Raw genomic sequence first — 60948 nt, 5'->3', positions numbered from 1 at the left:
AGAGAAACAATAGAGAAGCAGCCTTAAAGGACAGAGACAATCACTAACACTTATAGTGCAGCGTTCAGGTGAAAACTGCTTTGCTCCCAGCCGATGAAGAACAGGTACTTTGTCATCAACTTACATGGCCCTGTGTTAGTATTCACCCAGGGCTATGTAGGGTTAGGATTTTTCCCCCTTAATAATAAGCACCATTTGCAAAGTGAATTTCGTGTTTACTTGTGTTTTTTTCTCTCCAATATTAAAATTTGTTTGATGATCTGAATCATTTAAGTGTGACGACCATATAAAAAAATAGAAAATCCTGAAGGGGCCAAACACTTTTTTCAAACCAAGTGATTAAATAAATCACAGGGAGTCTGAAGGCTTATATACCTGCAAGTATCTTCGTTATTACAGATATTATGTGTTAGTGGATTCCTTTAGCTTACAGTGCAGTTTAAATGCTTCATTGTTGTGCGGGATCTTTCTCTACTGGTCGCAGAGAGTCCACGCAGAAGGGTAATTAATAAGCAAATTTTAAACAAGAATAACAGGATAACAGGTAATCATTAAGTGTTGTCAGTGGTAGGACATACAGTATACAGTCTGTAATAACCTGACATACGATATAAGAATAACCTGACATGAATTTGTTTGAAATTATGACATTTACAATGTGATTTATTGGTAATATTTACAGTTTCCGGATATTCTGCATTCACCGTTGCGTTATCCTAATGCTGAATCTGCATTTTGTTGGCACTAAACCTCCTGACTGTTTTTTTTCTTCTTCAGTTTGTCTCGGCGGAGGAATCTCATTTCAACGGTACCGCAGCAGCAGGAGTCGCACTACCGCACCCAAAGGTGCGTAAAAAGACTTCCGCCGCCATGGTTAGGCCCCCAGCTACAGGTCTACGCAACTAAAATATCCCTCGGAGGAACAATTTGGATTAAAGATTTGCTAAAAACTAAGAAGAGATTGCTCGGTTGTTACACATAGCATATCGCAGCCGGAATTAACCGTGCAAGCACGGTGAGAGTCACGAGTAGGGTTACAGCGACACGGATAGAGCTGCGGCGACGGAATAAACAGCAGCAAAAGAAAAACGTCCAGCTCCTGCTGACATTTTATATCCCGACATAGAAGCTAAAATCGGTGAATCAGAGCGCAGAGATGCCGGGCATGATGGAAAAGGGCTCGGATTATTTAGGGAAGGGTCGCTCAAATGGCACCAAAAGTCCATCCACAGCCTCTAACGGACATTTTTCTGACGAAAGTGGCAGCGACGACGAACACGGTGATATAGCCTCGAACAGCTTCTTACCGCTCCCGATGTCCGTGTTTTGAATATGACTAGTTAAATTAAACTGTTTTCGTGGTTGTTGTTTGTGTTTTCCAGATGTAGGAATGCGTGTTGGAGCAGACTACCAGGCCACAATCCCCGATTTTGAGCCCGGTGAGTTTTTATTGTTTTCTACCTGAGTGGTGAGCCGTGGTAGCCTCGGTATGTGTACAGTATCAGACTGTACTGTACTACGCTCACTGCCAATACGTTAGTTTGCTAGTGGATTAAAACTGACTGCAGTAATAGTTAAGAGTCCGATTTTCAGTCGGCTTGCTGTGGTATCAGCTTGTTTTAAAAGGCCGCGGAGGCAAACATGAACCGAAGTGACACAAACTTCACTGACAGCTATGACTGTCGTGTTTCTTCCAATTTATTAACAACATAAAATGTCAGGTGGAAAAGTACGACTGGAGTTTGATCATGATTACAGTTCGTTTTGAGTCATATAATTAACCATGATCGTTTTATTAAAAGAGTGCTGTGCAATTCTCGACTCACACCTCATTTCGTCATTTATTTAGCATTTAGATAATTTAATTACATATTGTGAAGGTAAAATAGATTTTAAAACCTGCTAAACTATGTCCTACAGCTAAATAATTTAATTATTGTATTAGAAGAGCATTACGGCAAGGTATTTTGGATAAGGTATGGTATTTGCTATGCTAAGAAAAAAAACGGAGTGCTTACTGTGAAAGATTGAACCGGCCTGAAACCCCTTCAACTGCTCTGCTCCAGATTTCACTCTTTATTTGCTCATTGTACTTCCCCACAGTCTGGACTCTGGTAAGTTCAGCTATGGTCCCCCCCCCCTGCTCTGTACAGCCAGCGACCCGAACGATTTTCCATGTGGTCTGACACAGCTCAATATTGCATCCATGACCCATTAAGCCTGCAATAATGAACATCAACTACATAGCTGTTAGTGGGGTAGAGGCCTTTCTCTTTGAAGCCATGTTGTGTTACGATAATTATTTGGAACAATAAGTGCCGTATTTGCTTCATTCAGCTGAAATACAGCTTAATTTTAAATTAATTTTAGTATTGATGTTTTCTTTTTCCTCCTTGGACAACCGTACTGAGGAGAACCATACTGAGACTATCATGTCCAACTATTGGAATACTCTCCCTGTTCACTGAGGTTTGCTGAGTCTGTGGAAGTCAGCCAGAGATATATAGTCTGGAATTTCAGTAGAGTGTGTTGTGTTAGTTCTGCTTTAGTGCAGTATATGTTTTCTCATCGAGTCTAGTATCTTTTTTACTTTATATTTTTTGGTGTCTTTTAATTTCTTTTACATTTTTGTTTATTGTTTTACCTGCTATAAAACTTTCTGCTGTTTTTCATTATTTTCATGACAGCACTTGATGACTCCTTTTTATGGCAAGTGCTATATAAATAAATATTGCTTGCTACTGAAGTGGCTCAAACAGAAGGAGTAATAGGAATAGTTCTTCCCTGATGATATGCTGTAATAACATATGTACAAACTGTATCTGGTGTATATCACTGATAAAATAACTTATAAGTGTTAAATTAGCAGCAGCTGAATAAAATCTGTTATTTTTATCATTTTTCTATAATGTTTGTACAGGTGCCACCAAGTACACAGATAAAGACAGCGGAGGGATGCTGGTTTGGTCTCCTTATCACACCATCATTGACTCCAAACGTAATGTTAATATTGTGTTTGACTGAAAATATTTAGTCCACCTTCTGTGATTTCTTTTTTTCTTTCTTCTTTTTGACACAAAAGATCAGATCCATCTAACAGTCTGTGTGTGTCTCCCTCCACAGTTGATGAATACATTGCTATTGCCAAAGAAAAACATGGATACAACGTGGAACAGGTGAGCTATACAGCAGCTGACTTTTCTTTTAAATGTGCCGCAAAGTTTAACTAAATGTGGTCACAGTCTGTATAGGGGAAACGTATTATCTTGTTCATTCCCCAATTGACAAGCTGCAGTAACAGCTGGTTGTGAAAAGTCTTCAGTTGCTGTTTTCAAAAAACTATAAAACAATGAAAAAGAATGTGGTAGACATGCTAGAGATATGACATTTTTTCCTATGTCACACATTATTATTAATGATATGACAACTTTTCCATCTCAGCCCCATATTTTTTCACTCATGTTAAAAAAAACTGGATCAGAAAATTGGATAGAAAATCCCCCACTGTTCTCAATGTAAAAGATTGAGGCTGTATACAGAATGACTCCGGTATTTACTAAACCCAACATAAGAGACACTGAAGTGAAGCAATACTTTCCTTGGTCCCAACCTAACAGCTGTAGAGTGCCAGCAGTAGCGGCCTTTAAAACTGCACACACTGTGACATTTTTCAGTTTTGGGCTGCCTTCTTGAAGCAACCTTTGCTCACCTTGTGAAACTCACATGGAAAGTAGCTAACACGCCATCTTTACATTTTTGTGACAGTCACAAAAGAAAATAAATTACCAGTTTTAACTTTGTACAGCTCTCAAGTGTAATGACATGCTGGCTTTACTGCTAGAACCAATATGAGGGGTCATTTTCACCCTGTCCCACAACAACAGCAGTGATGGAAGAGATGTAATTCTTTTCACAAGTTGAAAATTTACATTTGTTTTTTCTAATCATAGGTAAGGTTTTACAAAATATGAAGTTAAGATTAAGTTTTAGGGGCTTTGTGAGTTGTACAAATGGTTTAGATTATTTCAGTACAGGGAGTGCAGAATTATTAGGCAAGTTGTATTTTTGAGGAATAATTTTATTATTGAACAACAACCATGTTCTCAATGAACCCAAAAAACTCATTAATATCAAAGCTGAATGTTTTTGGAAGTAGTTTTTAGTTTGTTTTTAGTTTTAGCTATTTTAGGGGGATATCTGTGTGTGCAGGTGACTATTACTGTGCATAATTATTAGGCAGCTTAACAAAAAACAAATATATACCCATTTCAATTATTTATTTTTACCAGTGACACCAATATAACATCTCCACATTCACAAATATACATTTCTGACATTCAAAAACAAAACAAAAACAAATCAGCGACCAATATAGCCACCTTTCTTTGCAAGGACACTCAAAAGCCTGCCATCCATGGATTCTGTCAGTGTTTTGATCTGTTCACCATCAACATTGCGTGCAGCAGCAACCACAGCCTCCCAGACACTGTTCAGAGAGGTGTACTGTTTCCCTCCTTGTAAATCTCACATTTGATGATGGACCACAGGTTCTCAATGGGGTTCAGATCAGGTGAACAAGGTGGCCATGTCATTAGTTTTTCTTCTTTTATAACCTTTCTTGCAGCCACGCTGTGGAGTACTTGGACGCGTGTGATGGAGCATTGTCCTGCATGAAAATCATGTTTTTCTTGAAGGATGCAGACTTCTTCCTGTACCACTGCTTGAAGAAGGTGTCTTCCAGAAACTGGCAGTAGGACTGGGAGTTGAGCTTGACTCCATCCTCAACCCGAAAAGACCCCACAAGCTCATCTTTGATGATACCAGCCCAAACCAGTACTCCACCTCCACCTTGCTGGCGTCTGAGTCGGACTGGAGCTCTCTGCCCTTTACCAATCCAACCACGGGCCCATCCATCTGGCCCATCAAGACTCACTCTCATGTCATCAGTCCATAAAACCTTAGAAAAACCAGTCTTGACGTTTCAGCTTGTGTGTCTTGTTCAGTGGTGGTTGTCTTTCAGCCTTTCTTACCTTGGCCATGTCTCTGAGTATTGCACACCTTGTGCTTTTGGGCACTCCAGTGATGTTGCAGCTCTGAAATATGGCCAAACTGGTGGCAAGTGGCATCTTGGCAGCTGCACGCTTGACTTTTCTCAGTTCATGGGCAGTTATTTTGCGCCTTGGTTTTTCCACACGCTTCTTGTGACCCTGTTGACTATTTTAAATGAAACGCTTGATTGTTCGATGATCACGCTTCAGAAGCTTTGCAATTTTGAGACTGCTGCATCCCTCTGCAAGATATCTCACTATTTTTGACTTTTCTGAGCCTGTCAAGTCCTTCTTTTGACCCATTTTGCCAAAGGAAAGGACGTTGCCTAATAATTATGCACACCTGATATAGGTTGTTGATGTCATTAGACCACACCCCTTCTCATTACAGAGATGCACATCACCTAATATGCTTAATTGGTAGTAGGCTTTCGAGCCTATACAGCTTGGAGTAAGACAACATGCATGAAGAGGATGATGTGGACAAAATACTCATTTGCCTAATAATTCTGCACTCCGTGTATGTTAGAATTAATTAATACACAAAGGGTTCATCACACAGCACAATAGTTAACTCATAATATAAATAATTTAATTATTGTAGAAGGAGAACGTTGTGAATTTTGGATAAAGTAAAATTCGCCAATTTAGGATCGATCTGCAAGGGTCTCTGCCCCTTACACCCACCCAACCTACATAGTGTCTTAGTCAGGGATGAGTTGTTGCCCCAAGTGGAGGAGTTTAAATATCTCAGGGTCTGGGGAGAGTGAAACAGTAGATTGACCGACAGATTGGTTCAGCGTCATCTGTGATGCAACGCTGTACCAGACTGTTGTGGTGAAGAAGGAGCTGAGCGCGAAAGCAATGTTCCTACTTTGGCCTATGGCCATGCAACCCGATATCACAGCAAAATGTGTAATGGACATACTGGTCCAACATGTCCATTTCATGATTGAAATGTACATGCTTGCAGTAAGTTGCAGTAAACTGCAGTAACAGCAGGGGGAGACATTTTATTTCAATCCAACATGAAAATAATAATGAGAAAGTGTAGACATTATTAGACATGCAAATACATATTAGCCACCTAGCTTAATAGCTTTTGGCAATTGAGGACCCCATACTCGCTTTTTTGCTCGCTACCAACTTCTTGGCTTTAAATATTTACCCCTGCTGGTAATGCAACTTCTGCATGCAGTAATGCAACTTCTGCATGGGTGTCCATTTCACGTTTTAGATAGGCAAGAACCGGCATGTCTATTACATGCTTTGCCGTGAAACTGGGTTGGGCCATGAGCTCTGGGTAGTCACCAAAAGAAAGAGATTGTGGAAATGAACACCTAAGGACCTCCTTTAAAGATAGTTGGAAGAAGTATGGCCATACGGGAGGAGCTCAGACTAGGCCCACTACTCCTCCACATCAAAAGGAGCCAGTTGAGGTGATTTGGGCATATGGGAAGGATGGGTGCCTTCTGGGCATAGTGTTCTGTAAATGTCCTTCTGGGAACAGGCCCCAGGGTAGGCTCACGACACATGGAGAGCTGCAGGAGGTGACTGGTCAGATGGAGATGTTGGCGTCCTTGCTTGCTTTCTCACTCTTAACTTATATAGCGCCAAATCACAACAAAAGTCGCCTCAAAGCGCTTCATAGATACAGAGAAAAACCCAACAATCATATGACCCCCTATGAGCAAGCACTTTGGCGACAGTGGGAAGGAAAAACTCCCTTTTAACAGGAAGAAACCTTTGGCAGAACCAGGCTCAGGGAGGGGCGGGGCCATCTGCTGTGACTGGTTGGGGTGAGAGAAGGAAGACAGGATAAAAGACATGCTGGGGAAGAGAGACAGAAGTTAAAAACAGATATGTTTCAATGCAGAGAGGTCTATTAACACATAGTGAGTGAGAAAGGTGACTGGAAAGGAAAAACTCAATGCATCATGGGAATCCCCCGACAGCCTATGTCTATTGCAGCATAACTAAGGGAGGATTCAGGGTCACCTGGTCCAGCCCTAACTATATGCTTTAGCAAAAAGGAAAGTTTTAAGCCTAATCTTGAAAGTAGAGATAGTGTCTGACTCCTGAATCCAAACTGGAAGCTGGTTCCACAGAAGAGGGGCCTGAAAACTGAAGGCTCTCCCTCCCATTTTACTTTTAAATACTCTAGGAACAACAAGTAGGCCTGCAGAGCGAGAGCAAAGTGCTCTAATAGGGTGATATGGTACTACAAGGTCATTAAGATAAGATGGGGCCTGATTATTTAAGACCTTGTATGTGAGGAGCAGGATTTTGAATTAAATTCTGGATTTAACAGGAAGCCAATGAAGGGAAGCCAAAACAGGAGAAATCTGCTCTCTCTTTCTAGTCCCTGTCAGGACTCTTGCTGCAGCATTTTGGATTAGCTGAAGGCTTTTCAGCGAGTTTTTTGGGCATCCTGATAATAATGAATTACAGTCGTCCAGCCTGGAAGTAATAAATGCATGAACTAGTTTTTCAGCGTCACTCTGAGACAGGATATTTCTAATTTTAGAGATGTTGCGCAAATGGAAGAAAGCAGTCTTACATATTTGTTTAATATGTGCGTTGAAGGACATGTCCTGGTCAAAAATGACTCCAAGGTTCCTCACAGCGTTACTGGAGGCCAAGGTAATGCCATCCAGAGTAAGAATCTGGTTAGATACCATATTTCTAAGATTTTCAGGGCCGAGTACAATAACCTCAGTTTTATCTGAATTAAGAAGCAGAAAGTTAGCGGCCATCCAGGTCTTTATGTCTTTAAGACATTCCTGCAGTTTAACTAATTGGTGTGTGTTGGCTTCATAGATAGATAGAGCTGGGTGTCATCTGCATAGCAGTGTAAATGTATAGTATGTCTTCTAATGATATTGCCTAAGGGAAGCATGTATGATGTAAACAGAATTGGTCCTAGCACTGAACCCTGTGGAACTCCATAATTAACCTCAGTGTGTGAAGAGGACTCTCCATTTACATGCACAAATTGGAGTCTATTAGATAGATATGATACAAACCACTGCAGCACAGTACCTGTAATACCTACAGCATGCTCTAATCGCTCTAATAGGATATTATGGTCGACAGTATCGAACGCTGCACTGAAGTCTAGCAGGACAAGCACAGAGATGAGTCCACTGTCAGAGGCCATGAGAAGATCATTTGTAACCTTCACTAAAGCTGTTTCTGTGCTGTGATGAGCTCTGAAACCTGACTGAAACTCTTCAAATAAACCATTCCTCTGCAGATGATCTGTTAGCTGTTTGACAACTACTCTTTCAAGGATTTTTGATATGAAAGGAAGGTTGAGATTGGCCTATAATTAGCTAAGACTGCTGGGTCTAGAGATGGCTTTTTGAGTAAAAGTTTAACTACAGCTAGCTTGAAGGCCTGTGGTACATAGCTGATTATTAGAGATAGGTTGATCATATTTAAGATTGAAGAATTAATTAATGGCAGGACTTCTTTGAGCAGTTTTGTAGGAATGGGGTCTAAAAGACACGTTGATGGTTTGGAGGAAGTAATTATTGAAGTTAACTCAGAAAGATCAATTGGAGAAAAAGAGTAACTTAACATCAATGGTACTAAGAGTAGCTGTAGATAATATTACATCTGTGGGATGATTATTGGTAATTCTTTCTCTAATGATAAGAATTTTATTTGTGAAGAAGTTCATGAAGTCATTACTAGTTAACGTTAAAGGGATGGTTGGCTCAAAAGAGCTCTGACTTTTTGTCAGCCTGGCTACAGTGCTGAAGAGAAACCTGGGGTTGTTCTTATTTTCTTCAATCAGTGACGAATAGTAAGATGTTCTGGCTTTGCAGAGGGCTTTCTTATAAAGCAGCAAACTATTTCTCCAGGCTAAATGATGATCCTCTAAATTTGTGACACGCCATTTCCTCTCCAGCTTACGAGTCATCTGCTTTAGGGTACGTGTTTGAGAATTATACCACGGAGTCAGGTACTTCTGACTCCGTGGTTAACTCACTGAAGCCTTTCATTGAGCTACCAAATAAACAAATTGGCACTCTCTTTCTGGCCACACACAATGCAGACATAAGTGTACACATTAGTTTTTGAATGCTACTGAAAATTGTTTTCTTTACAAATAACTCCCTGAACTAACACAGTCAATCTCTTAACATGTTTGTACTCTCTGCTCATGTTGCCTTTATATTAAATAATTTTTTGATTTTTAAAGAACTTATTTTAACACTCAACAACAAGACTGTCCACAAATGCCTCCACGTCACCAAGTCTGCAGCCTCTCATCCATGATCCACACTGCTTCATCACACGTCTGTAGCTCTTCAACTCCAGAACTCTGCTCCTCAGGCCTGAGACACAGATCAGCCTGCTTTGGCTGATCTACTCTCGATAGTTTTCCACACCCAAGTCTCGTTTGCTGTTTTACATGAATTTCTATGGGGTCAAAATGACATTGTTGGCAATTATTTTCAATCCCACACGTCCCCAAATTCACCATATAATATTTAAATTCCTTCTAAAAAAGTCATGAAATATAAGATGATGATGTTTTACTTTAACATAGCTACATGATTGGTCATTTTTACTCCTTTGCATTTTGACAAACTATTAACAAGTGGTTGTTAATAGTTTGGCACTTGGGCATGTTTCATTTGGCAAGATGATTCTACAAGTGAGAGCAGACAGCCCAGAATCTTTTCCCATCATTAGCAAGTACTATTTGAGTGTAAATAGGCTACTGAAATAGTTTTTATGTCTTGAAAATATCCTATTAGTTAAGTAAACAGCAGAACTGTTGTTATGAACTTGGCTTTACTGTAGGTTGATTATGCCAAACCATTTCCTTGTTTATCTGTAAAATAAGGATTTTTTTACACAGTTGAAGAATGACAGCTGGTGTATGACTACCATTAGGTCATTATTTCAAACTCATGTAGAGAACAGTAACAAAGAGTGGGTAGCTACAGAGTTAAAGTGAGTAAAATGAGCACCTGCTAATTAACATGGGATTTGGCCAAATGGCTTCATCTTTTAGCCTAGGCGGTTGGTGCTTTAAGCCTGTGGTATCTGTGTTTTGGTAACCCTTTGTGTGTGTGTCTTCAGGCTCTTGGCATGCTCTTCTGGCACAAACACAATATTGAGAAATCTCTGGCCGACTTGCCAAATTTCACCCCGTTCCCAGATGAGTGGACAGTGGAGGACAAAGTGTTGTTTGAACAGGCCTTTAGTTTCCACGGAAAGAGCTTTCACCGCATCCAGCAGATGGTAACCACTTAACACAGCAACATCAGTGTTTCTGATCCAGTAATGTAATGTTTCTGATATTAACAATAAACCATAAAGATTTGGGGGAGGGTACTGTACAAACAGTTTTGAGGTACTGTTTCTATGAAAATATCACGTGTTTTGTTTATTTTATTTTATTTATTTATTTATTGCTTCAGTTACCGGACAAATCCATCTCCAGTCTGGTGAAGTACTACTATTCATGGAAAAAGACGCGTTCCAGAACAAGTCTGATGGACAGACAGGCTCGTAAATTGGCCAATAGGAGCAACCAGGATGAGAGGTACAGCACATAGATCAACACTACTCCTTGAATCTGACTATAGTCCTTTGTTTTGAAAAAAAAAGTTTTCTCTTTTTTTGCTGAAAAGAAGGCATTTTGTCTCGTCAAAGCGCAAAGCACTCTGACACCCATTTATCCACGGTTTGTGGACATACCTCAGTTAAAAAATCTAGGGCGACAAGAGAGCATTTGTTAAGCAAAATGCCCGTCTCACCTGTTAAGCAAAAAGCCCGTCTCACAGTCAGACCTACCTGTCCCTGTCTGGAAATTGAAACTTTCCTGGGACATTTTGGGAATTTTTATGCAGAAACCATTGCAGACTCATGCCCTTGAGATTTTTTTAAATATGAAAAATCATTAAAATTGTTACTTAATGTGTCTGTTTTTATTGACTGACCTCCATCATCATTTCAGTTACCTAAAAACGTAAGCTCACAAAGAGTTAGTTTTGGATTCTACTGCGTCGGTGTGAGGTTGCTGTTGTGTGACGACATCCAGTGATTGGATTTTGGCTTATTGTTGCTGCAGTGATGAGGAGATACAGGATGCCAATCCCATTGAAGCCCACGACAGTGACTATGACCCCAGCAAGGAAACTAAGAAAGAGGTAATTTGAACACACCTTATTCCATTTTTTTTGTTAAAACCTTTGAACTTTACCATATACTGCTCACAAAAATAAAGGAACACTGTTGAATCAGAGTATCTGAAATACCAAGAGTTGGGCATGACTGAGTTGGTAATGGATCAGTGATGGTCTGGAGAAGTATATCCATGACTTCTACAAGCCAGGCAAGGGTACCAGTATATCATTTGGGCATCTTTGGACCCACTGTCAGGCGTAGGGTCGTGGGGGTCCTTCTGGTGCACGACAGTGCCCGGCCTCATGCTGCAAGAGTATGCAAGCAGTTCCAGCAGACAACCTGGACAGGTGGCAAGTCTGCCACAGGGCTAACACATAGAGACAGAAAACCATTTACGCCAACATTCACACAGGGTTATATGTTAGGTTACATTTTTTTTCCCTTCTTGGCAGTTATGTGTTTTTAGTTCATCTGAAGACATACATATACCGTATTTTCACGACCATAAGGCGCACTTAAAAGTCTTAGATTTTCTTCAAAAAGTACGGCGCGCCCTATAGCGCAGTGCGCCCTGTGTGTTGTAAGGAGGACGTAGTAGAGAACACCATGAGAACGCTAAAGGGTGAAGTGTGGGCGCAACCCTGAAAATGGCAACGAGACACGCTTATGAAGCACAGTTTAAACTGAAGGCCATCAGCTACGCGGAGGAACATGGAAATCGAGCAGCGGCGAGAGAATTTAAGATTAACGAATCGATGGTTCGCAAATGGAGGAAGCTGGAAAACAAGCTCCGGCAGGTCAAGAAAACGCAGCTGAGTTTCCGCGGACATAAGGCGAGGTGGCCCGAGTTGGAGGAAAGACTCGAGCGGTGGATCATCGAGCAAAGAACGAGCGGGAGAAGCGCCCAGCCACATCACAAACATGGACGAGGTCCCGCTCACTTTTGACATCCCGGTGAGTCACACTGTGGAGAAGAAGGGGACCAGCACGGTAGCGATACGCACAACGGGGCACGAAAAGTCTTCTTTTACTGTTGTGCTTGACTGCCATGCTAATGGACAGAAGCTGCCGCCTATGGTGATTTTTAAGAGAAAGACTTTGCCTAAAGAGAAGTTTCCAGCAGGAATCATCATTAAGGCAAATGAAAAGGGCTGGATGGATGAGGAAATGATGAAAGAGTGGCTGAGGGAGGTGTATGTAAAGAGACCAGGTGGTTTTTTCCACGCATCACCATCGCTCTTAATCTGTGACTCTATGCGTGCCCATCTCACAGCCGATGTGAAAAAAAACTAGTGAAACAAATGAACTGTGAGCTTGCTGTCATTCCGGGAGGCCTGACAAAGGAACTCCAACCGCTGGACATCGGTGTGAACCGCCCGTTCAAAGTAAGGCTGCGAGCGGCCTGGGAGCGATGGATGACCGATGGAGACCACAGTTTCACTAAGAGTGGAAGGCAGCGCCGGGCGAGTTACGCCACAATTTGCGAATGGATTGTAGATGCTTGGGCTAACATGTCTGCTGGCACTGTTGTTCGAGCTTTCGCAAAAGCCGGCATCATTTCCGAGGAGCCGCACGGCACGGAAAGTGACTCTGACAGTGAAGAAAGTGAACCTGGCATGTTTGATGGAGATTTAGCGCAGCTGTTCAATTCAGACACAGAGGATGAGGACTTCGATGGGTTTGATTGATGATAAAAATGTGAGTACCAAACTTTGTTTTGCTCCTGCTTTATTGTTAAATATGCACACTTGTATGCTTGTGTGTTGTTGATGATGACGATTACTGGTAATAAAAATGTGAGTAAGGTACCGAACTCAGGTTTGCTCCCGCTTTATTTTTAAATACGCATACGGTACTTGTATGCGCCCTATGGTCCAGTGCGCCTTATGTGTGTGTTAAATACAGTAATGGCACACATAACTGAGACTGCGCCTTTTAGCACAGTGCGCCTTATGGTCGTGAAAATACGGTATATTTTATCCTGTACTGGTGTAAGACAAATGATTACACGAAAACAAGGAACATAAATAAAAAAAAATAGGAAATACTAACTTCAGAGCGGGTTTTGTATTCTTATTGTTTTTGTCCCTCCGTTTCCCTTCTCTTCCCCTGGTCTGTTGATTTCTGCGGTGGCAGTGGTGATCTTTTTCCTGTTTTTCCAGTTGAGCAGTATTGTTATAGATAATTTCATTGTGTATTCTGATTCCGATTCTGATTTCGATTGTTTTCTTGGTGAGAATCAGGGCCACAAGAGGGGGTGTTCTGATCTGTTTGGAGTTTATACTTCTTCTAGATCACCAAACAGAGAACGGGGCATTGTGGGATGTTGTGGTCAAGGATGTGGGATAATTTGGTAGTTGTTTCTTTCCAGAAGTTTTGTATTGGTGGACAGAGCCAGAATGTGTGAAGGTGGTCATTAGTGGTGTTGATTGTGCAGTTTATGCAAACTCTGATTCAGTCAGTCCCATGACATGTATCTTTTGCTGTGTGAGGTGTGTTGTATTACTTGTATGTTGGTGTTGTTAGACATGATAAAAATATTATTGCGGACTCTATTGTCATTTGTAAAATAACAAATGACCAAGTTCACAGGTTAGAGTTAAATGTCAACCATATATCTGTTATCCATCCTTCCATTTTCTTCCACTTATCTGGGGCTGGGTTGCGGGGGCAGCAGCCCAAGCAGAAAAGCCCAGACCTCCCTCTCCCCAGCCACCTCCTCCAGCTTGTCCGGGTGAACACCAAGGCGTTCCCAGGCCAGCCGAGAGCTATAATCTCTCCAGCGTGTCCTGGGTCTACCCCCTCCTCCCGGTGGGACATGCCCGGAAAACCTCGCCCAGGAGGTGCCCAGGGGGAATCCTTGTCAGATGCCCGAACCACCTGAACTGGCTCCTTTCGATGTGGAGGAGCAGCAGCTCTACTCTGAGCCCCTCCCGAATGGCTGAACTCCTCACCCTATCTCTTAGGGAGAGGCCAGGCACCCTTCGGAGGAAGCCCATTTCTGCACCTCCTGGCCGCCACCCGACTCACATTGCATCCGACCCCTATGGTGCCTCCTGTGGGTGGTGGGCCTGCAGGAAGATGGACCCATGTCCCTTTTTCGGGCTGTGCCCGGCCACCAGACGCTCGCCCTCGAGCACCCTCCCCGGGCCTGGCTCCAGGGCGGGGCCCGAGTAACCCTATCCCGGGGAGGGTGAACTGTTCCCTCGATGGTCTTTTCATAGAGGTCTTCTGAATCGCTCTTTGTCTGGTCCCTCACCCAGGACCAATTTGCCATGGGAGACCCTACCAGGGGACAAAAGCCCCCAGACAACATAGCCCCTGGTATTCCTGGGACACACAAACCCCTTAACCACGAAAATGTAGCGATTTGCAGAGGGGAATCTGTTTTATTCTTGATATTTACAGTGGAGCAATTTGTATATATTAGTGCTATTTCTTACATTTGTAAAATGTAATATATTGTATTATTTAATTAGTTTAGTCATTTACTGTTACTGTCTTGGAGCAACGGTAACCCACATAATTTCCTTGAATTAATTAATTCCATAAATTCCAAAATGGATTATCTGCGTGGATGTTTAGGTCTTTTTCCCATTTGTTGATTGGAGTATGTGGTGCATTGTCATTAGAGAAGTGATGCTCAAACTTTTCAAAATGAGTGCCACCTCATAAAATATATGGCTCTTAAAAGTACCACCCTTATGACTGACATTAAAGGCCAGTAGTATTGGCCTATATAACACCATTTACACGAGACAATTTATTTCTTATATGAATGTTATTTATTTTAACTGTCATAAAAAGGATGTGACAAGGGATAATAATAACAACTGTACTGCATTAAAAACATTCACAGCAGGTGGGATATCCGTTCTTTAAGTGATGAGGTATGAATAAACTACTCTGCGTGTTTTTAATATGTTTTAATGCTTTGTATCTTGTTTTATTTAATCAGAAAAAACCCTTAAAAAAAGGCAGCGATCACTGTTGGCCTTCTCGGTTTTTATTACCACTGTTCATTTTAAACCTCAGTTTTTAAAACCTTTCGATGTAACTACACCCCAGCCCATGCAGCAGTACAATAATAACTAACCTCGTAATGTGGATGGATTATCGCAGTTGTTCTCCTAACTGAAGTTTGGTCCGTTTACACTATCACGACATGCGATTGCATTTGTCCCTAACCATCGGGAACCCTCGCGTTAACTTTTATCGAATGGAAAAAAGTTAGTGTTCGTTCTCCAGCTTCACTGTGTTAATGTGTTTGTATTAAGCTAACCATAGCTGTGTAGCTAGCCACCATGTAGCACATCATTACATACCAGCTAGCCCAACTTCAGTAACCCTACAAACGTCACTGCTTTTTTAGTTTTCTGTCTTCATTTATGTCGGAAGTGATAGCAGAGCTGTATATTTGAGGGATTTCTGAAAAATTAAATCAGAACATGGTATATTATTTCATCTTAAAAATTTTGCGGCAGACTTCCCGCATACCACCAGAGGGAGCTCACATACCACCAGTGGTATGCTGGATATTAGTTTATTTAGTTTTGTGTTTTTAATGACTTTGCAGTTTTGTTGTTGCTGTCTAGTAGTGATGGTTGTAAGAAATTATCACAAATGTAATTTATTTGCAGTGAAGTCAGGGTTATCCCATATGGGTGTTTGAGTTGTAGGTGAGAATATAGTGTTTTTTATTTTATTAATCTTCCACCAAGCTATTGCACTTGTGATGTCTGATTGTATTGCTTATAAATGGTAAATCTTTGATTGATATGTCTTTAATAAAACTTAATGTGTCAGGGCGATCGTGGCTCAAGAGTTGGCAGTTCGTCTTGTAATTGGAAAGTTGCCGGTTCGAGCCCCGGCTCCAACAGTCTCGGTCATTGTGTCCTTGGGCAAGACACTTCACCCATTGCCCACTGGTGGTGCTCAAAGGGCCTGGTGGCGCCAGTGTCCGGCAGCCTCACCTCTGTCAGTGCACCCCAGGGCAGCTGTGGCTACAATGGAGCCACAGCTGCCCTGTAAAGCGCTATACAATTACAGGCCATTGACCATTTTACAATCAGATTGTTCGATGTCCATCCATGAATGAAAGTGATGGGTTGAATGTATCCATTTGATGAGGTATTGTAGTTGGTTGGCTAAGAAGTACTGGCAGAAATTTAGTGCTTTTAGGCCTCCTTGAAGTTTTGACTGTTGTAATGTTGTTAGTTTTATTCTGGGCTTTTTGTTTTCCAGTAAAATGATGGTGTTATTATGTCATTATGTAATTTAAAAATTAATGTCATTTTGTATTCAGTTATGCTTGAAATTAGTGATGGAAGTCAAATATGTCATAGTAGATTTTTCCATAGGCTTCTATTACATGGGCTTCTTTTTGTAATTGTTTTATAACCTTGAATGCAGTAGGAAAAATGCAGAGTTAAGACACTTCTATAATGACTCGGACAGTTGAGAGTAGTCTCAAAGTGTATTTTTAAAGTTGAGGACTTTGATATTTTTCCCTTAAAGAAACAGTAAAAAGCAATAAATGTCCATGCTTGCCAACAGATGTACAGACAGACAAATTAAGGCCATTACTGATGTACCTCCTGAAAGGAACATATTTAATAAATAATGAAACGTTTTTGTAAAAAACCAAATTGATGAAAATGTAATGGTTTAATTCTAAGGTTGTGTGTAGCAGGCTATAATGAAAAAAAAAACAGGTAAATACAACCTTGGATGAGCAACAAAACATGACATATTATGCCATGTTATTATTTATTTAAAAACAATTAAGCCAAAATGAAGGAACGAACTGGGTAAGGTTAAGTGCAGCCTTATTGCTTACATAGAAATTAAAAGCGTAAGCTGCAGCGAGGTACCTAACAAATTCACATTCAGTTGATTAACTGATCATCAGCAAGTGTGAGCACTTCTATAAAAGCAGAAGTTTCGGCTCCTGAGCTTTCAGAATTAGAATCAACTTTATTTGGCCAAGTTTGTGCACACAAGCAAGAAAGTTTGCTCCCATTAACTTTACCTATGTAAACTATTTTTAAATAGGCATATACAGACAAGAAAAATATAAATACGAAGAGAAGATAAAAAGAAAACCTCAATGTACTGAAGCAATTTTGTAAAGAAGAGTGGGTGAAAACTCCTCCATAACCAAATGAAAGATATATTCATTATATTTCAAATTACTGCTGCTAAAGGTAGGCTGACAGATTATTGAGTGATGCCGTATATTTCGCATTTTTATTCACTGCTTCAGCATTTTAGTTAGTTGTCAATGCTATTTTTAAGGCCTCATATAACTAGACTTTTATCAATGTTTAAAATCATTCTCTTACCTTCAGAACCAGGCAGAGCCCCCAGTGCCAGGATCTAAGGTAGCTTTGGGTCGTAGGGAGCATCAGACCCTGCAGCACCGGCATCACCAACGCTCCCGCTGTCGTCCCCCCAAAGGCATGTACCTGACCCAGGAGGATGTTGTGGCCGTCTCCTGCAGTTCCTCCGCTGCAAACACCCTTCTGCGTCAGCTGGATATGGAGCTGGTGTCTCTCAAGAGACAGGTAGCCCTCATCCACTTGACTACTGAACTACTAAACCTAAAAAAAATTTGTCTCCTCACATCAGACACTGGTCGCAAGTTTTCTTTGTGTCAAAATAACCCATTAATATTTGTCTGTGCAACCGTGGGAATATGTTGAACTACTAACAGACAATCATAAAATGGGTTTCCAGTTGTAGCCCCTTGGTAAGTAACAGAATGCTTAGCAGCATTATTCTTTGTTTTTAAAATACATAAGAGAACACTGTTGAGGTTATAGTCAAAATAACTTTTGCTGGATGTACCGCATACATGTGTGTGTTAGTTTACATTTTGAAATGGGAGGGCTTAAATTTGATCCAAGTGCTATTTATCACCCTTCCTGTAAATATTTAGAGAGGTCTTCACGGTTGTATTGATGTACGGAAACTTGAAATGCTTAAAAAAATGGCACTACAGCATGTAAAAATGATGATACACAGCAATCACAATGTACTGACATCAGTGAACTGGAGTGAAACTAGAAAGACATATAAAGAGATTGTCAGACTTAATAGACTGTTACATAACCCACAGGTAAGTGTAGTTAAGCACTAACAAAGCAGAGTACAAAATAAGCATCCTGTAGAAGTAATACAATTGTATCATTAGGTTATAGACTACAAGATATGAAACTACTACACTTGGAAAGAGTGAGGAAAAAAACGTTGTAAAAGTGCAGTCATGCTTTCTCAAAGTTCTCTGCACTTCCTGTTTCCTCTTTCCAAATATTAAAATAAAAACTCTACACATTTCTGACAGCAAACAACCGAAATACAATTTCCATGGCTATTTATTTGTTTTTATTACTTTATTTGCAGAAAATATTCATTTCAGTTTTGTGGTCATTTCTGTCACACTGGCCTAAAAAGTCTATATAATCCGACTTTTAATAATTCTTCCAATTTGTCCACCCGTCAGTTATAACACCTGCAAATTTGTCCCATTTCAGCCCAAACCTATCCAAGCATTTAGCTCCATGAACAATTAGTCCTTTTGAATGATTTCTTTCATTGAATGCGTTCTGCCAGCTCGTCCATAATCTCGAACTCTTTTGTTATCCCACACACAAAGATGAATAACTGCATTTTGTCATCAACATCACAACACTTGTCCGTTGCCAAGAAGAAAAGGCCAAAATTGTCCAGTTTGTTTTTGAACTGATGCTCCTGATTTCCTGCAACGTCTTCAAATGCGTCTTTTTTCAGGTCATATTGGCACAGCAATGTCCAGGAAATACTTTTTGATAAACTCACCATGAGAGAACTGTTTACTAACTGTTTTATTCAACTTTATGGCAAAAAAAACAAAAACTTTATGGCAAAGCTCACCATGTCTGCTACATCCCTTAATGTCTAAAGCTTGGTAAAAAGTCCCTGTTGCTTTTGCAGTTTTGCTAGCAAATCTTCACATCCATTCCCACGCTGTATCAGTCAAGTTCTTGTATTTCTCTGTATAATGGTGATTCAAATGATAATTCTCAAACACAGCAAACTGCTCTCCACAAACAAAGAACACAGCTTTACCTCTTACTTCAGTTACTAAATACTCTTAGACCATACAACTCTACATTCTGCATCAAATTTTGTTTTTTTTTCTATCGAGGTTAGCATACATCCCTCGTAAATGTCTGTTACAATATATTCGTAGAGAAGCTGCATTTGTTTGGACACACTGAAGTATGTCAACTAAAAAAAAACCTAGTGACCTTCAGAATGACAGCAATAAAGTTTGATAAATATTTCCTCAACGTTCTTCTGTTTTTTGCATTCTCTTTATTATAGACTTTTTTCAAAGACAGAGTTTATCAAAGAGTATTTGGCAGCTGAAATGGGACAAATAAATGCTAAATACTTATTTACATTTGAATCCTACTTTCCTACTGACTTCATACAGCCTGGACAAGGAGCAGACAATGCCCAGGTCTGATATAGGTGATGGTGTTTCTTCAGTATGATGTGTAGGAGGCAGGACAAAGGTCCCGCATCTCTGTGGAAATTTATTGAACAGTTACCACAGCTGTTCTGATATGGGTGAAATTGGACATCACAGATTTTTTGCACCATGAATCTGAGATGGTAAAAAATGTCCAATCCAAACGACTGGGAAATGGCCAATCCCAGTGAGACATCTGAAAACAGCTTCAGGTTTTAAAGGGTTTTCTGGGAGTTTTGTTAATTCTCACCTTTGACTTTCTCGTCTATTCTTCAGGTCCAGAATGCCAAACAGATGAACAGTGGACTGAAACACATGTTGGAGTCTGGGATCGAAGACTTCAGACTACCTGAGGTACAAATACACTGAAGATGACTGATATTATGATGATTAAATTGCATGAAACTCGTCAGTTGAAGCCATTTATGGTAATGAGTTTTCTGCTATGATAAAGTTATGTTCTGATAAAGTATATATGTAAATGAGGATCCCTGTTGTGGAAAGTAGAAATGTTTTTATATCTTTTAGTTTGTCGTGTGTTTTAACTTTACTATTCAATATTGTAGTGTAACCAGAAGGTGAATGCCCGCTGGACAACAGATGAGCAACTCCTGGCTGTTCAAGGTAACCTCCATGTAGAAAAAGCAGCTGCTTACAGGTTTTAAAAGTAAAATCCACCAAATGGCATACATGAAAAAGAACTTCTTGGCTTTTATATGGGCTGGTTCTCACTCTTACAGCCATTTTTGACCACAGCAGCCAGTTGTTTTCAAAGAATAAACTTTAAAAATCCACTGTGAACAACTTTTCAGCACCAAGAAGTAGATTACATTTTAAATTCACTCTTATTTACGGTATATATTTTATATATATATATATTTTTTTTTTTTTATTTTTTTTTTATACCAAATTACAACAATAGTCAACTCAAGATGGTTTATATTGTAGGGTTAACCTTACATTACTTTTAGGGTAAACAATGAGACAACCCCATTAATCAGACAACCTCGTGTTAAGCGAGCACTTGGCGGCAGTGGAAAGGAAAAACTCTCTTTTAACAAGGAACACACCTCCAGCAGAACCGGGCTCAGGGAGGGGTAGCCATCTGCCATGGCAGGTTGGGGTTGAGGGGAGGGAGTTTTGTCAAAAAGAAAAATTTGAAGCCTAATTGTAAAGTAGCAAGGGTGTCTGTCTCCTGAATACAAACTAGGTGCTGGTTCCACAGAAGATTGGCTGAAAGCTGACCGCTCTGTCTCCCATTCTACTTTTTAAATATCCTAGGAACCACCAGTAAGCCTGCTGTGAAACAATGAAGTGCTCTGTTGGGGTGCACCTTCCCCTCCAAATTAGACAAGCGTCATCAGTGCAGGTCTTTAAGTCCAGATTGAAAACCTATTTTTATTCCCTGGCTTTTAACTCTGTAGGAAACTGACACCTTCTTATTTATTTTATTGTATGTAATGATTTTATGGTATTTTTAATTTGGTAGTTGTTTTGATCTGTGTTGTTCAGCACTTTGGTCTGCCTGGTGTGTTCTTAAAATGATGATGATGATGATGATGATGATGATGATGATGATGATGATAACAGATTATCACAGTTAGAGCCTAACTGGTGAAAATAGAGGAGCATTTAAAAAAGGAGCCAGAGGTGAACACCAGAGCTAAAAGTGACTACATTTTTACTTTATGTACAAAAACATACCTCTAAACTGTAATGACTGCTAAATGGTGCTCTCATCCATTTATGATTTTTTCATTGCATATATTTGTGTAACTTTAAAAATCCATCTGTGTTGTTGTACAGGTGTCAGGAAGTATGGAAAAGACTTCCAAGCCATCGCAGACGTAATCGGTAATAAAACGGTAGGGCAGGTGAAGAACTTTTTTGTGAACTACAGGCGGCGATTCAACCTGGAAGAGGTCCTGCAGGAGTGGGAAGCGGAGCAGGGAACCAAAGCTCCCAATGGAGACAGTGCCACTTTGGGAGAGGAGGGAAAGAACAGCTCAAACACTCCATCAGGAAAGAGCACAGATGAAGAGGATGATGAGGTGAGGCTTCGTGAATTTAGTCTTGATTATTATTGAAATCATACTGGGTGGTGTTAGTAGATGTTTGAAGACACAGTTATCCAGTTTGAAGTCCAGTTATCTTGAATTTAACCATTCCTAGAAGTTAGTGGTTTTTCATTCTCTAATGTTATGTAAATGATCTTGGAACTAACTTCCAGAGCAGGATTATCTGCTTGACTTGTGTAAGTAACTCATTTTTGTTCTATGCAGGGTCAAGTCACTTCATTAGGTGCATCCCCTGCTGCCTCTTCATCATCTTCAGCTCAGACTCCAATGATATCTAGTACCTCCTCCTCTTCCCTTCACCAACCCCCTCCCCTTCTGCGCCCCTCCCTCCCTGCCACACCTTCTCTGCACCGTCAGCCTCCACCACTCCAACAGCAAGCCCGCTTCTTGCAGCCCCGATCCACGCTGCAGCAGCCCCCGCCTCTCATCCGTCCCTCCCCAATGCCACCCCGCCTTAACCCCCGACCTTCTGGTCCCTTGACCCTCAGTGGAAACCCTGCAGGGTCAGGTCTAAGCTCTGCCCAGCAGTGCTCCAGCCTGACTGTCCACCAGTCGGACACAACCTCATCTTCCTCTATCCACTAACAAATACACACTATTTTTGTTTAAGAAATGTCTAAGTCTTAACCTAAAGCTGTCTGAAAGACTGCTGCATTCAGGTCCTGTGGGAATATCTGCATATCCCTCAAAATGTTAACAGTGACTTTCATTGCTACTGCTAATAACCAGTTCTTTTATGACATAGTGATAGACAGTCAGGTGAAAAAGAAAGTACAATCTCCTTCAATTCTTAGGTTTTAAGTATTGGGAGAAGGGCTGTCATGATACTTAAATTTAATAACAACCCCAGTCACGATATAATAAAAAAAATCATCTAGACCTTCATGTGGCTCTAAAATGATTTCAATAAAACATTAGATGAACAACAACATTTTACAGTTACACATGACATACACTACCTTCAAAGGTTTGGACACACCTTCTCATTTAATTGTTTTTTCTTTATTTTCATGACTACTTACATTGTAGGTTCTCAATGAAGGCATCAAAACTTTGAAGGAACACATATAGAATATATATGTAGTAAGCAAAAAAGTGTGAAATAACTCAAAACATGTTTTAGAATTTAGATTCTTCAAAATAGCCACCCTTGGCACTCTTAGCATTCTCTCGATTAGTTTCATGAGGTTGTCACCTGAAATGGTTTTCCAACACTCTGAAGGAGCTTGCAGAGATACTGAACACTTGGTGGCCCTTTTGCCTTTACTCAGCGGTCCATCTTATCCCAAGCCATGTCGACTGGGTTTAGGTGAGGTGACTGTGGAGGCCAACGCTCCACCACTCTCCTTCTTGGTCAAATAGCCCTCACACATCCTGAAGATGTGTTTGGAAGGGATGGCATGTTGCTGTAGGATGGTGTGGAGCCATGCTGGTTCAGTGTGCCTGCAATTTTGCAAAAATCCCTAACAGTGTCACCAACAAAGCACCCGCAAACAATCACACCTCAACCTCCATGCTTCTCCATCAGTTCTTAAAGTCATGATAGACTGTCATGTCTCTTTACTTAGCTGCTTGGTTCTTTGCCATAATGTGAATTCTACCAGTTGTCAAATAGGACTATCAGCTATGTACCAACCTGACTTCTGCACAACACAACTGATGGTCCCAACTCCATTAAGAAGGCAAGAAATTCCACAAATGAATCCTGACAAGGCCCACCTGTGAAGTGAAACCATTTCAGGTGAATACATCTTGAAGCTCATTGAGAGAAGGCCAAAGGTTTGCAGTGCTGTCAACAAAGTAAAGGGTGGAAGCTAAAATATAAGACATATTAGGAGTTATTCTCATTTTTTTCTTTGGTGCATAATTCCATAGATTTTGCTTCATATATTTGATGTCTTCAGTATGTGTCTAAAATGTAGAAAGTAGTAAAATAAAGAAAAACCATAAAATGTGAAAGTGTGTCCAAACTTCTGAGTGGCGTTGTATAGGCAGGGGTGCACATAAGTGGTCCGCAGGTGCGTATGCGCTGTCAAAATAAAAAACACGCACCAGATAAGAAGTTGCAACGCGCGTTTGCGTACATAAGATTTTCTGGAGGAGAACAGACAATTGTTTAGAACTCTTAAAGAAGTCGAAGAAGCTCCTTTAAGCAATTACTTTGGTGTTCCTCCACCTCCAAAGAAATGTCAGAAGGAGTCCGAACCGTAAAAGAAGCGCGTATTCTCGGAAAAGCGGTTGCAGGAGGTGAGCTGGCTTCACACAAATGATGAACGCACAGAGATGTGGTGCAGAATATGCCGTGAAAATCCCACTCGGACAACTTCTTATCTGGTGCACGTTTTTTATTTTGACAGCGCATATGCACCTGCGGACCACTGATGTGCACCCCTGTGTATAGGAATGGGCTTCATAGCTGGTATGAGGTGTTAGTATATGAGGCGTTTGTCATGTGTTGTTGTTCATCTACGGTTATATTTATCACATTTTTAGACCAACCTTTTAGATCTCCTAATGACAGGATTATTTCCCAATACATAAAACCATAGAACTGAAAGGAGGTGTAATTTCTTTTTTATATGAATGGACAGGCAACACATTTGTACAAAATATGAACTTAAGTTTTTAGTCTTTAATATTGTGTGCTGGGTTCATATTTGTCTTTCAACCAGTACATGTAGTTTCATGTCTACTACACATACTGGTTGAAGGGTAGGTTTTAAAGTTTTTGTTTTGAAACAAACAAACACTTTTGGAGTCTTTGGCTTGAAAGTCAAATGCATGTAACAAAGTGTGTTGATTATTAAATGAGAGCTTTGTCATCATCACCTATTTCCCTAATAGAAAATGTGGTATGCCAAAGGATTCAACCCTCTATCCTTTTGTTGTCAGCCCTTTATTTTCCTTGGACACAACTTAAATTAGCAGCAAAAATTCAGCATGGCAGAAGTTAGTCATCTATAGAAATCGACTTGTTGATATAAGACAATTAAGAGTCATGTTAGCAGCTCAGTGAGGCTGTATTTGGGCGAAGCTTTGAGCTACACTACACATTTCCAAAATTATTCCGTCACCCATCCAACGCATTGAGTTAAGGGGTTCCACGGGTGTATAAAAGCAAATACCTAGGCATGCAGACTCCTTCTGCAAACAATTGTGAAAGAAGTGGTCACTCTCAGGAGCTCTGCAATGACAGCATGCTAAGATGTTCACATTGACAATATTTAATTGGTTTACCTTGTAGCTACCATCTATCTTAATTTAGTGTGTTATTGGGCTATATTTTTCATTTGTTTTGCAGGGATTTTGACTTTATAGTGGCTCAAGCTTAGTTGCTCCTTGAGATAATAGCTGGCCCTTCATAAATGGTAAATTGAGTGGTTCTTATCGAGTGCTTTTCTACTCTGAGCGCTTTACACAACTTCCTTGATTCACCCAAGCACTTTTTTTTTCTATTCTCTTTCTATGTAAGTTCTTCTATCTAACATTCACACATCGATGGATGCACTGGAGAGCAACTTGGGTTTAGTATCTCGCCCAAGGATATTTGACATACGAGACCGGAACCACCAACATTCCAATTAGTAGGTGACCAGCTCTACCGCCTCAGCTACAGCCACCCCAATTGTCTTAGCCTATTAGTAAATTAGGCCAGCATCTTGAGTAAATGACTTTATTTTAAATTGTTGTGTACTGCAAAAGTCCAAAGTAGAACTGACTGTTGGCCTGCAAATAAATAAATGCTTAAGTGAGTGTAAGTACACTAGTCCGGCATTATTAGTAAAACCATTAACAGATTAAATAAATAATCATCCTCTTATTACACTGCATTACTCTTTTGGTAAAACTGTGGGCTGTGCGTTTTTCTTTGACAGGTACTGCCCATGTACTTGTATCTATGTCAGACTAAGCCCATCATCCTATGGCAACGGTATTTCTTGGTGCAGCTTCCTCCAGCAGAACTCATACTCAGAAAAACATCTGCTTAGGATTGGCTTAAGAAACAAGCATCCTTCAACTTCTCTGAATCCTTTGGCTCTTGTGAGTTCTAGGGTGGGCCTCTTACATTGGAACACTGTCTACGTTGCCATATACAAATATATCCACCAGTGTTTACAGTCTTTGTACCAGTACTAAAACAGTCCTTGTGTTCCCTTTGAAGTTCAAGTTTCACTGTTAGGTTATTTTCAGATTTCTGATTACTGTATGTCATTTCCCACTCATTATACCTCAGGACATTTTTTTTTAATCAATTAATTAATTAATTAACTTATTTGTTTGTTTTCGTTTTTTGGATGGGGTGGGGGGCAACAAGACGCTGTTCCTATTGTAGCTCTAATAAAACTGTGGCCTCTGGGGGTTCCAGCAGGGCTATAAACTAATAGTTTTGTGTTAAACTCTGGTGACTTACGTTCTTTTCCTCAATGTCACCGGCAAATACCACTTACAAATCTGTACTTTTAGCAGAGTTACTGCAGCTTTTAGCAAATGAATGGGAGAAAACAGAGAACTATTAATTAAGAACAATTTTTCAGCAGAGGATTTATCCAGTTTAGGGGTAGCAGGTGGGAAAATATCCACGATGAAATATGTTGCTCAGCACAACAGTACCACTTTGAGTTTGCACATAGGAAATGGTTGAGTATAGTTTCTGACATGTCATTTAGCATAACGATGTACTCATGATATCAGTGGTACATAATCTTTCTGACAGGCCTTGTTATTCTGCACAAGACAACAATGTGTAAAGTTCAGTATATTCTTGAATAATTTGTAACCTAGTGTGCATCCAGTGGACTGTTAGTAACTTGTTCAATAATACTGATAAATCCTGCTGTACACTTACACTTGGTCATGTAGTTAATTTAATGCTTTTTGAAAACACTAAACAAAATTTTCACATCAACATCTTTTACATTTGTACAAACATCTCCATCAGTCAAAGTAAAAGTTTTCCTTTAATTGTTCTATTGTTGTTGTTTTTTTCCCCATTATGTTTAGATTTTATTGGGTAAGTAAAAGTAAGCCATTTGAGTGTCTGCTATTTATTCCCTTTCTTCCTGGTGCTACCACTTTGGACTTGGTGTTTTAAAAAAAACAACTCATTGTGCAAGTGCTCTTAATGCTTTTTGGAATCACAGCATTCAATGTAACCAGAATCATAGAGTCCTTTGAGTTTCAGTATGGTAAAAAATATTGATGTTAACATGAAGCTCCTGACATGTCCTTCTGAGGCCATTTGCCAATGTCATTAAAAAAATATATTTGTACCATGACTGGTTTTATTCATCTTCTTCTTCTTCTTGTTAGTATTAATAATAATAAGACTAGTAAAATAATAACGCTTTATTTATTTAGCACTTTTCAAAGTCCATGTTGCAAAGACATTTACAGAGACAACAGATTAAAGCAAAAGTAATAAACGCAAGAAATAAAAAGACAATTCAAAACTAATTAAAAAGTCAGAGAGGGCCTTATCTTAAACTTCTTGACTTAAAGGTGTGTTTTAAGTCGGGGTTCCGCCGACCTGATTTCCTTCAGAGTCTGCAAGATCTCTACTAGTACTGGGTAACAACAGGTTCCGGATGTCGCTATGAGCAGGTACTTAAAAATAACCAATAAAATATTAAAGTAAATTATAAAATACACTGGGAGTCAGCGTAAAGGTGCCAACATGAGAGCATTGTGATCCGATCTCTTTGCTCTAATGAAAAAATCAAGCCGCTGAGGTGAAATTTAGCCGGAGGAAATTATTTGATATTCAATTCTGAATTTCACAAAGACAGCCAACATACCAGGTTCAAATGGTGTAAGTGGCAGGTATAGTTCTGTGTCACCAGCGTAAAAATGTACAAAAATCTCACTAAACAGTTAAAAAAAAAAAGTAGCCTACGGTAACAGCAGACAGATTCAAGAGAAGAGCCCTTAGAGTTGCACTGCAACTTCATTATGTACGCTGTATTTCGTTGGAGTGATGTAGCATATCAATCTAGATTACTGGATTTTAATCTGAGTAAATGTTCTGAGTACTTCTTCCAACAGTGGTTGATATTAATCTTGTAACTTGCCTTTCATTACAGTTTGAATGAAACGATTTTTCTTACCTCGTGTGAGCTGCAATAGGCCTATAGCATCGGGCAGCAGCAGGTTGTTGAATCACTTCCTGCATTAACGTTTCCTTCTCCTGCTGCTACGGCTGCGCTGCCTATCATAGGATCATCAATAGCGATCATTAACATTGATCCATGCTGGGACTGCATGGATCGCTGTCTTGAAGTGTTTTAATGTCTTCAGAGAGATTCACTTACTGAGGTAAGAAAACCAAACGCTGAAGCTTGGACTCACAGTGGAAAATGAAAGTAAATCAGCCGTGGTGCTCAGAGGGAACATCTGGCGTTCGAAACCTTTCAGAGGATAAACGCGTTAAATATCCGAAAGGTGCTTAAAGTTGTTTGAGAGAAGCATAGCAGTAAGTAAAACGGCCTCCAGAGCATTAATTTGAGCTGAAATGTAAAGAAAGACGCAGCAGCGGGGATTCCCCAGTAGACTGAGCACAGACAACACAACGACCTCTGTCTCTTTTACTTTAAATACATTTAACGCACAATTAACGTTGTTTTTACGGTTTCATAGCAGTATAGTAGCGGCAAAGATAAAGTTCACGTGTACCTATCATTAGCATGTGCTGTGTATGACGCCCCACTGTGTGCTGTAACTGTGCGCACACACCTAGAAATGTACAGTCTTGTTCTTTTGATGATAACGGGATGATTGATCCGAAATACTTTACTTTTAGTTATGATTTCCTAATGCGTTGTAGAAGTTGGATTTGTTATTAAAGCTCTGCCTATAGTTTTGTTTTTCTTTTTCTTTTCTTTTTTTACATGTATTACTATATATGCTACAGACTTTGGGGGAAAGCACGGTGGCACGGTGGTTAGCACTGTTGCCGCACAGCAAGAAGGTCCTGAGTTCAATTCCACCATCAGGCCGGGGTCTTTCTGTGTGGAGTTTGCATGTTCTCCCCGTGTTTGCGTGGGTTCCCTCCGGGTACTCCGGCTTCCTCCCACCGTCCAAAGACATGCAGTTTGTGGGGATAGGTTAATTGGAAAATCCAAATTGTCACTAGGTGTGAATGTGAGTAGGAATGGTTGTCTGTCCTTGTGTGTTGGCCCCGTGACAGACTGGCGACCTGTCCAGGGTGTACCCCGCCTCTCGCCCTACGACAGCTGGGATAGGCTCCTGAAAAGGAAAAGCGGTAGCGGATGGATGGATGGACTTTGGGGGAAAGCATGTTATGGTGTCAGAGATAGTAAGGGTAGGTGAGTTTAAAAACCTGGGGGCAACCATTGAAAGCAATGCATTGTGGACAAGAGAGGTGAAGAAGTGGGTTGGGATTAGTGTCAGGTGTGATTTGTGACAGTGATACCAATGAAAACGAAAGGAAAGATTTACAAAATGGTAGTGAGACCTGAGGTTGAGTGGTTTGGAAACAAAGTTAGAGAGACAAGGCTGGCATGTGCAGAAGAGGAATAGTGGATATATTAGAAATGGAGACAGTGGATTTTGAATATAGACCTGCCAGGCAGGACAAAAAGAGGAAGACCACAGAGAAGATTCATGGATGTATATGCAGAGGGTTGATGTGACAGAGGAGGATGCTAAGCATAGGGTGTGTTGGAGTCAGATGATCCACTGTGGCAACCCCCAACGTAGTGATGCCATTTTGCACTGCACAATTTTCTATATCATATTTCTATATTTCAATCACCTGTACTAGCTCTTTATTCTGGCCTCTTGCAAGCTCATGGCAACAGCAAATACAAATCAGGGAGGATCCCCGGAGGAGGCAAGCATTCCCTCTGAGACCTACTCGTTGAGGTCCGAAGAGTCGAGGCTGGGGTCTGAGGAATCCAGAAGGAGGTTGTCGGGCCCCACAGTCTCCTGGGATTCAGAGCTGGCTTCCATCAGGCACAGGTTAAAGTTTGTGTTGAAGCTGAAGGAGGAATTTGTTTGTCCAATCTGCAGAGAGGTGGTGCTCAATCCCCAGCAAAACTCCTGTGGTCACATCTACTGCTTCCACTGTCTCCAAGGACTATTGTAAGAGCTAGTACACCTTAAGATGCACACACACTGGCACAGTTCACATAAAACCACATTTATACTGACACAAGCCTTGTAAAAAATTTGATATAGTCTCCCAAAAAACACACGTGAAATTGAAAAGAACTAAAAGAAAAGCTGTTCAAGTTAAACATATTGGTCTTACAGTCCATCTATTAAAAAAGTTCAGTCAATTTAAGATATGAGCTGGTTGACATAGCACCCTTACTGACACAGTCTACCTTAAAACACACTTATTTTAACACATGTCCTCCTTAAAAAATGTATGGTTGGGTCATTGTGCTTGGTGTTGCAGGGAGAGTTCATCACCGTCCAACCCAGTTTGCCCAGTGGACAAAGCTGTGATCACAACAACTGAGGTGAGACAGAGGGCAGCTGTAATTTGTCAGGCAGACTTTTAGCTTCTGCAGAAGCTAGAGCTGTGCCATTTACGGTTTTCTTGGCAGGTCCAAGTGTGACATCCCAATACCAATTTTTACTGATTCAGAATTTCTTCATAAGAACTATAATTGACAGCATATAAAACAAACTTTTTTTTAATAGAAACATTTATTTTCATAGTAAAATTAATTATTAAGATTTTTTATTTAATCAGGATTGTAATAATATATAGTATTGTCTCTCACTGAAACAACTGAAAATAAAGTGTCCTGCTACTGGAAAGAAGTGGGCCTCAAATAATGAACTAAAAATGAGTTGCTATACACCCACCTTTACCTGATATGTTTGACCTTTTTTAAAAAAAAAACAAATAAAAGAAAAAAAAGAAGCAAATGTAAAAGATTCATATAGCAAAATAAATGGCCTATGGGTCAACAAACATGATTGATACCCTGATGTCATCTCCCTGGTCAAGAGTGGTTATGGTACAACAGTAATATTTACATTTTCACATAGAATAGAGGTGGGGTCAGACTGTCTCTTGCAAATTGAAACAGATCATTGCAATAAATAAATTAAATCCATTTGTCTTTTTTTTTTAAATAAACACAATATCTTCTTCATACACATAGACTAACATCACAAGAGCCTGTGTTTTTTAAGCGATAACACTGAGGTTTCAACAATATTTGCTGTGTCTCTAATAGTTGTAGTGTACAGTAGAATGTTTCTCTTAAATTAGCTACCTGAGTGGCCAAAACCTATGTAATGAAAGTACAGAATCTAAACAGTAAAGCAGAGGACCAGCTGCAAACAATGACATATAAAAGTAAATGAGTTGCATAAAGTGATTTGAATACTCATGTAGAGTACAATAGCAAGATTTAAGAATCAGTCCATTTGCCATTATGTGAAACTAACTGTGAAGAAGTACATGTTTTACTTTGTCATAGCATACATTCATTATTATTCAATGAGTTTTTTGAGCTAGTTGATAAAGAAGTGTTTGTGGCTGAATAATGAAAATTTCACTGACCTTTGCTTCAGCACCACAGTCAGGTCAAGATTTAAGGTTAAATAATGTATAATTTGTGTGATTTCTCCTGTCTTCCTTCCCTCACCCCCAACTGGTTGCGGCAGATTGTTGTTCCTCTCTGAGCCTGGTTTTGCCAGAGGTTTCTTCCTGTTAAAAGGGGAGTTTTTCCTTCCCGCTGTCACCAAAGCATTTGGGGGTTTCCTGGGGGGGGGGGGTCCTCTGTTTTCTCTGTTTTATTGTAGGGTCTTTACCTTACAATGCAGCTTGAGGCAACTGTTTTTTTTAATTTGGTGCTATATAAATAAAATTGAATTGAAGTGACTGTGTGTGTTCAAGGTAGTGAAAATCCATGCTCTCAAATGTCTGTGAAGGTTCTCAGTCATCCAGGTCATCGTAGTCAAAGGAGCTTGCAAAGAAAAGCGTCTGGACTTCTTTAAGTTGCTTGAAGACGTTTCACCTCTCATCCGAGAAGCTTCTTCATTCTTCATTTGACCTTAGAACTGAAGAAGCTTCTCGGATGAGAGGTGAAACGTCTTCAAGCAACTTAAAGAAGTCCAGACGCTTTTCTTTGCAAGCTCCTTTGACCATGCTCTCAAATGTAACAGTATGGTTCTATGTTTTTTTGGACATCAGTGGAGCTCTTGGACACAGAAGGAAAAGATACACTGACAACACATGACGACACATGCAAACGGTGTTGTCAGTTTTAGTTTGAAAATTTCAGTGTTAGTTTGAAAATGCACTTTTGATTTGTTGAAGTTATAAGAAATATTTTTTCCATGCAGGTTTTCCAGGATAACTGCTGCAAACGTGAAATTTCCAGTTTAGAAGTGTACTGCACCAATGCCCCAGCATGCACGACTATTTTCACATTAAACAATCTGCAGGTAAACTCTATATATGCAAATTGTAGTCTAACAACTTAATAGATTAGATGTTCATGCTAAATATGCATATTGACTCTCTGGCCCACAAGGACACACCATGTTTTGCATAGCAGAAATAAGGTGAGCATGGTGTTTTTAGCTAAAATCTGTGTGCTAGTGTTGATAACAAGACTATTGAAGTTTTGGACATTGCCACTGCAATATCACTCTTTGGTTTTTCAAATAGCTGAAGTCATGTTTGGCTCAGATCTATACAACTGAGGTAATCTGTTCACTCCCTGCAGGAGCACCTGAAGTCATGTCAGTATGAACAAGTGCAATGCACCAATACAGGCTGCATTGCAGTGTTACAGAGGAGGCACTTGCAAGAACACCTGACCAACATCTGTCCATACCGCAGGGAACCCTGCCCACACTGCAGGCAGCTGTTCCAGCTCAGCCTCATTCAGGTAAAGTCCACTGACACAGCACAGAAGAGGAACAACTCCACCTTTTCTTTTACCACTGAGAATGGTGATCCAAATCTTTCCAGCTGTTCTTGGTCCAGCTTTCTCAGGTCAGGATTGGTGCTAATTACTAAAGGATTTCATTTGCTGTCAGGGGTGGACTTTATCTCACCAACGAAAATACACAGCCAAAATCTAATTGAATGCTTCTCTTCCTGAAGTGTAACTAATTTACTCTTAAAATACAGTACAAGTATAAATTTATGATGTGACTTTGTGGTGACTCTGTGCTCCATAGGATCATGTGCAGAGCTTGTGTCCAGATGTGAAGGTAGACTGTCCTGAAGGCTGTTCCCAAAAGGTCCCCAGACACAAGGTGAGCTCATCTTCTGAATCACATCATAGCTCTGCAGGAACAGCCATCATCTAACTGTTGCTGTTTCAAACAAACAACCAGCTGTAGTACACAAATATTCTACCAGAGCTGGTTGGTTGTTTCAGTTTTTTCTCAGTTTTAGTACTAAATCAGACATCATAACAAAACCAGAAGGGTATCACTGAAGGATGGGGGTGAGGAAAGAGATCAACTTTAACCAAGAAGATATATGTCCGCATTATTCAAATAGCAACTCTTGTACGTCAGTGGCACAATCTGAAATAACTGGCAGTTATGTATATCCCATCCCCTGCATTCAGTATATACATCATTTATATACAAAACAGTGGACAGCTTAGCAAAAAAAAGCACTATAGTGCTACCAGAGTCTAAAATTGTGAAAATTATTAAAAGGACATTGTTGCTGTAGTTATATATAGTATAAGCTGATGTAACAGTTTCTGATTCACATATACAGACCCCAAGAATTGCTGACCAATCAGTTAAGTATTCCACAAAGTCATCTAGTAACCTGATTTTTTTTCTTTTCTTGCTTTCCAGCTGACCAGTCATAGACAGTTATGTCCTGAAGTTAACAATGACTGCTGTTTTAAGAAATTTGGCTGCTCTGTACAGGTTAGTTCAACTGATGAAATAGTGAAATTGGTTGCTTGGACGTTTAAGATCAAGTGACTTTTTTCCTGTTATGCTATGATTCACAGGGTAAAAGAAGGAATGCCAAGCTTCATGAAGACAAAGCTATCAATCACCACATGCTGCTGGTCCTGAGGAGCAATACCCACCTGGAGAAACAAGTATTTCCACTTTACATAATGATATTGATACTGTACAACAGTACACATATATAACAGCAGTCATTGGGTTAGAGGCATGACGGTGAGGTTCACATATAAGCTCATGTTGACAGTGGTCCAGGAGTTATTAAAGGAATTAAAATGTGTAGGCTCCTGCAGAATAGCACGTGAAATATGAAAAAATCTGCTCCGTTTCAGAAAAACTCATAATTCACAATAATAATCAAGATTTCTCCAATAACATATTTTTCTTTTCTTGTGAGAGTTTAGAATATTCTGATTTTATAAGTAACTTAGTATATTATTAAAAATAAACTCTTACTTGAAAAAGTTACATTAAGTATTCAAAGGATTATATCCAAGATTTTCTCACCAGCATAGCTCATTTAGTATAAGATGACAAGATAAATGTCTAAGAGATAAATGTGACAACAAGCTGTGTGTTTACCTTTGACTGTTCTCTCCCTGTCTCAGATGGAAGTTTTCCAAGAGGATTCGCTGGAAATGGAGCAGGAGGTCCAGACAGACACTTTGCTACTTACTGGACTGCAGAAGCAATTCAGACCACTTTTGCAGCTGAGCAGCAATCATGAGCATGCGGTCTCCATGGCTCAGGTTAAAACACGGCTACAATCTGACTTGTCAACTCTCCATATACTGTCTTTACTTTTATCATATTTGTAGTCAGGATGATGCTGATGAATTTTATTTCAGTTTTACTTTTATTTTTTCGTAATGGCTATATTTAAACTTTGAGGAGCTTCTTTGACTTTCTGTCTTACAGTGCATCTGGAAACTATGCACAGCAGTTCACCTGTTCCACATTTTGTCATATTACAGCTATATTCCAAATAATAATAATAATAATAATAATAATAATAATAATGGATACTTTATTGATCCCCATGGGGAAATTACTTGTTTTTCTCTGCATTTGACCCATTCACTCAGTGAAGCAGTGGGCAGCCCACTAAGCAGGCGCCCGGGGATAGGATTGAATTGATATTTTACCTTAAAATTCTAAACACAATGCTGCCTAATGACAAAGTAAAAAAAGGTTGCTTGAAATTATTGCAAATTTATTAAAAGGGAAAATAAGAAATATAACACCTACATGAGTATTCAAAACCATAACATTTAAAATTGAGTTCAGGTACATCCTATTTTCATTGATCATGTTTCTACAACTGGCTTGATCTGTGGTCAATTCAGCTGATTGGACATGATTTGGAAATACACTGTCTATATAACATCCCATAGAGTTTTTTGGCCTTTAATTGGCTTTTTTGATAGGGAGAGTGAAAAATCAACAGGAAAGCAAAGGGTGAGAGAGAGGGGAAGACATGCTGCAAAGGGCTGTGACTCAGACTCAATGCCCAATGCCATCCCTACAGTGAAGCATGGTGTTGGCTGTATCATGCTATAGAGATTTTTTTCAACAGCAGGAATTGGGAAACTATTCATCATTTAGGGAAAGATGAATGCAGCAATGTACAGAGGCGGTTCTGTAAATATCCTTGAGTGGTACAGCCAGAGACCAGACTTCGAACCTGATTGACAGATCAGGTTGAAACTGACTGCAGATCTCTAGAGAGATCTGTGCGCTGACACTCCCCATCCCTCCTCCCCACATGATAGAGCTTGAGATTTTCTGCAAAGAAGAAACTGCAGAAAAAAAGACTTGTTGCATCATACTCGAAAAGATTTGAGGCTGTAATTGCTTCAAAAAGTACTGCAACAAAGTATTGAGCAAATGTTGCATATACCTATGTACAACTGTTTTTTACTTTTACTAAATTTCAAAAGTTTCAAGCAAACTTTTTTCACTTTGTCATTAATGGTATTGTGTGTAGAATTTCAGGCTGAAAATGAATTTTATCCATTTTTAATGACGCTGTAACTAGGGATGGGTATCGTTTAGGTTTTATCCAACACCGGTGCCAAACCGGTACTTTTGAAACGGTGCCGGTGCTTAAACGGTGCTCGAACCGGTGCTCGAACCGGTGCTTAAAGAATGGAGAACACAAAATTGGTCCAAAAACCTCTCATGTTTAGCTGTTTTTTTTGTAAAAAGATAACAATGTTAGCCTTTTCTGCAGCTATGGGGCATATATGGTATCACTCTTGGCTGGAAGCAGTGCTTAAACAATGGAAAAAACACAAACTTTGTCCAAAAACCTCTCATGTTTAGCTGTTTTCCACTTTTTCTTTGGTCATTTTACCCTTTTTGTCCAGGGTGAAGGGAGTATCTGCCATTAAACAAGAAGCCGCATGTAACTACAACGCTGTTTGCTAGTTCACCTTACATGCATTAATGTAATAACGTGGTTAGCCTACTCAACGTAAATTACACACGAACAACATTAAGCTACTCACGCAGAGAAGAACGGCTGCTGCTGCCATCATCATCATTTCTGCTACACTGGCAGGGCTAGGGGCCAGGACTCTCCTCTTCAGGTTTTTGGGGGATGTTGCTAACTCCGAGTCCGATAACAGGCAGACCACCCGTAGTAGGTACGGCGCATTTCTCGGCTTTTAAAACAACGCTATGCGTCGCCAGGTGTTTCATCAGATTTGAGGTGTTACCTCCTTTGCACAGTATCACCTTAAAGCACTTGTTGCAGGCTGCTGAGTTTGCATCTTTTGCTGTGAAGTACAGCCAGACTTTGACCGCTTCACCTTGGGCATTTTTAATCTGTAGATCTGCTCTAAAAGAACGTATGTGAAATGAAAAATGATTGGCTAGAATCTGAAGCATATGACATCTCAGGAAAAAAAAGCACCGATATAAAACACCAAATGTGCGCTGCTTTTTGTTCTGGTTACTACCGTTTATGTCAGAACCGGTACCCATCCCTAGCTGTAACATGACAATATAGGGAAGTGAAGCACTGTAAATACTTTCCAGATTCACTTTAAAACAGCGGACACTGGAAGTTAAACCCAAAGAGGTTAAACCCAAAACAGGCCCCTTAAAGTTCAACTATACTGCAAAACCCCAAAAGTTACCAGAACCTAATTTTTTTTTAAGTTGAAGCTTATAAGAACTTCAAGAGTTTGAATACATTTGACACGTACCTTTTGACTGCAATAAAATTAGCACATTTAAAAAAAAAAAAGTTTATTAAGATTTTTGATATAAAGAAAAAAAACAGACAACACAACAGCAAGGGCAAAAAAACAGAAGGCAAAAAATTACACTGCATCAACAAAGATACTACTTCAACACTGGCAAGCTACAAAAATAAAACACTAGGGTGGTAGACTGAATTATTGATCAGAAGACTTTGTTTTAATACATGATCTAAAAATGGCTGCCACACATTAAAAAACGTACTAAGTTTGTCCTCTAATGTATACCTAATTCTCTCCATACGCAGTAGAGCAATCAGTTCTGCCAGCCACGAGGTACAATGTCAGACTTCCAGAGAGCCAAGATAATTTTCTTAGCAATTACCATTCCTAACAGAATTGTAGTTTGTGCAGCAGACCTGAGGTGTAAAAGGGAAGAGGAGGATCCAAACAATGCAGTTATTGGGTGGCTCTAATGTGCAGTTGTACATATCAGAAAAACATTTAACCAATAGTTATGCAATTTGGGACAAGTCCAGAATAAATGGGTAAGAGAGCCTTCTCCAAGTTTATAACGATCGCATATTGGACTAATGGAAGGAAAAATCCTATGCAAATTAGTTTTTGAATAATGACGTCTGTGAAGCACTTTGAATTGAATTAATGGATGCCTTGCATTTATAGAACAAGAATGGATCCTACACAGACTCCTCTCCCAAACCTCATCTCCAAATAGCAAACCAAACTCTTCCTCCCATGCTGTCTTCAAAAAGTCAGATTTAAAAGTCAAATACTCTGAAAAACCATTCACAAAACCAGAGACCAACTTTTTAGAAGCCGGGGAGCTCAGAAGGAGCTTAAAAATTGGCTCCTCCTCCGGAAGAAATGGAAAGTTGAGGATACTCTGACGAACATAGCTTCTTATCTGTAAATAATGGAAAAAATGTGATGTAGGGAGAGAGAACTTATTCTGCAACTGGGTAAATGATGCAAATTGCCTATCAATATATAAATCTTTAAGAGTAAATATACATTTCTGTGTCCAGACCTCAAAAGAGGCATCTAAACATGAGGGTGGAAATGCATGATTACGATATATTGGAGTATGGATCGAAGTGTCTGGTAGTGCACAACCTTTTTTGATCTGACTAAAGATTTTAACGCAGTTTAAAACTATAAAATTATTGACCTTGGTTCGCGGATTAGAAGACGAAAGAAGAAGAGCATCACTCTCTACAACCACCCGGGGGCGGGGTATTAGCAAACATGACCTTTTTGTACTCTTCCTGCCAGTAAGCAAGAGTTCTAGCATTCACAGCCCAATAATAAGACTGAAAACGTGGCAGACCAAAACCCCCTTAAGTTTGGATTTACATAGATGAACTTTTGATATCCTGTGAGTTTTAAAGCCCCAAACAAATGGTAATACTACTGAGTCGGCAAAAATATATAAAAATAGATATAAGAATTTAGGAGGAGAAACCATTTTGATTATGTTAATGAAACCTACCATGGAAATAGGGAGAGCCCTCCATTTCCTTTTTCAGTTTTTCAACTTGTGCAGAATAATTCAGCTTAAAGATCAATTTATGATCCTTAGGCAAAGTAACACCCAAGTATTTCAATCTATCTGTAATTTTAAAAGGCAAAGTTTTCAAAAACTCAACTTCCAGGTTTGCAGTCAAAGCCACAAACTCACTCTTCTGCCAGTTAATTGTATAACCTGAGATTTCACCAAATGACCTCACCAGATCCAATAGTACAGGAACAGATCACTCAGGATTTGATGAGAACAAAACAACATCATCCGCATATAAAGAAATGTAGTGCTTGATATTCCCCAATCGGACAGGGTCAATGGAGGGCTCATTCCTAATGTCTACTGCAAGAGGTTCAATAGCAACTGAGAAGAGCAAAGGCCTCAAAGGGCAGCCTTGTCGTGTCCTGCGGTGTAAAGAAAAAGGCGCTGATCTATCTTGGTTAGTGAGAATGGAAGAAGTGGGATGTCTATATAGCATATTAACCCATGATATAAACTGTTCGCCTAAACCGAACTTCTCCAGTACCTAGGGATGGGTATTGATAAGATTTTCACGATTCCGATTCCATTTTCGATTCTGTTTAACGATTCGATTCTTTATCGATTCTCTTATCGATTCTCTTTAAAAAAGGAGAACACTAAGGTCGATTAGCTTAGAACATAGGTGTCAAACTCTGGCCCCCTAATCACATTTGGCCCGCGAAGCCATACCAAATTACTATCAGAGCTGGCCTACTGGTATTATACAGCTAATATATATATATTGTTTAGTAATAAGCTTTGCTTGTTCCATATTCAGTTTTTCAGCAAAACGTGTTTGAGTCCATAAGAAAAGATTCATTCTTATATCTGGAGCAATAAATATACACTCAACAAAAATATAAACGCAACATCTTTGTTACTGCTCCCATTCCCCATGGGATGGACGTAGAGACCTAAAATTCATTCCAGATACACAATATAACCATCCCTCCCAAACAGTGGTCACAAATCAGTCCAAATGTGTGGTAGTGGGCACATCTGCTATATTGAGATAATCCATCCCACCTCACAGGTGTGCCACATCAGGATGCTGATCTGACATCATGAGTAGTGCACAGGTGTACCTCAGACTGCCCACAACAAAAGGCCACCCTGGAATGTGCAGTTTTTTGCGCTATTGGGGGTCTGGGGACCCAGAACCGGTCAGTATCTGGTGTGACCACCATTTGCCTCATGCAGTGCAACACATCGTCGCATGGAGTCTATCAGATTGTCAATTGTGGCCTGTGGAATGTTGGTCCACTCCACTTCAATGGCTGTGCGAGGTTGTTGGATATTCGTGGGAACTGGTACACGCTGTCGTATACGCCGGTCAAGCACATCCCGAACATGCTCAATGGGTGACATGTCCGGTGAGTATGCTGGCCATGCAAGAACTGGGACATTCTCAGCTGCCATCTGCCCTGAACAATGTGAACCATGATTCATCCGTGAAGCGCACACCTCTCCAACGTGTCAGACGCCATCGAATGTGAGCATTTGCCCACACAAGTCTGTTACGGCGACGAGCTGGAGTCAGGTCAAGACCCCGATGAGGACGACGGGCATGCAGTTGAGCGTCCCTGAGACGGTTTCTGACAGTTTGTGCAGAAATTGTTTGGTTGTGCAAACCAATTGTTCCAGCAGCTGTCTGGGTGGCTGGTCTCAGACGATCTTGGAGGTGAACCTGCTGGATGTGGAGGTCCTGGACTGGTGTGGTTACACGAGGTCTGCGGTTGTGAGGCCGGTTGGATGTGCTGCCATATTCTCTGAAACGCCTGTGGAGACGGCTTATGGTTGAGAAATGAACATTCAATGCACGGGCGACAGATCTGGTTGACATTCCTGCTGTCAGCATGCCAATTGCACGCTCCCTCATTGCTTGTGGCATCTGTGGCATTTTGCTGTGAGACAAAACTGCACATTCCAGGGTGGCCTTTTGTTGTGGGCAGTCTGAGGTACACCTGTGCACTACTCATGATGTCAGATCAGCATCCTGATGTGGCACACCTGTGAGGTGGGATGGATTATCTCAATATAGCAGATGTGCCCACTACCACACATTTGGACTGATTTGTGACCACTGTTTGGGAGGGATGGTTATATTGTGTATCTGGAATGAATTTTAGGTCTCTACGTCCATCCCATGGGGAATGGGAGCAGTAACAAAGGTGTTGCGTTTATATTTTTGTTGAGTGTATTTCAATAAATATTAACGTTAGCCCGCAACTTTGTTCCAGTTTTGAATTTTGGCCCACTGTGTGTTTGAGTTTGACACCCCTGGCTTAGAACTTTGTTTTATATCTTCTCTTTGAACAAGATAGAAATTTAGGAGTAACATGGCCTTACAAACCCAGCAGTGAGATCTTAAGAGATCCAGCCTACGGCTCTTCAATGGGGTGTCACAGGGTCCCCAGGAAAAAAAATTGTAAATGTAAAATAATAAAATAAATATTCTTCAGTAGCAATAACAAAGTATAACATAAATTGTTCTGTGGCAATTACACAAGAATATCCAGTAATGTCCCTGCCTACAATTAAACACATTCACTTACCGAAAATCGGGGCATCTGCTGTGGCAAATGGGTGCAAGCCTTTTACCACAAACTTAGTCACTGCTTGGTGTCATTCATCTATCCTGGCCTGAAAGGAGACGCTACCGGTAGACTGCAGCGAGAGCTGCCAGCATCTGAGCCAGACTCTGTCTCTCTCATCACGGTCACCTAAAAGCACAGTAATGGCAGGTTTTGTAATAAGGCAGATCGCGCTAACATAATATGCACTGTTAGTTGATTATTTACCTGCCGCATTAACGGGAGAGGACGTGCAAACGTTACCACTGCTGCTGGGTTGAGCTTCACGAGTCCGGAGCGGAATTAAAAACACGACATTCATTTAAGGTCATCGCGTGTTTTGTGAGCAAATGCTTTTGCATATTCGTAGTGTTTCCTCCCTTAAATGAAATATCTACTTTGCAAGTATTGCAAGTTGCCCTGTTGTCATCCGTTCTCGTAAAGTATAACCAAACTTTTGAGCGTTTGAGCCGCCGTGTTTCCTGCCAGGTAAATGACGCTCCGCAACGTGATGACATCATTCGGGGCAACTGGAATCGATAAGGGAATCGTTTGCAAAAATGGCAAACGATTCCAAGGAATTGAAACAGTGGGAACCGGTTCTCAACAAGAACCGGTTTTCGATACCCATCCCCACCAGTACCCCAAGCATATAGGCCCACTCGACCTGGTCAAACGCCTTTTCAGCATCTAAGCTCAGTACTGCGATCTTGCAAGTCCCCCAATGCCTATGATACATAATGTTCATCAATCTCCGAACGTTAAAAAAGGAAAACCTCTGGGGCACAAACCCAGTTTGATCTGGATGTAAATTAGCACATTTAATATATAAATTAAAAAATATTCAGTTCCTGCTACTTAAAGTTATAACTTAAAAGGAATAGCACAATAGAGTCACTTTTCCAATTTAGAAAAACTCAATTTTCAAGCAGTCTTTTGAATTAAACAAAAGTCAAATACCTGGACATTTTCTTGGTTTCCGGCAATAACACAATGTGATGTTATTATTCAAGAAATTATTTAAGAAAATAAAATCATTTCCTCAGAAAAAAACAGAGAAAAACACAGTTCTGGGGGTCATGTGGGAAGCAGCAGCGGTGGCAAAACAGGTTCGGAGGCCGACTGCGTGGGAAACAGCGGTGGTACAGGCAAAACTAAGGCTGCCATGATGGCAAAGAAAGTGCTGGTGTGGAAAGTGGCTGGTGTCAGTGCGACTTGGCAGCCATTGGCAGACGGCTGGTGTGCAGGGCCAGATGAGGCAGGACCAGACGGCGCACTGACCTCTGGTGGAGATGGAGATGGGGGAGACTGTGCGTAGAAGCTGCAGGTGGTTGAGCTGATGATTCAGTAGTCAGCAGCATGGAAGCTATGGGTGATGGAGCTGCAGGCGGTGGTGTGGCACCTGCAGATGGTTGTGCTGGTGATTGTGCTGGAGGTGACATGGCAGCCACTGGCAGTTGAGCAGGTGATGGCTGGGCGGACTATCCTAAGGCCCCGGCGGAGACGGATGGTGGCTTGGAAGCCGCAATCAGCTGGAGCAGCTCTCCTGAGCCTCCAGTGGAAACAGACATCAAACCAGCAGGTGTGGAAACCTCTGGGTGAGGCGAAGCTAGCTGGAGCTGCGCAGGGCACAAAGCCAGCTCAGGATGCTTCTCGGCCTGCAGAAATGTTAAGTCTTTTGCAGGCTGGATGAGCTCGCTTGAGCCCTCAGCTGACAGAGGAGGAGGCTGGGGCTGTTTGTGCCCAAGCTCTTAGCCGATGATGAAGGTGTCTGGGTCGGCTCACCCTAGCTCTCATCTGAGAAGGCTGGCAGAGCTCCCAGGTGGAAACAGCTGCAGGAGGTTGAGATGGCTCAGCCTCTTGGGAGAGTTTCAATCTCTGAAACAGCCACACACAGTTTGAGGATACATAAATCATTGTTAATGATGGAACAATGGACAGAGGAAAATACAGGGCTTAAATACACAAGGGAGTGTATTTAGTAATGAGGGACTCAGATACAGGAGGAGAGCAGGGAATAATCAAACATAATGAGACAAAGGGGAAGCTAAATTCAACATACTGAACACAGGACAAGGACTATCAAAATAAAATAGGAAGCATGAAACGGACACAGACTGACAGACTGAGACTCGGGAACAAAGGAAACATGAAACACAGAGACAAAAGTAACTAGATATGGAACACAGGGAAGACATAGTGACAGAGTGCTAAGACTCAGAACTAAGCATACAACACACGTAGACAAAATAAAGAGAACAAGAATACAGAACTAAACCTTCAACAGATACATGACACCAGGAACACAGGGGAGGCACAGAAACAAAACAGAAACTAGGAACTATAAATATAAATATAATACAAGCAGAAAACAATAATTCAAATAATATAACTTAAAAAAATTTCACAGACCCAGTACTATGACAACCAGCTTCCAGACCCCTGTACTCGGAATGATTACAGCGGTGTTCAGTCCTTGGGATAACTATAGTAGTGTAGGTGTAATGCATAGATCACTCCAAATATTATCAAGAAGTTCATCAGCATTTTTTGGAGGCCTCCAGTCTCTTTGATGGCAGACTTTCACAGTTTGGACATGTGCAGAGGTGGGCTGGTAGATATATTTGGCAAAGAATGTTAGATATTAATGAAAAATGAAAACAAAGTGGACCATTGCTAGAATTCAAAATCTCACTTTTGGTTTGAGGTTCATGCTAAATAATCTCTTTCCATTGTGGATTTTTTTTTAATTCAGCCATAACTTTTGCTGACTTGCTGACCTGTTTTGGAAGCCCACTACTTGAATAGTCATTGGTTGAATAAGACAACTGTTACGTTTGGTGTAGATGTAGGTTTTCCCAACAGTCACCTCAAGGTGCTTAAAACTGTAAGGGAAAGCTTACAATATTAAGCACCTTGAGGTGACTGTTGTGATTTAGCACTATATAACTAAAATTGAATTGAGTAGAACAATTCAAATTAGTAGAACATGTTAAGCATACTCTGTTTTAACTCTCAGTTCACCTACATTGGAAATAATAATAATAATAATAATAATAATAATAATAATAATAATAATAATAATAATAATAATTAGTCTTTCAGAAGAAAGAGAAGTAGAATTTTGGATGGCTACTATCTTCTTTTTTTTTATTCATGTTTTGGATGGACAGAAACATATACACATATACAACGGGAGTAATAATATTGTCAGTTCTCCGTCTTAACAGCAACAAACAAATAAGAGCTAACAATAGCTAAAGAAAACCAAAAGAAAAAAGAGAAAAAAAAGAAGAAAAAAAACCAGAAGAAACAAAATAAGAAACTGCCTACTGGGAAACACCAGCAAAAACAAGAACAAAAGGGGCAGAACACCCAGGTGCCTAGAAACTAAACTCGACCTTGACCAATTTCTTTCCTCTACTGGCTGTCAAAGAAAAAGAACAACAACAACAATGACAACGACATAAGGAAAACAAAATAAGAAAAAAAAAACAACGTATCACATTATCTAAGAGACATTGTCGATGTACAACAAAAAGGGACCCCAAACCTGATCAAAAATATCTTCTCTCCCCTTAACTCTGTACGTAACCTGTTCATATAATGCCATCTTGGACATTTGTTCAGACCATTCCCTGAAACAACAGGGGCTGGATGATTTCCAGTGCCTTATCCTGCAGCCTGTTATGAAAGCCAAACGCACCCATAGTCTCTGTCTTCTAGTGAGAATACTGCTGTCAGGTAACAGACCCAGGGCACACAAAGCTGGAGACTTAGAAAGGTGAAGATTAAAAAGATCATTCACAAGGTTAATGATCCCATCCCACAAATAATCATTTTTCCGGCATCCATACAACATGAACTAGGGTCCCGGCTTCCTCCTGACATTTCCAGCAGGTGTCAGTGTAAGCAAGCTTCAACCTGACTAGCTTACTGGGAGTCCAGTAATTTCTGTGAAGCAACTTGTATTGGATAAGCTGAGATTGTGCTTCACGTGAGCAAACATACCATGATGAAGCCAGCTTCTTCCAACTATCCCCTGAAATCTGAATTCCCAGATCCTTCTCCCAGCACTGCCTCAGCCCCTCCAAATTGGGAGAGTGCGCCTCTCTGAAGATCCCATAGAATTTGGATGCTCTGATTCTATTGATACCAGGAGCTGCAAACACCTCCTGAATACTAGATGGAGCGTCTGAGTTATTGTTCAAAATGGCTTTAATACAGTGTCTAACTTGAAAAAACCTCCAAATTTCCCTTGGATCCAGATTACATTCTTGTCTGATTTCCACAAATGATTTCATGCCAGTTTGCCCAAATAAATCCCCCACCTGGTTGATACCTGCCCTAAACCAAGCCTCCCACCTGAACGGTTTCTTACCAATTAATATTTTCTTATTATACCAGATAGAGGCTCTAGAGGTAAGATAGGGGCTAGTGTTGATAAATTGATGAGCTCTAAACCAGGTCTCTTGTATGAAAGCCAATACTGGATCTTTAAACGGTACTGGTCTTCCCCTCTGAGTGAGGAAGGCCTCTAAAGATGAGGGAGTCACAAGACTTGAGGACAGAGGACAGGGCGGTGAGGACAGAGCTAATGAGTTGAATCTGTTTTTCAACAGACTCAACATTGCCATAAATGCTCACCCTCCTACTGACTTACTTGTAGTCAGTGTGCAATCCACAGCCACAGCACTCTCTCTCCCTCCCCCTCCACATGGCACCATAGCTTCGGGTAAAAGTCCTGACACTCCTCCCCCACCTATCATTTTCACTCATGACCAGGTTCAAAGACAAATGAGAAGATTCCACTCAGGTAAGTTTGCTGGACACATAACTTATTTATTTGAACAGTTTCAGTCAGGTTTCAGAGCTCATCACAGCACAGAAACAGCTTTAATGAACAGCTTTCTTGTCCTGCTAGACCTCAGTGCAGCATTCGATACTGTTGACCATAATATTTCATTAGACCATGCTGTAGGTGTTAAAGGCACTGCACTACAGTGGTTTAAAACATATCTATGTACTAGACTCCAAGTTCATGTAAAAGAAGAGGCCTCTTCACACGTTTCACAGGGTTCTGTGCTAGGACCAATTCTGTTTACGTTATGCATTCTTCCCTTTGGCAGTATCATTAAAAGGCATAACATTAATTTTTACTGCAATGCTGATAATACCCAATTTTATCTACCCATGATGCCAGATAACAATGTTTTTTTCTGAAATTTTTTTTCTTTTTTGTTGATTATATTCTGTCTTTCTTAATTTTAACTACCATAAAATTTAGAGAATGTTTTATTTACATTTGATGTAAATAAACACACAAATTACCCCACTGTACCCATGTCTGTCTGTGTATTATCAGAGAACTCTTAGAAGGCAAGAGGATACCCTATCTTCTGTCCAGCTGGACCTCCAGCAGGTGTCTCGGGGGCTTCGTCCTCATCTGGAGGAGCTAGCACAGCTCAGGAAGTCTCTGGATGTTGCGATGCAGGAAGTGTCTGAAGTTGAGGCCCTTAGAGAGCATCTAGGTAACTGAACCTCAGACCTCTTTACCACAGTAAATGTAACAGCGTCTTCCCTGTATTAATAAATTGTTACTTGGTCAGATATGAAATATGCTGTCTTCATTTAGCAACAGAGACTGTAGCTAGACAATGTCAAGTAGTCTGGTGCGATCCTCCAGTAATATCTTTCACCATCCACCACTTGTCTCAACAAGGTTAAGAGAAGGTTCCAGTTCTCCACTTTCTTTACTTTCATGTTTTCAAGAACATGAAAAACGTTCTTAATCGTAAATTGAAACAATGAGTAATTTCGGCATTGATGCAATATAAAATGAAGAAAAATATCAGTTGTCCTCCTTCCAACAGTCTGTGCTTCTGATTTTGAAATTTAAAATACCAGATTAGGACCCTTTATGGACTTTTATGGATGTCGTTTAGTCTGAGCTCATTTACTATAAACTTTCTGGATAAAGTCATTAACACATAAAAGAAATGAGGTAAGATACTAAGGCTGCAACCAACAGTTATCTTCATAATCACAATCTGGAATCTGAAAAGGTTAATCCAGCCTTGGTGGTTATTACTCTGTTTTTCTGAACTAAATGAACAGTAAAATAATTCAACAATGATTGGGCGTGTCTAGACAGTAAAGAATATTTCAGGATTTCGCTAAATGATCTTATTATGTTCTTCAACCAGGAACCTTGGAGGAGAACTTAAAGCGTCACTCAGGCCTCCTACATCTTCATGCTGCTCAACTTAATCTCAATAAAAAGCACCTGCAGGAGCTTGAAGCGACATCTTATGATGGGAAGTTGATCTGGAAAATTGAAGACTTTGGGAAGAGGAGTGGGGCAGAGGCCAATGGTCAGCTGTCATGCCTGACAAGTGTGCCATTCTACACTGGACGCTGTGGATACAAGATGGCCATTAAAGCCTATCTGAATGGGGATGGGGAGGGAAGAGGTACTCACCTGTCACTTTATGTAGTCCTCATGCCTGGAGACTTTGACACTCTTCTGCCATGGCCTTTCAGACAGACTGTGTCTCTCTCTGTTCTGGACCAAAGTGGTGCCTCTAACCATCGGAGTCTCAGCTTCAGACCTGACCCTACCACCAAATGCTTCCAACAACCCACTCCTGAATCCCAGACCAATGTTGCTGTTGGATTTCCTTGCTTTATTTCCCACAATATGCTGCAAACTCCCCAAAATGCTCTGTACGTTAAAGACAACACGCTATTTGTGAAAGCTAAGGTGGATATGACAGGTTTTGAGCAGCTGTAAAATTTCTTCATTATCTGATGATAAGCTTAAATGACAATATTAACAAAGATATACCATAGGGATGGGGTCATGTGGCCCAGCCTTAAGATGGCAGCATAGCGGGATTGCTACTAAGACAGCGTACAAACTGTACGCTGTTAGTGTGGTTTGGAATATACAGCATTGAAATGTCTAAAGCTTCATCTGTCAAACGGTGTGAAATCTTTCCCGAAGACGCAAGACAGGCACTAAGACAACCGCACCAAATCCAGCACACAACACAGATGAAGTATTGGATGAGTTCAAATCAAATCTGAGACATATTGAACCAGGCGGCTCATATCGAGGAGGCTGAGGCTTGCATTGTTGAGGTAGAAAGCACACTTGAAAAAAACAGAAACATCACTGAACTATCAAAAGAATCCTACTTCTTGAAGCCAAAACAGATGACTTAGAAAACCGAGTAAAATGAAAGAACTTGTGCATCTTTGGCATAAGAGAGGAAGCAGAGGGGAAACAACCACTCTTCGACTTTATTAACAACATGCTACCTAAATGCTGGGGCTAGCGCCTGACAAGTCATTCACACTGGAACGAATACATCGCACGCTAGCCCCCGGGAAACAGAACAGAGCGGTGCTCATTGGTTTCTTAAAATTCCAAGAAAAAGAACTGGTATATTGGGAAGCAAGAAAACAACAAATTACACAAGATCACATTTGCATAGGATCTGTCTGCGGAAATGGTTAGGATCCTATGGGGATTTTTACCAGGTTGTCAAGCTGCTTATTGATAATAATGCCTTCCATGGATTCCAGCACAACCCCTATAGGCCCAGGATCCTGTACGATGGAAAGATCCACCTTTTCTCAACACCTCAAGAAGCTGAAAAATTCTATAAGAATCTGCCAAAGGACACATGAGAAGATGCCCATGATCAGTAAGTCGTAAAGGACAAGTTACTTAAACAACAGGTTAACCTTTAAGACATTTAATGAGACAGCTCCTGCTCCTACATAACTGATTAGCAACAGAGTCATTGACAAGAGACAGATAAAATCTTGAGTTTGAATTAATACAACATAACTGGGCATTTTAAAGCGCATATTCGTTCTAAGTTTAATCTGAATTGTTTTAGGATCTATACTAACAGCTGAGCCTTAATTAAGTCATTATTTTTTGCTATCGAGGGTAAACTTTATTTTATTATGGAACAAATTAGTACCTTTATATGATTAGTAGACACTGTCTGATTTATGGGGCTTTAGTGAGGTTGCGTTGACTAGTTACTCCTCAGTGATGTGGATTAACACCCTCCAAATATTTTGCTCAAGGGAAGGGGGAGGCATTTCTGATAAGTAAATGCAAATGTTCAATCAGAGATTGTTTACAAGTTCTGTATCTGGTGTGTGTGAGTATGTGAATGTATGTGCAAACCTGCATCTCCTTTTTCCTTACTTTGTCTATCTTAAGTACACAATCTGATACTATTTTATGAAGAGGACAACTAAAGAAAACATTTTGAACGTTAACATTCCGTTAACATCCTCTTATAGGGGAATCAGTCTTATGGGTTGTAGTGATGGGTCGGTTGCGAACGAAATGGCTCTTGGAGCCGGTTCTTTGACGTGAACGACGTGTGAATAGTTGATTTTTGTATTATATGATTTATTTATTACATTTTATGTGGAGTGAATAAATAAAAGTATATTTACGGTGGCCCCTACAGACAAAGCACATACAAACTTCAAATCATGTACGAACTCTGAAGCACGTACAAACTCCAAAACACGTAAAAACACGTACAAACTCCAAGACACGTATAAAAGACAACAGAAGTGCTCCAGGATGCTAGGGGCAGTGTTGAGCTTTTGTTACCTAGTGGCTACACAAGCCAGCAAGTACCAACGACCGGATTTGGTGTGTGGTAGTAACATGTAAATGAACATTTTTTTTTTAATTATTTGACTATATATGAATGCTTGTGTATAAATACACAAACAATACACATATGCTTTCATGCTTTCAATTGTGTAATTTAAGTGATCTAGGTAGCTCTGTTTTGGAAGTTCAGTTCATGCTAGAAATGTGTTTTGGAGTTTGTACGTGTTTTGTCTCTAGGGGCCACCGCATATATTTCTATATAAACATATATAAATAAAACCACTTTTTTTTTTACATTAGTAATTCCTTTTGTGCATAATTTTATATTATTGTTAATAATAAATTAACTGAAGCAACAAAACCTGAAGAGCCGGTTCGGAAAGGCTCTTTTTAGTGAGCCGATCCGAAAGAGCCGGTTCTCTAAAAAGAGCCGGAAATCCCATCACTAATGGGTTGTGATACAAAGATTTTGTGTAAAGCGTTTTCTAGGAGATTGGATAAATATGTGCTTAATTTGATAATAGACGATCAACAAGGTTTTGTTAAAACGAGACAAGGCTATCACAATAGAAGACGTGTCCTCAATGTACTGTATGACAAAAACAATAATGACACACCACTGTTATCACTAGATGCATGCAAAGCCTTTGATAGAATAGAATGGATCTATCTCTTACAGGTGCTCCCCAAATATGGACTGGGTGAAACATTTCTCAAATGGATCTGGTTCATGTATACAAGCCAGACAGTGCAAGTTTTAACTAACAATAACATGTCAAAACCCTTTAATTTACAGCAGTCAACCAGGCAGGGCTGCCCTCTGTCTGTTTGTGTTAGCAATAGAGCACAAACACAATGTTCAAATATAAGGGTGTTCATAAGTGCACGTGACACCAGGACACCCTAGGCTGGAGGTCGATGATCGATTTTTGTAATCATATCACCAGACCTGGACATTCGGGTAAAGAGAGGGGCTGAGCTATCAATTGATCACCACCCAGTGGTGAGTTGGATCAGGTGGATGCTGGACAGACCTGCCGGGTCACTGAGTCCAAATGGACCATGTTCATGACCTCCATTGCCGAAGTCACTGCACTGAGATTCAAGATTCAATTCAATTTGTCACGTGCATAGTTATACAAGTACAACACAGTGAAATGTGACCTGATACGCTCCTCGACTATGCAAAAAAGAGAGAGAGAACTTTATATACAGTGAATGAGTATATACAAAGAGGACATTATGTGCAAGTGGGTGAGTTATATACTTTGTATAAATTAAGATAAAATAGAACAATCTTGAAATTTACAGCTAGTGTACATAGCGTAGGTAAGATGTTAAAGTGTCTTGTGCTGTAGTAAAGCCAGAATGATCAGGAGGTAATTTAGTCATTTAAATCAGCTGTGATGGATCAAGGACAAATCTAAAACCTGCAGGACCTCAAGGCTCTTCAGTAGGGATGGGTATCGTTTAGGTTTTATACGATACCAGTACCAAACCGGTACTTTTGAAACGGTGCCGGTGCTCGAACCGGTGCTTAAAGAATGGAGAACACAAAATTGGTCCAAAAACCTCTCATGTTCAGCTGTTTTTTTGTAAAAAGATAACAATGTTAGCCTTTTCTGCAGCTATAGGGGATTTATGGTATCGCTCAAGCTATCAAATACGGCGCATTTCTCGGCTTTTAACAAAATGCTATACGTCGCCAGGTGTTTCATCAGATTCGAGGTGTTACCTCCTTTGCACAGTATCACCTTGTTGCACTTGTTGCAGGCTGCTGGGTTTGCAACTTTTGCTGTGAAGTACAGCCAGAATTTGACCGCTTCACCTTGGGCATTTTTAATCTGTAGCTCTGCTCTAAAAGAATGTACGTACCTGGGCCTGCTTACTATCCTAGGAAAGGTAAAATGATTGGCTAGAATCCAAAGTGTATGACATCTCAGGAAAAAAAAGCACCGAAATAAAGTACCGAAATGTGCGCTGCTTTTCGGTCTGGTTACTACCGTTTATGTCAGAACCGGTGCCGGTACCCATCCCTACTCTTGAGGCCTGGAGTTGGCCACCACTGCTTTAGATGGCTATCTATTTAAATTATTTCTTGATTCAACAGGTCTGCCAGTAATCAGGCCCGCGTTTGTTTAGTGAAACTGAACTCAGCTTTCTAAAAGTGGTTATCACCATTAATGGTTTAAAAAGAGGGACGATTACTTTTTTACACACGACCTGGTAGGTTTGGAAGATTTTACTCCCTTAATTAATCAGTGAAATGCTCATTTAAAAACTGCATTTTGTATTTACTTTTTTTTTTAATTTACAATTTTTTGATGATCTGAAACATTTAGGTGTGACAAAACACTAGGAAATCAGGAAGGGGGAACACTCTTTCACACCACTGTAGGTGTCCCAAGCTTTACAGCATCATCATTCAAAAAGCCTTGAGGCTGCCAAAGGAAACAGGCATAGCACTGCAAATATTTCCTGGATGAACAATTCCCAATTTTAATGAATTAATCTCAATTCACTCTATTACTTAAAATGTAACATGTTGATAATTTTCAATTTATGCAAGTTCTAAGAAATTATCTTTTTTTTCATATATTTTTATTGAAATTTTCTTTTATAATTCAATTCAATTCAATTCAATTTTATTTATATAGCGCCAAATCACAACAAAAGTCGCCTCAAGGCGCTTCATAGATACAGAGAAAAACCCAACAATGATATGACCCCCTATGAGCAAGCACTTTGGCGACAGTGGGAAGGAAAAACTCCCTTTTAACAGGAAGAAACCTCCGGCAGAACCAGGCTCAGGGAGGGGCGGGGCCATCTGCTGCGACCGGTTGGGGTGAGAGAAGGAAGACAGGATAAAAGACATGCTGTGGAAGAGAGACAGAGGTTAATAACAGATATGATTCAATGCAGAGAGGTCTATTAATACATAGTGAGTGAGAAAGGTGACTGGAAAGAAAAAACTCAATGCATCATGGGAATCCCCCGGCAGCCTACGTCTATTGCAGCATAACTAAGGGAGGATTCAGGATCACCTGGTCCAGCCCTAACTATATGCTTTAGCAAAAAGGAAAGTTTTAAGCCTAATCTTGAAAGTAGAGATAGTGTCTGTCTCCTGAATCCAAACTGGAAGCTGGTTCCACAGAAGAGGGGCCTGAAAACTGAAGGCTCTGCCTCCCATTCTACTTTTAAATACTCTAGGAACAACAAGTAGGCCTGCAGAGCGAGAGCGAAGTGCTCTGATAGGGTGATATGGTACTACAAGGTCATTAAGATAAGATGGGGCCTGATTATTTAAGATTTTGTATGTGAGGAGCAGGATTTTGAATTCAATTCTGGATTTAACAGGAAGCCAATGAAGGGAAGCCAAAACAGGAGAAATATGCTCTCTCTTTCTAGTCCCTGTCAGTACTCTTGCTGCAGCATTTTGGATTAGCTGAAGGCTTTTCAGTGAGTTTTTTGGACATCCTGATAATAATGAATTACAGTCGTGCAGCCTGGAAGTAATAAATGCATGAACTAGTTTTTCAGCGTCACTCTGAGACAGGATATTTCTAATTTTAGAGATGTTGCGCAAATGGAAGAAAGCAGTCTTACATATTTGTTTAATATGTGTGTTGAAGGACATGTCCTGGTCAAAAATGACTCCAAGGTTCCTCACAGTGTTACTGGAGGCCAAGGTAATGCCATCCAGAGTAAGAATCTGGTTAGATACCATATTTCTAAGATTTTCAGGGCCGAGTACAATAACCTCAGTTTTATCTGAATTAAGAAGCAGAAAGTTAGCGGCCATCCAGGTCTTTATGTCTTTAAGACATTCCTGCAGTTTAACTAATTGGTGTGTGTTATCTGGCTTCATGGACAGATAGAGCTGGGTGTCATCGGCATAGCAGTGAAAATGTATGCTATGTCTTCTAATGATGCTGCCTAAGGGAAGCATGTATAATGTAAACAGAATTGGTCCTAGCACTGAACCCTGTGGAACTCCATAATTAACCTCAGTGTGTGAAGAGGACTCTCCATTTACATGCACAAATTGGAGTCTATTAGATAGATATGATACAAACCACTGCAGTGTAGTACCTGTAATACCTACAGCATGTTCTAATCGCTCTAATAGGATATTATGGTCAACAGTATCAAATGCTGCACTAAGGTTATACAATAATGTTTGAACATCCTCACATTCACACACCCATCCACACTTCAAACCCTTCTTCTTTCCCTTCTTTCTCATGAACAGCCTCCACCTCCACTCCCTATCATATCCTTGTATGGCTTCCACATATTCATAAAGTCCAATTGTTTGCCCTTGGCAATATATGTTAGCCTTTCCAGGCCTAGAGAGTCTGCAATTTCCTTCTTCCAGAGTCCCATGGAGGGAGCATCCATACTCCTCCAACATAGTGCAATGGCTCTTCTGGCTTTAAGTAGTCCATAGTCCAGTAATTTAGTCTGTTTTGCCAGTTGTTTAAATTCCCTTGGATATTCCAAGTACACAGAGTTTACCTTTTAAAGGGATTTTTACCTTAAACATTTCAGACAGACATTTGATTGCATCTTTCCAAAATTCCTGGATTTTAGGACATTCACATGGAGAAGAGTTCCCTTTTCAACTTAACATTTAGTAGAGATGTCTGAAATGTGATTGGACATATGATGGAGCTTGATGGGTGTTTTATAGGTTCTCATGACCCATTTATATCGGAGAAGTGTAAAGCGCATGTTTATTGTTTGTTTTTGTGCTTTTAAGCAAGACTGGTTCCAATCACTTTCATCTATGTCCTCTTGGATTATCCCTTCTCCATGCATCTAACATGGCTGAGTCTTTGGCTGAGGAAAGCATCAATAAGTTATAATACATAGAAAGAAAGCCTTCCCTTTTGTATTCTCAATGCATACCTCCTGTATTTTTTGTAATGGTGGAAGGTCAGGAATCTGTTGCATTTTTGATGACATATAATTTTTCAATTGTACCCACATAGCAAAGTTGGTATGGCCCGGATCTGACCCACACAATCTGCTTACACAGGGCCCACATGACGGCCCTTTGGTGGCCCAAATCAGGTTTGCCAGATGTGGCCCGCACAACGCCAGTTGTAGACACACTGCTGGCCCTGTGCTGGCCCAGAACAGTTTCAGCTCTGGCCCCAGATGTCAGCCTAATGTGTACCTCAATCAAGCCATGTAATAACAACATGTGTCGGAACATAATAGTGCAAAAGTAACATGACAAAACTCTGTTCGCACAGTAAATGGACTGATTGTTATATAGTGCTTTTCGAGTCTCCCAGATTACTCAAAGTGCTCTATACAACATGCCACATTCACCCAATCACACACTTTCTCTAAACTGAGTGCTTCCTCACATCTGGTTGACATACACCCTGCCGTGACACCAGTCAGTCAGAAGTGCCAGCTTGATGTCGGATCCGGGCCACACCTGTTTTCTATGTGCCTGGGCCACATAAGCCAAACCACAATCAAGCCAGATATGGCATGTCATTACATAGACAGGCCTGGCCCATATCTGGATGACATACGTCTTATCATGCCGGAAGTCAGCCAGCAGTGCCGGCTTGATACCAGATCCGAGCCAGATCTGTCTGCTATGTGTGTAAGTATTTAAGGAAGTGCTTTGGGGGTATTAAATATTTTTTGACCTGACCAAAAGTGAGCAACATGCTGTCTGCATATAGATCTTTAACTTTTTGAATCCCTTCAATTTTCCACATTTTAAATCCTCCATCATTTTTACCAGGAGTAAACTTTTCATTACCCCAAATAGGAGTGAATTGCGAAAGCGTTGGAGGATCGCCGAAATTTTTATGTGTTGCATGCCAAATTATAATTGTGTTTTTCAAAAATGGGTTTGTTGTATTCTTTTTTAATATCTCGGTGTCTGAAGAATATAGAAAAGTGTTTAAGGGAAGATCTAGAACAAATTCTTGCTCAATGTTGACCCAGGATGTTGTTGGGCAAAAATAATGGAAATTTCTCCACAGCTGTAAAAGACCCAGTGCCAGTTATTGCACATGATTGCAGCTGTTGCTGCTAAGGGTGGTCCAAAAAGTTATTAGATTTAGGGACAATCACTTTTTCACACAGGGCCATATAATTTTGGATTTTTTTTCCCCTTAATAATAAATACCTTCATTTAGAAACGGCATTTTGTGTTTACTTGCGTTATCTTTATGTAATATTTACATTTTTATAATTATCAGAAACATTTAAGTGTGACAAACATACAGAAAAACAGAAAGGTGGCAAACATTTTTTCACACTATGGTATTTTTGGATGGGGAATGTCGCTGCATAGCCACTTTCAGATTTAGAGAAATTAAATCAGGTTGTTTGTTTTGTCAGGTTGTTTTGCAGGATGTTTAACAATATGAAAAACATAAATCATAATGACAACAGAAAACAATCAAAATTACACAAGTTGACACACACAAGTTGACACACACAGGTTTAAATGACTACTAAAGGTAGCTATCCTCCCCTGTGATCTGTTTGCTTGTGTTACGTCTGGTTCAGTTTGGGTAAGAAGGAAAAACAGCCGAGTCCGTGTAGGTGACAAACATAGTGATTTTATTACATGCTTCTAAGACAGAAGCATGGGAAGACAAGCGTACAGCCACAGATCTCCAAAGAGTGGACCGTTCCCCATCCTTATATAACCCATCACACAGTTAGACCTTACTGGAAATGATAACAGTCTCCCCATAGTCCAAAGTTCTCTTTATACAAACATCAGATGATACTTTAGAGAAAAACAAGTGTGTGACATGGCATGTTGTGCAGTTCTGTGAGCCTGTGTGTCCAACTAGAGAATGTCCTGACATGACCTCCCTGTGTAAATAAGGGTAAACGTGCGTGTTTACATAACTCTCTATGTGCATGTTCTGATGTAGGCCTGCAAATGAATTAGAACAAGGTCCTGCTGGACCCTCCAGTTATGGACGGTGAATACAATGCTGTGGATACCATTTGAGACTTGATTACAATGATGATAACCTGCATACATTAATGATTGATACTTCTAATTATAACTGTGATCATAAGAATACAAAATAAAATATCTCCTGGTCACACTTGTAATAAGTGTATGTCTATAAAACGTTAGTGAGTTTCTGGGCTTGGGGGCATGGTGAAAGCAAAAAAATTATTAAAGGATCTCCAGGAGAAGATAGATGAACTTTACAAAACAGGAAAAGGATATAAAAAGTTATCCAGGAATTTGAGACTGCCAATCAGCAGTATCTAAACTCTGATTGAGAAGTGCATGTATCTAGCGTAGTGGGCATAATAACAGCAGAAAGCGCACACATACTTGCTCATATAAGTTACTATTGAAACACATAATCAGGCAACAACAAGAACCACTCTCATTTACATATTGCACCCTTGTGGAACCTCTCGCTACACTTTTTTTTTCCTGAGTGATGTATGTCTTTTATTCTCATTCATTTAAGCATCACACACAGTGAGCAACATTAGCTACACATTAGCTATGGGCACACTAAGGTTTGTCACATGGAATCTGTTGGAGCCAGAGGTTAAGGATAAGAGGTTAAATATATTTTAAAAAACAAACAAAACAAAAAAAAAAACTACAGGCAGACCTGTCACAGCTACAGATGAATTTAAAACACTTGTGTTTCCTAATGTGTTCTCAGCCTGCTATATCTTTAGGGGAATAGTAATTTTAATACATAAAAGTGTTAATTTATCGAATTTCCCAGAGGAACCCACCCGAGGGATTAATAAAGTTCTATCTTATCTTATCTTATCTTATTTCACAGTACTCAACAGAGTTATAGATCCAGAGAGAAAATTTCTAATCATGAAATTATCTATACAAAGATATGTATTGTAAGTGTATAGGGCCCAAATGTTGACGATATCTTGGTCTTCCACGCTTTTTTTTTTACTGTAGACTCTGAATATCTAGGTTGCTCTCTTGTTCTTGAGGGAGACCTCAACTTTAGACTAAATTAAGAAATGGACAATCTTAATGCAATAATCAAGGTACAATGGCTCGCAAAAGTATTCGGCTCCTTGAACTCTTCCACATTTTGTCACATTACAGCCACAAACATGAATCAATTTTATTGGAATTCCACGTGAAAGACCAACACAACGTGGTGCACACGTGAGAAGTGGAATGAAAATCAGACATGATTCCAAACATTTTTTACAACTAAATAACTGCAAAGTGGGGTGTGTGTACTTATTCAGCCTCCTTTGTTCTGAGTGCAGTCAGTTGCCCATAGACATTGCCTGATGAGTGCTAATGACTAAATAGAGTGCACCTGTGTGTGATCTAATGTCAGTACAAATACAGCTGCTCTGTGACGGCCTCAGAGGTTGTTTAAGAGAATATTGGGAGCAACAACACCATGACGTCCAAAGAACACACCAGACAGGTCAGGGATAAAGTTATTGAGGAATTTAAAGCAGGCTTAGGCTACAAAAAGATTTCCCAAGCACTGTTCAAGCGATCATTCAGAAATGGAAGGAGTATGGCACAACTGTAAACCTACCAAGACAAGGCCGTCCACCTAAACTCACAGGCCGAACAAGGAGAGCGCTGATCAGAAATGCAGCCAAGAGGCCCATGGTGACTCTAGACGAGCTGCAGAGTTTTACAGCTCAGGTGGGGGAATCTGTCCATAGGACAACTATTAGTCGTGCACTGCACAACGTTGGCCTTTATGGAAGACTGGCAAGAAGAAAGCCATTGTTAACAGAAAACCATAAGAAGTCCCGTTTGCAGTTTGCCACAAGCCATGTGGGGGACACAGCAAACATGTGGAAAAAGGTGCTCTGGTCAGATGAGACCAACATGGAACTTTTTGGCCCAAATGCAAAACGCTATGTGTGGCGGAAAACTAACACTGCACATCACTCTGAACACACCATCCCCACTGTCAAATATGGTGGTGGCAGCATCATGCTCTGGGGGTGCTTCTCTTCAGCAGGGACAGGGAAGCTGGTCAGAGTTGATGGGAAGATGGATGGAGCCAAATACAGGGCAATCGTGGAAGAAAACCTCTTGGAGTCTGCAAAAGACTTGAGACTGGGGCGGAGGTTCACCTTCCAGCAGGACAACGACCCTGAACATAAAGCCAGGGCAACAATGGAGTGGTTTAAAACAAAACACACCCATGTGTTAGAATGGCCCAGTCAAAGTCCAGATCTAAATCCAATCGAGAATCTGTGGCAAGATCTGCTGTTCACAAACGCTGTCCATCTAATCTGACTGAGCTGGAGCTGTTTTGCAAAGAAGAATGGGCAAAGATTTCAGTCTCTAGATGTGCAAAGCTGGTAGAGACAGACCCTAAAAGACTGGCAGCTGTAATTGCAGCAAAAGGTGGTTCTACAAAGTATTGACTCAGGGGGCTGAATAATTACGCACACCCCACTTTTCAGTTATTTATTTGTAAAAAATGTTTGGAATCATGTCTGATTTTCATTCCACTTCTCACGTGTACACCACGTTGTGTTGGTCTTTCACGTGGAATTCCAATAAAATTGATTCATGTTTGTGGTTGTAATGTGACAAAATGTGGAAAAGTTCAAGGGGGCTGAATACTTTTGCAAGCCACTGTAAGTAAATCCCAAAAGGTTGATTCTGTTCATCTGGACGTAGCGTTTTCAGTGGGAGAAACGTTTCGTCACTCATCCAAGGGACTTCTTCAGCCTCGAAGAAACCATAGAAAATGTTGAAATGGGGTGAGACTAAACAGTTCCTGTTCAAGCAAACGCACAGGACCTCCATTACCAAAAAAGTCAGTTGTTAGCAAAAAACAAGAGCGTGTTTTCAGCAAGAGAAAGTGATTATCGCTATATGACAGCACTGAAAAACAATCCCATTATCAGGCCAGTGTTGTTCAAGACCCCCGTGATGAGGAAGAGCTCAGGCATTGTGTATTGCCTTTTTACCCCCTTTAATTGGCCAAGACAGTGTTGGGCACCAAGTGCCCAACATTCCAGATTACCAGTCCAGTTTCAGTGCCATCCACATTATTTGTTACTTTCTAATTATATCACATTGCATTACCTTATTTACTTACCCCATGTAGAAAGTAGTTAGCTTTTTTGTTAATTGTTTTTCATAATCAGAATCAGAATACTTTATTATTCCCTATGGAAATTATGTAGGTGAAGTTGCAGAAACTAACCTAATGAGCCACCGACTAACCGATTGCATTACTTTGTGTCATGCCTTTGTCAGTTAACCTTCCAGTGTCGGTAGACACATAGGTGTGTCCAGATCATATGGCCAATTTAAGAAGACATGGCTGCAAGACTCAGCCTAGCTGAATCCCTTTAGGATTTAAAAGTATCAAATATCCTGGGTCAAGATATTAACTCCAAGTTGATGCATCTCTGATGCAGTAGTAGTAGTAGTGGAATAATGATTGATCCTAATTAAAAAAATTTTAAAAGTGAGAAAATAAATTGTATTAGATGGAGGAGTTGTACAAGGAGATGGCCACGCGCAGGAATGATTTACTGAACGACACAGGAAATCATTCCTGCCTGTGGCCATCTCCCTGTACAACTCCTCCATCTAACACACTCTAAGCACTGCAATAGTTACACCCTTTTTGCACACGCTCTACAGTAAAATAGCAATTGACAAAGTTCACAGGTTAGAGTGTAATGCCAATCATATATATTCCACCCCTGTAATATTCTTACCTCTGTAATATTCTTGATATGTATAATTGAGTGATTTGTATATATTAGCACTATTTCTTAAATCTGTAAACTCGGTAACATATTGTATTATTTAAATAGTTTGGTCTGTTACTGTTACTGTCTTGAAGCAACTGTAGCCCACATAATTTACTTAAGGATTAATAAAGTATTCTGATACTGATTCTGAAATGAGTAAAATACTTTACTAACTCATATTTTATTACTTAATTCGTTAGTAAAATACAAAATCCTTTATTTTTATACATTTGACTTTTCTGGTCCTTCATTCATGTCACATTTTTGTTTTTTCATGAGAATTTCCTGCAAACCTTTTTTAATTTTGTTGTTCGTAGGAGCAGTGTGTAGAATTTTGAGGTCAAAAATGTTTGCAATCCAGATGGATTACGGTTTTAATATTGCAAAATGTGGAACAAGTGAATACTTTGTGTATGTACTGTAAGTGGTGGAGTTGAAGAACTATGTATTACACATCCTTTACTTTAATTTA

The 60948-nt window shown here is 40.2% G+C and overlaps 2 protein-coding genes across 3 annotated transcripts; both read left to right on the top strand.

Annotated features, from left to right (window-relative positions):
- Positions 1 to 866: 866 nt before the first annotated feature.
- rcor3 (REST corepressor 3) lies at positions 867 to 27051 on the top strand. The gene is made up of 12 exons (XM_082536496.1): positions 867 to 1280; positions 1383 to 1439; positions 2921 to 2998; positions 3124 to 3176; positions 10149 to 10310; positions 10490 to 10614; positions 11143 to 11221; positions 17549 to 17764; positions 19993 to 20070; positions 20283 to 20340; positions 21523 to 21767; positions 21999 to 27051. Exons 1-12 carry the CDS (start codon positions 1157 to 1159, stop codon positions 22377 to 22379), a joined length of 1656 nt encoding a protein of 551 aa, XP_082392622.1. The 5' UTR covers positions 867 to 1156; the 3' UTR covers positions 22380 to 27051.
- Positions 27052 to 27409: 358 nt separating this feature from the next.
- traf5 (Tnf receptor-associated factor 5) lies at positions 27410 to 56820 on the top strand. Of its 2 annotated transcripts, XM_082536490.1 has the most exons (12): positions 27410 to 27603; positions 27875 to 28106; positions 29599 to 29894; positions 30214 to 30277; positions 32121 to 32222; positions 32507 to 32671; positions 32967 to 33044; positions 33606 to 33680; positions 33767 to 33859; positions 34334 to 34474; positions 46431 to 46596; positions 47272 to 56820. In XM_082536490.1, exons 3-12 carry the CDS (start codon positions 29602 to 29604, stop codon positions 47856 to 47858), a joined length of 1764 nt encoding a protein of 587 aa, XP_082392616.1. In that variant the 5' UTR covers positions 27410 to 27603; positions 27875 to 28106; positions 29599 to 29601; the 3' UTR covers positions 47859 to 56820. The 2 variants fall into 2 exon arrangements, with proteins under 2 accessions (XP_082392616.1, XP_082392617.1); XM_082536491.1 differs by lacking the exons at positions 27410 to 27603; positions 27875 to 28106 and adding an exon at positions 28145 to 28263.
- The last annotated feature ends 4128 nt before the right edge of the window (positions 56821 to 60948 follow it).

The sequence above is a fragment of the Aulonocara stuartgranti genome, assembly GCF_965226115.1.
Source record: "Aulonocara stuartgranti genome assembly, chromosome: 6".
NCBI lineage: Eukaryota > Metazoa > Chordata > Actinopteri > Cichliformes > Cichlidae > Aulonocara > Aulonocara stuartgranti.
This window is presented reverse-complemented; position numbering and strand designations above follow the sequence as displayed.

Excerpts from the sequence above, each read along its gene's own strand:
- rcor3 (XM_082536496.1), top strand. The coding sequence starts at position 1,157 with ATGCCGGGCATGATGGAAAAGGGCTCGGATTATTTAGGGAAGGGTCGC. Across the intron at positions 20,071-20,282 it reads AAGACTTCAGACTACCTGAG|TGTAACCAGAAGGTGAATGC; the intron begins GTACAAATACAC and ends TCAATATTGTAG. Across the intron at positions 20,341-21,522 it reads GCAACTCCTGGCTGTTCAAG|GTGTCAGGAAGTATGGAAAA; the intron begins GTAACCTCCATG and ends GTTGTTGTACAG.
- traf5 (XM_082536490.1), top strand. The coding sequence starts at position 29,602 with ATGGCAACAGCAAATACAAATCAGGGAGGATCCCCGGAGGAGGCAAGC. Across the intron at positions 30,278-32,120 it reads CTGTGATCACAACAACTGAG|GTTTTCCAGGATAACTGCTG; the intron begins GTGAGACAGAGG and ends TTTTCCATGCAG. Across the intron at positions 46,597-47,271 it reads GGCCCTTAGAGAGCATCTAG|GAACCTTGGAGGAGAACTTA; the intron begins GTAACTGAACCT and ends TTCTTCAACCAG.